At 43.0% G+C, this 66,612-nt stretch overlaps 1 long non-coding RNA gene across 1 annotated transcript; it reads right to left on the reverse strand.

Annotated features, from left to right (window-relative positions):
* Nucleotides 1-28,161: 28,161 nt before the first annotated feature.
* On the reverse strand, nucleotides 28,162-40,968 carry LOC142072140 (uncharacterized). The gene is made up of 3 exons (XR_012668462.1): nucleotides 40,863-40,968; nucleotides 30,239-30,305; nucleotides 28,162-28,702 (listed from the first exon to the last, which is right to left on the reverse strand). It is a non-coding gene; the product is annotated as an uncharacterized LOC142072140 (long non-coding RNA).
* Nucleotides 40,969-66,612: the final 25,644 nt, after the last annotated feature.

Consider the following 66,612-nt stretch of genomic DNA (forward strand, 5'->3'; position numbering starts at 1 on the left):
AATTAGAATTTTAAAATATATTGTAGCTTTCAGAATTTAGAGATTGTACATTTCCCCAGACAGACTGCTGGAAATCTCTAGTAGCAGTGTTTAGTTCTTCAACACTGCCTCTTGATGAAGTTTTAAACTGCAAGATACTGTCCGAGAATCTTCAGTTTGCAATTAATCAAACACAATGCATATTTTATTATTAATAATTATTATTACAATTCTTATTTGCACTGCACCAGTACTAAGCTGGTGTGTTGACGTTAGCAGTGCCAGGATTTCACTGAAGGAGCCTGCCCCAAAGATCTTAGATTCTAATCAGACAACACATTGATGAAAGATAAGAAAAAAGGATTTAACAAAAACCAATGTGCTTGAATGTGTCTTGTTAGGTATGTGACTCTTGTTTAGATATTTTAATTAGATTTGCAGTTTTGTACAGTGGTATACTGTATTGGTGCTTTGGAAGAAGTACACTTTGAGGTGGTAATTGTTCCTAAATTAAGGACCAGATTGCTGAGGTGGATGCTTTCCTGCTTGCTTGCTTTTTTCCTGCACTCATCATACCAGTACTTGCACAACTATCTCAGTTACACCTGTGTAAATCTAGACTTACTCTGTTGATGCCAGTTAAGTTATTCCAATTTTTAGCAGTGTAGCTGAGACAGAATATGGCCCAACGCACCGGGGGGATGGTGAACTCTGGAAGATAGACAATTCCTGGAAAGATGAGCTTAGGGGTATTTTTTTTTTAATAACTACATGAGATGACGCTTGTGTCAGTATGCATGTAAATACTCTCCCCATGATTTGAAATGAAGAATAATGATTTACATTTAATTGATATGAAAATCAGTTTGTAGGAGTCTTAAGAGATTAAGCAGACATTATACATAGGTTTCCACAGCATGGAATCCACAGAGGTCATACATCTACCTTCTTTGTCCAATTGAACTACCAGGAAACTATACTGGGGTTTAGACACATTTTTGCAAATTTCCATGGTTGCTTCCTACAGAAATCTGCTCTGGAGCAGAGACATAATTATAATACCGCTTTCCTCCCCAGCCCCACAGTCCTCATTCAGACAGAAATATGTCTTACATAGTGTTGAAAGCTACTTTATTTGGAGATATTAAAAAGGATTTTAGTTCAGGATACCCTCTTACCTTCTGTAGCAGTTCATAACTCCTAGATGAGAATTTACCTCTTAATAACCATGTATAATGCAGAAACAAACTCCAGGAGGCCTGCACTCATGTTTATTTGTTAAGGTGACAATTTGTTCGTCTCTAAGGTGTCACAAGTCCTCCTTTTCTTTTTGTGTCCACCAGTATGCTAGTTGCAAGAGGACACTGGTGCCAACCAAAACTAGATCTTCAGCTCATGTAAATCAGCATAGCTCAAAGTCATATTGATTCACATAGCTGAATCTCTAGCCCGCTAAGCTTAGAAATCTAGCCTTCAGAATCTGTTCTGGAAGACGATTCTAAAACAGAACTATACATTTTATTCTAAGAGCTCATAGCTATTGACACCTGTAGGCATTGCACTTTACCACCAACACATCGGTATCCTATTGCTTTTTGCCCAAGCCTTTAACTTCTGCTGGACTCAGTTGTTTCATTCGTGCTTTTCCTTCACGTGCCTGACATTTTTATATCAAGCTCTTTATTTATATTTGGTGGATAAAATGATGTTTCATCCTGTTTGGCACTACTCATCAGGAAGAGATTTGTGTAAGTTGGTAGAAAAAGCCCGTTTTCTTAAAAGGGCTGCTGGTCCACAGTGTGAAATCCAGCTCCTCTCGGTAGAAACATAAACTTGTTATTCCTAGAAGGCTGTTTGGTGGCTTACGTGAAATGAAGTGGAGGGCTCAGTCAAGCTGTGTCTGAGACACAAAAGAGTCCATATCACAGAGAATGAGCAGCACACAACCACTTCTGTGACGGTCTCAATAGGAAGGGCAAAGATTGAATGTCCATGAAAATGGAAATACCCAGTCATGCCGCTGGTGGCACCTCGACATGAGGATTTGTTTACAGTGCCAGGCCAGTGTGGGGAAACTTGTAGCGCTGCCTTCCATGACACTGCTGTTCTGGGGAGAAACGGAAGACTTGGTTCTCCAGGGCTGCCAGTCAAAAGAATGAAATTCTTACACAAAATTAAAAAGGGCACTGGCATTTTACTAGCAACCTCTTCTACACATCACCTGTCCAGTTTGAATCATTAATTGTTGTACCATATATGGCTGAATTAGACTGTAGGCTACAAGTGGGGGCAGGCAGGGTTAGCTGTTTAATAAAACATGTGACAGCAGGTGGCATTGATTACATACTGGATAGGGTGGGACATATAGTAGTGCTGTGTCTACATCATCTCCCTACTACAATTTTGATAAACAGGTACAGCAGTGGATGGTGGATAAATCAGTGAAATTAGATTATACTAAATATACATACCATACAAATTTACAGGATACATAATTGGTCCATGATTGAAAAAGCATCAAGGAAATTTTAAGACTAAATCATGGACAATCAGAATCTCAAGGAAGAATCTGAGATTAAAAGGAATGAAATACACTGCTGCATAAAGCCTGAGTGATGGGCTGATGCAGAAATGTAAGTGGGCTGGGGAGTTTAAATTCACCTTTCCACCTAGAACCAGAGTGTTAGGCTGCAAAACAGACCCTTCCTGTCCCAGGGCTACGGTTCCAGTCTCTGGGCTACAACAATGGCAGTAGCCACTTCACTCCACTTGTGCTGCAGCCCACGCATCCACCTAAATATGGCTCCTCTGGTCCCTTCTCTGGTCAGCAGCACAAACTCTTTTTGGAGCATGCAGAGAATGTGTAGACCTCTTTGCAAAGTGGCTACTGTGCACATAGCTCCCCTGTACTGCCTCCACATCAGGGCTTAAATATTGAGTGTGGTTGACAGCCGCATCACTGGTGTATTTCATCCTAATGCATAGTACTGACTGGAAAAAGTATTGCATATAGAATACAGAGAGGAAAAAAAAGGATAAATCAGTAAATTAAACAAAAACTTAAGCGTATTTGGAGACCAAATGATGAGCCTCTAGCTCTAATAAAATATTCAGAGAACTGGTGGAAATAAAGTGTGAATTAAAGTCACAACAGGTCAAACAGAGTTCCGATGTCAGTCATCCGGAGCCAAATTTTATGATCCAAGAAATAGGACCTTGAAGGCTTTTAGCTACATTTTGAAAAGGTAAACAACTTTCCAAGTGCATTTCATCCCTCAAATCCTAAATGATGTAATGAAAACAGTCCCTATTAAAATAAATAAAACATTTGAAGTATATTGTCATAAACTATATGAACCAAAATATAAGGCTGCCGGGAAAGACTTGGAAAATAAATGTAAAATTCCTCTGAACAGAAGGATAGCAAAAATATCTGGAACAGAACATTATATAAAAAAAAGAAATTAAAAGTGCTATTATATTGCTGGGTAAGGATAAGACACCTGGGGGAGATGAGGAAGATGAGAAATGTTGTATTTTTTAATATACAACATCTTGAAGGTTCTTTAAGTATATTCTTTGGGAATATATTACAAGAAACATATTCTCTTGGTAACTGTGCCTCTGGGATAAAGCCAGGGGATTATAAACTATCAAGCACACATAAAACATCTAAGTACACTTTTTTAATGTGCTCTTCACCGCAGTATGTTCCATGCTGTGGAAGAAGTTTTTTGCCCATATTGGATAAATAACTGTGGCACAATATTGGAGTGACGTGGATGAGTAAAATGGATGAGTAACGTTGGGAGGTGTTGAGACAGTAAAATATTATTATTATCGTCTGTTATTTACGTGGCATATTTGATCGTCCTTTGGCACATTTAGAGTCACAGCTGGAGCAAATAAGAGGCTTCATTGGTGTATAAGGCCTGATTCTCATCTATCCCCAAAGGACTTACTTCCTGAGCTCATCAGTATAAATGAGAGAAAAATCAGGCTCATAGAAAAGACACCAAAGATATGAACAGACAATTGTCTCAGCAAATGGCTGGTATGACGACTTGAAGAAAGCCTTTATGAACTACCCTGACTACTGGATGGTCACCACTACATGGTGAATATTTACCAATAACTACCAAACAGGGGTAACTTGTTCAGCATACTTCTCCACTATCCCAAATACAGAAGAAAACTGATATCACTATGTGGTAACTGATGACTTTCTAATGGCAACTAGTGAATCACACATATACAAATGGCTTTTTCTATTTCACTTGGGTAGACGAAATATTCAGGGTGGACCAAGAAAGTGATTAAGGAGGCCAGATATGCATAATAATTAGGGCTGGTTGAAAACTTTATAAAGTTTTCAATTTCACTGAATTTTTTCCTCAACATATTGAATTTGATGAAAAACTGACTGAAAATTTTATCTCATTTTTACTAGCTCTAACAATAATGTTAAATAAATAACAATATTGTTCCCTCTTTTATAAGCATGTGTAAAATTATGTTTCATAATAACATAACAGCAAAACAGTATGGATGAATTTACCATTCAGAAAATCCTAGGTGATAGTGATTTATGAAAATACAGTAATCAGCAAAAGCTCTAATTACAGTAAAAAGGGGGCTGCTAAGAGTTTCACGAGAAGTAAACCTGATTCACTAGTAATTCCCACACTCTGATTCAAACCTAAAGTGTGGGTGAAAACAATCCCACAGAATAAATAGAATCTCTCACTGGAAGAGATGGACTTGATTGTGGATATTTTAATGAGGAGGTCATGCTTTTATACTAGAGATAATAATCCCCTTTCATGGATGAGACATCCTTTATTTAATCATGAAAGCAATACTTGAGTGTTACATTTGTTCACATTTAGTTATAGGATCTGAATGCAATACAGCTTTGTCACAATCTGAGCTGAGTTTGGATTCACAATGTGAATGTCACACTGGGGATGGGTGATTTGACATTGACAAGTGATTTCTTGGCTTTTAAAAAAAGGCCTTCTCAACATGACAGGTCCATCACACTATGAGGCAATTGTGCTCTATTTTACTGTATGCCTTACATAGTGAGACACATACACAATAAAATATTGTTTAGGGGCAAGGATGGAAGGAACAATGTTTTCCCTTAGAAGCTAATATTTTTTCTCCCCCCCCTTCCTCCCCTTTGAATTTGATTAATTTAATTACTCAAATTAGCAGATTTATGAGGAACCTAAAACAGTTTACAGTTGTACATCTCCGTGTATATTTACAATTCTATAAGAATAATAAATGGCCTAATATTAATTATTATTTTAATGACTTTGCAAGCTGTCCTAAGCAACTAATGAAGGGCCTGATCCCTAGCCTTGGTTTTGCCAGAAGCTGGGAATGGGCGACAGGGCATGGATCACTTGATGATTACCTGCTCTGTTCATTTCCTTTGCAGCACCTGGCATTGACCACTGTCGGAAGACAGGATACTGGGCTAGATGGGCCTTTGGTCTGACCAAAGCATGATCGTTCTTACGTTTTTATGATCTGAATCCCACTGAAGCCAATGTAAGACTCCCAGTGAATTCAGTGGGTTCTGGATCAGTCCCATAAAACTTGGTCTGCTGCACTCTTGTTAGTCCAGTGCAGGGTGATACTTACTTCATTAGACTGCTGGTGCTACTTATGAAAACTGAAGAACTAATTCATTTCACTTGTGGGCTAACCCAGGTGTGAGCCTGGTTTTGCAGGTCAAAAGCTAATGCATCAACACCTTGTGTCATTGTTCTCACCATTCTCAATCCTCTCAGTCCAATCACAGGGCAGGGGTTATCAGAAGTCAAGATCAACCACTTCTGATGAAGTGAGCTGTAGCTCACGAAAGCTCATGCTCAAATAAATTGGTTAGTCTCTAAGGTGCCACAAGTACTCCTTTTCTTTTTGCAAATACAGACTAACACGGCTGTTCCTCTGAAACACTTCAAAGACCACTGCCTACCACAATCAGCACTGCAGTTTGATCTCAGTTACAATGGTAATGGCACTATATAAATAGAGTTATTCCAGATTTTCTCTGAAGTAATGATGACGCTTCATTCTCCATTGCCTTGTGCTTTGTGCAGTCATTTATAGCAGTACAAAGTGAGGGCAAAGTGATTGTTAAATGCTCTCTAGAATTACTTCAGGTAATAAATAGTAGCATTTCATACCCGCTATGTATGTGTGTGAACGCCAGTATGCAAAGTCCAAGGCAGTGAGACTCAGAGCCTAAGAGCAGACTTTGGCCCAGAGTGTGGAACCTTACCATATCTAGCTTCACAAAGAAAGAATCCAGCTGGCTCAGAGAACAACCATTTGTTTAATCTCTTTTTCCTGCTTCTGAAACAGGCATTTTTCAGACCAGTGGAGAAAGATAAAGAAAGTCCAATGATAATAGTTCTTCTGTCTGTTTCATTTCTCTTTTCTGGTGAGTGACATCTTGTATAATGTTATAAATAAGCACTGCTTCAGTTTGTATTTGCAATTCAATAAGACACCAGAGCTAAAATTTGCACTGTTGAGATTAGGTGAGTCAAAGTAATGCAGTCCTCTAACCTGCCACTCAAATTCAGCCCTAATGTCAGTGGGTGGAATGCCATTGACTTCAGGTCTGAAATTTGTGCCATTGGTTTTTTTCCTAATGTTTAGTCTTGCCTATGGTGGAAACAGTTGTTAACTATTAGGTGAAACTACAAAACCATAACTGAGTCTGTATCTCACACATTAAAAAAAACAAATCCAGATCAGACAACAAATCACAAATCCTAGTAAATTTGGGTAAATGTTTGTCCAGGATCCTCTCATGCTTTTCTTACTGCAATCATTTAATCAAATTAACTGATGAGAAATATGTCATTGCTTCCCTTCCCATCTATTAGCTCTCCACAATGTCTGCTGGGCCATAATAGAGAAATGTTTTAGGAACGAAATGGTGCAGTGAGCCTTTTGCGCTCCAGAAGCATTATTCTCCCACTGTGGGATTTGAGTGTCTTTCATTTATTTCATGGCAGATCCTTTTCATATTCAGAACCAAGATTTTAATGGAAGTTACACATATGCTGTGCTGGGAGAATAGGGTCCAGGGATATTACATAGTCCTGTCATCAGGAAGGCCAATTAAAATATTCTTCTTGGCTATTATTTTCAAAAGTGACTAGTAATTTTGGATTCCTCAAGTTTTGAGATACTTTAAAGAAGCCTGACTTTCAGAAAGTGCTGTGTGTCTGCCCTCTAAAAAGTAGGCCCTTTAAAGTGTTTCCAGATGAGCTCTTAAATGTATTTGTGACTCTTGCCCTGTCATCATACCAGGGCAGATCACTTACAAAAATCAATGGGACTGTTGCATGAAGCTAAATGGCAGGATATGGTATATAATAGAGCTGGTAGAAGTTTTCCATAAAAACTTTGTTTGATAAAAAATGGCCTTTATTCAAAAAAGAAAATTTTCAGTTCATTTCAAACAAAAAAAGATTATTTGACTTATTCTTTGTCATGAAAAAATAGTGCCAAATTTCAGTGAACATTTTTCATTTCTTTCAGAAATTTTCACCAAAACTATTTACCATTTTTCAACTAATGTCATTTGTCATTGAAGGCTTTGTCTGAAATATATTTGATAACTTGAACGAAGGGTTTGTTGATAGCTGCACTTAAGTCAACAACTAATAATACTTCAGTAATGCTTATTTAATCAGATTATTTCACAGTACTTTAACCCTTCCCCACCCCTTCCTGAATGTTTAAATGGGGAATAGGAAATTATTCACAACTGTAAGAGGTAAAGGGTGTAGTCACAGAGGAGGAGATATTTTTGAGTAGCAGGAGGAGGTTGAAGGCAGAGGGAAAGGGTGGAGGATGAAAGAGTGTGGAGCCAAAATGTGAGGGGCAGCAGGAGCTGAGCACTGGGCTATTCAGGTAGACAGGTATAGAGCAGAAGAGTCAGAGGAGGCAGAGAGTGTGTGGCTGGGGAGGGTAGTGTAAGGAAGAGAAGCCAGGAATATCAGGGAAAATTGGGACTACCAGAGAGAAGAAATTGCAAACACAAGTGGAAGGCTGAGGAGAAGAGGCAAGTAGATGAACTGGAGCCACATGAATAGGGGAACCAAACAGGAGGAGCACCACTTGTATCAGAAGCTAGGGGGGACCAGTTGGTGGGACTGGGTGGGAAAGAGTCCTAGCAGCATGTGGAGGAAAAGTGTGAAGAATGGTTCCCCTGTCACGAATGGAGTACAGAGCCAGCTGAGATGTAGCTGGCTTTCTGATATAAATGTGTTAGCATTTTTTCAGAACCTAGAAACTTGAAATGCACCTGGAAAAGCTGCCTCTTAATTTGCACTAATTTGTTCAGAGCAAACATTTTCAAAGGTGCCACAAAATTTGAGCCCACCTTTGACATATTATTACTGATGTGAAAACTTTAATAAAGCACCCCAGGTTGCAAGGATGAAGCTCTAATGCAGAGCACTGCTCTGGCATACCTGAGAATGCTGCAGTCGATGGGTGCTGCTTAAAATGGTATAGATCTCCCATGTGCTTAAAATGGAACTCTGCATAAAACAACATGACATACAAACAGGACTAGAACAAGCTAGATTATGATCTTTACACTGATTTCAGTGATATTCCATGGGTAGCAATGAGGTCAGAATGAAATCCTTTAGGTGAGGACACTTTAGGCAAAATCACCAGTTAAAATAAATGAGCTTGAAATGTTATTACTGGGCAACTGGGCCTTTGAATATTTAATGACTGATTAAAGAAATGAATACCCCCCCCCCAAGCTTCTGAAAAGAGGTCATGTAGATTATTTTCACATGCTGCTGTCTTTAATATTAAATACTAGATTGCACAGCTTATTATGCTCACAAATGTTCAAGAAAGTTCCACAAGCACATTGAGAGAAGATTAGCATCAAATATCATTATGGACAAATGTGATGCTAACTACAGTGTGATTTTCATTGTGGGGAAGGTTTCATCATATGCTAAGGAAAAACTTCCTGGCTTTCTAGAACAGTATTTCCAGCTGCAGAGCAAATAAATAAAAGGTCTCTGTGTTAGTTGCTGAGAACTGCCATCTACATTTCACAACATAGTCAAGACTTGAGTAAACAACATATGTAAATATCCTGAAAACAAGTATGTGTTGAAATTTCTGCCTTCCATTATTTTCCTGAGCATGTATTTTAAAGAAACAACATAATATGTATTTAGTCACCATGCTGGGTACAGTAATACTTCATGCATGACACTCAACATGAGAAACCAACATTCAGTGTGGTGGTTCTCATTTATATGCTGTGAAGTGTTTAAACAAGATGTTAATATTCTCCCTTTCTGTGTTAGTGCCAATTCTCCAGTTTTTGCATAGATCAGTTCCACTAAGAACAACAGAGTGGTCAGGGGAGTGACATTAAAATGTTTAATGGTGGAATCTGTATTTTCACGAAGGGTCTAATCCACGTCCTTTTGTCTGAAGGCAAAGGGCAGGCCCCTGTTTACTTGGATGGCAGTTAGATTGGGTCCTAAAGGAGAATCAAAATCTTGTGAAAAGAAACCACTTCTGCTGTTTTTACAGGAAGGTAATTAATAGCAAGGTTTTAGTAAGATCAAAAGCTCATTATGAGTAATTAGAAAAATCAGGAAATTTCTTCCTTTAAAACAAAAAACACTAAAAAGGGACAAAATAAAGCCTCTTTATTCCCTTTATGCCTCTTTTCTTCCCTCACCACCCCCCAAAAAAGTCTTATTCATTTTGTAAAAAATGATTTAAGAGAATATAATTTGTTTCTCTTTGCTGCTTTAGTCAGTTAAATAACAAGGATGGTAAAATGCAGTTATGAAAATAATAATAGGCAATGACAGTGACCTAGGCTGATGAATGCCTGCTTGCTTTTTCATTAGAAAGGCAATAATGGGAATCCATTTCATTGCCGGTGGAGAATTAGGGAATTAGATTGATTTTCAGCACTCTCACTTTGGCCTCCATGAGGTCCCCATCTGGAGTAGCAGGAAGAGGTGTGCTGGACAGCATGCGATCTCCAGCGAGTTTCCACTAGGGGAGCACTTTGTTTTGATTGATGTGGCTCACAGGTCCCAAAGAGAGACCATAGCCTTTCTAACACTCCGTGGGGTGGGGGAGTTTGTGTAAACAGCTTGCTTTTCAGTGCCTCTAAACTGAGAATTTGATACACTTTAGGGTTTGCTTTTTGTCTGGGGCTTCCTGGCTTTCATTTCTTACCAAGTTATATTCCCATTAAAGTTGACAGGATAAGTATCTGCCAGCAGGATAGATCCCTCCCTTTACAAAATGTCCTTTGATTTTATGATGAATTCCACCCAGTGGCCTGATTTCACTGATGTATACCACAGATTAGGGTGGGCAAGCAATGTGATGGGGCAAGGCAGCCACAGTCTCCCCTCCCTCTGCGTCCCACCTATAGCAAGTGCTACCCATAAGTTTTGGAGAGAGGACGTGGACCAGACAGCCAGGGATGCACTGATTTCAACACAACTCACAGTCACCTCACCTATTTGTCAACTGCTGGGAATGGGCTACATCCGCCTTGATTGAATTGGCCTTGTTGGCCCTACAAAAAGTAATTTTCCCTCTCTTGTTATTCACCCTTTCTTGTCAACTGTTGGGAATGGGCCACATCCACCCTAATTGAATTGGCCTCTTTAGCACTGACCCCCCACTTGGTAAGGCAACTCCCATCTTTTCATTTATATTTATACCTGCTTAGTGTATTTTCCACTCCATGTATCTGATGAAGTGGGTTATATCCCATGATATAATATATCAAATAAATGCGTTAGTCTCTAAGGTGCCACAAGGACTCCTTGTTGTTTTTACTGATACATACTAAGACGGCTACCCCTCTGATAGCTTGTATGAAGCCCCTGATGGAATTTACAGCTGACCTTCCATAGCAGAAACTCCATAGTAATTTAGTGATAGAAACACCACCTGCCTTCCCCTGGTGTAAATTCCTTTGTAGCACCAGAGGCCTCAAAGGTGCAGGAAAGTGCTATATTCTGACAGTATGGGGAGTGAATCCAGCACAGTACAACTAAAACTGATTCTAACTAACAAGCAAGATTTAGGGAAGGAGTACGTACAGCCACATAGGTTAGTATGCATTTGGGATTTAGGAAATATTGCAGACGCCATCAGAAACAACCATCCGGCTTTCTAATGGGAACCATACAAAGGGAAATGTTCCAAGGTTTTACTAGAATGCTGAAGCCCAAGTAAAGTTTATTACTTTCCTATCATTCAGTATGCAAATATTGTCATGAAGTAAGGATCAGTCTGCCTTGATCACAGCACATCTAGCTGAAGAGACTCCACACATCTGCTTTGAGTAAGTTAACGCAGAAGCTAAAATAGCCTCTGTAGACTGGATACTATGTTTAGATGTTCTGTTTTCTTATAAACCTGGGACTGTGAAGTTACTCAATACAGTTCTTAGAAGATGGGACAGTTTCAGGGATTGTATTGTTTATTTCATTCCTACGCTGACGAAATCTTCACCTCAAACTTCTGACTTTATACATCACTACTGATGTCAGCCATTTGTGTTTTCCCTAATATTTTTCATAATGTAAGTTTACCCCTACTTGTGACACTGAAGTTTACTTTCTACGGTGACGTCACAAGCTAAGCAGGTTCAGACCTTGGTTTGGCTGGGAAACAGGCAAAGAAAACCCAAATGCTGTAACATTTGATGTTGCTTATTCAGTAGGTGGCACTCTTCCCTCCAGCTCCATCTTGGACCAATGTCCGACCGAGTGTTGGTGCACACACAGCTTTTGGAGATGCTGTCTTTCAGCCAGTCCAGGCACACGGAGTCCAGGCAACTTGCCATCATTTAAAATCCCATGATACTTTCCCCCCCTCTCCCCCTGCACCTTAACAATAGGAGTGTTAGCTCCAGTGTTCAAGCCAAGAATTTGATTTGGGTAATATACATGCCACCTAACTAAAATTCTCCCTGTGATTTCAAATGGATAAGGCATGCTAAACTTCTGGTCATTACCATGCTGTGCAATGTTGCTCTGTTGTTACACAGCTGTTGCCTTTCACCTTGAGATGTCTGCACAGCAATTGTGGGGAAAGTGATTACTCACACTCACACACACACACACTTGAAATGTGTTGGTAAAGTTTGTAAAGCATGTTGAGTTCTTTCTGGATTAAAAGCAATACATAAATGTAAGTTATAATTATCATGATGTCTATCCTCTCCTAAATATGCATTTGTAGATTCATTAGCATTAATGGAAGTGGTGAACATGCATCAAAAAAAGTCTTAGTTTTCTAGAGACACAATAGCAATGTCAATTAAAGCTGTGTTAACAGCAAATGGTTCTAGTAATATATTATCAAAGAAAATCTTCAACTGTTTTGCTCAGTACAGCAACCTCAAAGCCTTCTTCATTTATTCACAACCAGCACAGTAGCACTAAAGATGAACTGAAAGTAAACAGAGAAAGAGAGAAAGTTCTGTTACTTATGATAGGTTTGACAAAGAGACACCACATTTCGCTTTTGCATATGCCCTACATGGGTTCAAGTGTCTGACTGTTGGCCTCCAATTATGATACTCTTGAAGTGCCTTTGAAACACTGTACTCGCGCTTATATTCCAGGGAGTCATTGGAAAGGGTGTTACAGTGGTTTATTTGCAGGACAGCAGTTTCTAATGGACTTCATATTGTCTGGTTTTTTAAAGGAAATCTGCTCCATCTCACCCCTGGCATGAATTTCTCATCTCCATGTAATTATTGTGATGCAAATTTTACCTTTCTCCCCTCTCCCAGTTTGATAGTTATTTATTCAGGCAACAAAAGCAAAGCACAAACATTAGCCTCAGTATACATGATTTACTTTTTTTTTCCTTTTCATATCTGCAGAGGGCCAGGCATGGGGCCAAATTCTTTGCAAGTGCAAATGGATGCAGCACAATTGACCTCAATGGCATTTTACTCACTTACACCAGCAGAGAACTTGGTTTGCAATCTGTAATATGAAGATAATACTTATTGGGAAGATTAGCTGTAGTTAGGTCGTGTCTGGCTCTGGGCAAGTGTGGGGGTGAGGCACTACAGTTCGCATAGCTCCATAGCAAATTAGTGGCAGAACCCAGATTAGACTTTAGGATCCTGATTTCCTGTGCCATGATCATTGCAGTAGACATCCCAAGAAAGCACAGAAGTTGGAAATGGAACAGACCAACTAAGTTGTTTAGACCATGCTGCTGAATGTGCCCTTTTATTCCCTACAGTATATTTTGTGTTCGGGGCACAACTATTAATTGTATCTACAATTTAAAAAAACAAACAAATCCCACCATGCATAGCTCTTGAACATTGAAAAGTATGTTATTTAGCTAATCCTGCTGCTGGAAGTGACACGGCTACAGCCGTCTTTGCAGCTGTGTGTATGTAACAGAGGCCAGTGGCTCTCTTAGTTGCTTACTGCAAAGCTCAAAGAAGAATGGACAGACTATCATGTTACCAGGCTCTTCTTCTAGAAGTGGTTGCTCATTTTGTTCCAGCAGGATTACCCTCTGCCTTGCAGAATTTGAAAACCTTCATATGAGCCTGGCATTACAGATGGTATTTGAATCCTCAGCTGAGCAAAGTGACTGCACTAGCTCAGAGAATGAACTGAACCTATTCAATGAACCAGGAGCACTAATAGGCTCCCCAGTGCTAATATGTTTCACTCTGGACTCAGGCTGAATACGTTTAGGAAGAATCTTACAGATGAGAAATTGCAGGTATAAAAAAATGACCACACATCAGTTTTTCATGTACAGTCACGCATATATTACAAATGTGGATTTTTGTCTATATGGGTAGGTAGGATCATGTTGCTTAGATAATGTGTCTGTGAGAAAAAATAATTGGGCAACCCAGTAACAGAAAACAAGTTTGGCAATGATCAGGTTGGAAAATTACAGAATCTGTGCAAATATTTATGTTTCTGTCTTGCTTACTCTCCATTATGGGCCAAGATGAGGAGGGGGGCATAATCTGGCTTTTTGGTAGGGTTGTAAGTGGAGCTGGTCAAATATCAGTAAACGTATTTGTTGAATAAATTATTCCATGAATGAAAGTAATATAAATCAAAGGGAGTATTGGACTACCGCTCTTTGACCAGCTCTTTATTTAAATTCCACTAAATCAGAGTTGCACAAGTCCACCAGCCCCTCAGAACAGAATATGGCACTTAGCCATAACAGCAACACCTCCCTCTTTGGCACATAGCCACACCCACCCACTTCCTGTTCATCCATATTCCCAGATGGAGGTGTGTTGCAGGAAGGGGAATGCAGGTCTCTGTTCTCCTAGTAGCCTGGCACTTGAGCTGAAACTCAAGGACAGTGGTCTTTGAGCAGAACAGACCCTTTCACACACACAAGCTAGAGGCAGTATTAAGTTCTCTGTGATGTTGGTAGAGTAACTATAGACAAAGGTTATGTCTACACAGCAAAGAAAAACCCGCAGCTTGCCTGTGCCAGCTGAAAGGCTCGTGGAACTTGGGCTGTGGGGCTGTGTCATTGCTGTGTAAACTTCCCGGCTGGCTCAGGCTGGACCCCGGCCTCTGGGACCCTCCCACACTCCAGGGTCCTAGAGCCTGGACTCTAGCCTGACCCTGGAAGTCTACACAGCAATGAAACAGTCCCACAGCCTGAATCAGCTAGCCCAGGCCAGCCATGGGTGACTAGTTGCTGTGTAGACATACCCAAAGTCGCTTTCCTGACGTCCAATACTGTCTTAACCAGCTGTTATTGTTTTGTAAGGCTGTGGGGTGTGGCTGCAGAGACCCAAAGTCGTCCTCCTAATTGAAAGGCGGGGTTTTGGACTGCAGGAAGCTGCAGACTGTAGTCAACCCCAGGCTAGAATGTGTTAGAGTTATATAATGTTTAAACAGAGATCATTAAATTGTTAAATACAAACTCTCTGTACTTTATTAAGAAGAACAACAGAAAAGCTATGGGGAAAATGCAGGTTTGATTTAAGAGGGTACAACTCTGCTGAAATATGTGTAGTTATGCCCACTTACACCTGGTCTGAATTTGGTCCCGTTTAACAACCAACTCCAGTCTTCACTGATACATTTAAAACTAGACATCCAAATTCTGGAAAATAGTGCATGGATCCCTTCAGCATGACAGGAGGATGGACTAGATGACCTAATAGATCATTTACAACTCAAATGTCTATGATTAAAAGAATTCCTTTTATATTATGCACCAGCAGAATTAAAAGGTGCAGTATGGGGTAATTAACAACAGAGAAAAAACATTGGGTCCAGACTGCATAGGAAAAAGGGGGACGAAGAAATCCCAAAGGAATCAGAGTGGGTAAGACTGTCAAAGCTGCCTAGAAGATTTGGAATTGCAGGGAATTGGGCATCTAAATCCTTTAGGCAGATTGGGAAATCACAAACAGAATCTGCGAAAGTGCTGCAGTGGTCTCCATTGAAACATTAACATTTATCAAAAGATTCCACACATTGTATTACAGGACCACAGTTTCTCACTATACTTAGAATAGGAAATAACTGTGCTACTATATCCCAGATACTGCTGAGTGATAACTGTTGATAAATGTTGGCTTCTTAATGGCTACCACTATTCTTCAGCCAAGCACTGTTCTGTACATCAAAAGTTAATTTCATTTTTAAGAATTTTCAAACAGATTTACATTGAACTTGGACTCATCTGTATGTAAGAGTCTTATTTTACTGTAAGTACTGAGTAAGCGTAGTACAGAGAGTCCTAGAACCATAGAGTTTAAGGCCAGAAGGGAACACAAGATCGTCTAATCTGACTTTCTGTATAGCATAGGCCAAAGATACTAAAAGAAAGAATTTGATCTTCAGTGTTTTTTTGATCTGTTTGGTTTTTGAAAAGTTGCTATTTAAGTGGCCCTATCTGGATTTGTCTGCATTGAGGAGCACTGTTTCTTTCTATGAAGCCAGCTTGGATGATGGCCCATTTCTAAGTAAAAAGGCTAAAGTGGATCATTCAAATTTAAACTGAAAATTTAAATACTATTTTAGTTGAATAGGAATGAGATCATTTCCTTAGTTAATAACTACCAGAGATGCTGGTTTACATTGTTCACTAGAAAAAAAGGTTACAATTTTCAGATCTCAAAAGGCTGCACTGAATTCTGAGAGAATTTCCCATTTTATGCTGGTGCAATGAAAAAAAATGCAGATTTAAAATTGTGCATATTATTTTTTTCAAGTTTATAGAATTTTCATGAATACTACTAATTTATCAGGGAGGAGGAGCCCAAATGACATGTTTGCACAGGTAGCTATCCAGTCATTGACTCATCTCTTTTCTTCAGGTCTCTACATTTACAGGGCAATGCATCCAGGATCTTATCTTTCCAAGGTTCACAGATTAAAGGCCCTCAGAGCAATAGCAACTGAAGGGTAGGAAGATAAGTAGTATTAACGTACAAACTTTTCTACACACTCATAACTGTAGTATCTGAGCACCTCACAAATATTAATGAATTTCTTCTTACATCACTCACAGGAGGTAGGGAAGCATGTTATCTGCATTTTCAATATGAGGAATTTAAACACAGAAATATTAAGGACCTGAACTGACTAATGAAGTCAACAGAAATTTTTTCAATTAGTTTCAATGAAGTTATATCGGGCCCTAAGGCTATGTCAACACAAATAAAAAAACCAAGGCACCAACTCTATCAGCCCAAGTCGCTTGCAGGCCTTGGAGCTATAAACTTGAAGTGTAGATGTTTGGGCTTGGGCTGGAGCCAGGCTCTGAGATTGGGCCTGAACACCTACACTGCAAATGTATAGCTCCACAGCCTGAGCCCAAGTCAGCAGACCTGGGCCAGCTGTGGCTGTGCTGTGGGTCTTTTATTGCGGTGTAGACATACCCTAAGTGACTTGGTATGCAGGGTGCACTCATCTCTTGTGAGTGCCTCCTGTTGGCTGGGTATGGTGCTGCCATTTCCTTTTTCCCCTGGTACCCCCTGTAGTTTGTTGACTTCATGAGGCAGGTCTTTAGTGGCTCAGCTTCCCAGCCAAGTCACATGCAGTTAATATGCATGACAGAACCCTTCCGGGGCTAACAAAGGTCAAACAAAGACTATTGCTTTGCTCTTGTTAGTATCTTCAGCCCTGTTTCTGAGCTCGGTTCTTAGTCCCTTTCTGGGCTAACTTTAAGTCCATCCCTGCAGTGTTATAGTGCCCTGCCCCCAGAACTTTCTCCCTGAACATTGTTTGTCTTCACTGGTTCTCCCAGTCCCAGATCTCCAACTAGGGTCATCTCTTAAGCTCAGTCCCCCTTCTGGGGTAACAATGTTCAATAAATGGTTGATCCTCTCCAGGGTCTTCTTTCTCAGGCTTTTAGTAGAGTCTTATCCTCTTCTCAGGGCTTAGGCCACTTCCCCAGTGGATGGTGGGGGGATCCAGACCCACCCACAACTGCAGGTCTCAACCCAGGGACCCTACAAACAGCAGTCATGGTGCTCCCTTTGACTCCATCAGTTTATCTGTTACTGTTTTCCTGGGGCTTCTTCCCACTGGATCTCTTTCTTGACACCCAGTCCCTTATGGTTACCATTCTCAGGTCTACTTGCTCCTTGCAGAAAGTGAAATGATCTGTGAAGTTTGGGTGCAGTTAGAAAGAACTTTTGAAGCTAAAATCCTTGCAAATTGGGTAAGTGTTACATTACAGTGGGTTTGCAGCCCTTTAATAGATAGCCCTATCTGCTTTGAACTTCAATAACAGCATCAGAAAGATTAAAACATTGTTAGCAGACAAGTATTCACTTTCCAAAATGGTTCAGATTTCCAAAATATGAAAAAGCCTCCGTTTTGAAAGCTGGAACCATGCAATCATAACAAAGTGAGATCCCAGCCCTGCAACCTCTTATTCATGTCAGCAAGCCTTCCTAACATGAATAGTTCCATTGACATGAAAATAATTGCTTGTGTGAGTGTGGGTTACTCACTTGAGTAATTGCTTTAAGGATCAGACCCTTAACCATCCCCTTACACTGATTAAAACAGCTGAAAACTTTTGAAATGGTTTGGGCTGTGTATGCCAGCGATTTAAATCAAACGTTTTTCTTTTCCATAAAAATCACGGGTTTTTCTCCCACAACAATAACTACAGATGTAGTTAATCCAGTTCGGACTGTATCAGGAGATAGTTATAATTCATTCTGGCAATTTAGCTTTGCCAGCCATTTATAAACATTGTGAGAAAGAAATCTGCTCTGCTCTGTTCATATCCTCAGAGAAAAATTTGTCTAGAATGTTAGCCAGGGTAATATAAACCTATCAATATTATACATGCTGTTTGCGGTTTAAAGGAAACAACTGTTTCCAAAACCTTAGCTAACTGGCCTTTAGTGCAGAGAAGTGCTGGGTTGCGTCAGCCACATTAAATGCTGTTTCATATATTTTCTTCACTCTCCTATGTTCTTAGTCAGTCCTCAACTCAGTGTTATATTCCTGAGGAATTGATGTGCTCTTTGAAGTTTAATACGACCCCTTTGAAGCAGAGATTTAAGATCCAGGTGTGTCTCTATCCCTCTTTTTAAATCTCTCTCTCTCTCTCTCTCTCTCTCTCTCTCTCTCTCTCTCTCTCTCTCTCTCTCTCTCTCTCTCTCTCTCTGTATATATTTAATATCAGTGATCTCCTAAACAATTGGGCCCAGATTTTTACATGTATTTAGGCATTGCTGCATTCAGCATTGCAGCGCCTAAGTGATTTAGGAGCCTAAATCAGTTCAACATTGAGACGCTAACTATAGCAATGCCTAAATATCTTTTAAAACCTGGGGCTAGATCATTATCTTGGTTTAGAGCCAACCGTAGAGCCGTATCTTTGAAATGCCTATTCGTGTAAATAGTCCCATTGAAATCAGTGGGACTCTTAATGAATAATAGTCTGGAGGTTGGGTCATGGAGTGAAATCTTGTCTCTATTGAAGTCAATGGGAGCAACTGCCATTAACGTTAATAGGGTCAGATCTTTAACCCTAGTGCTTAATATTGGCTTTATCTGAAGTTAGCATGTGCTAATTGAGCCCAAAATGATTTTCATCACCCACATTTCCAGTAATTGTTTCCTATGCCTTGTTTGTTGATGCAATAGTTGCTCTTGTTTACTGCCTACACTGACCAAGGACTACATCTCAGGCAGGTCTTTAAACTCACCTCAACTGCATTCAAGACATTTCATACTGCTACAACATTCAAAGGGTCCCTGGGAGTTCAAAAGTTCTATTTTCATTAGCTATTAGAGTTCCAGTAAGTGAGAAATGTGTCTGTTCTGAGATAACACAAATATAGCACATTGCTGCGTGGTTAACAGGATTTTTACAATACTTGCAAAACCTGTCAGGAAAACCTTTTGCAGTGCTAACTAAATTTGACATAATTCTTTTTTCATAGAGAACGGGCCTGACCTTGCAAGCCCTTTCTGATGAACATAGATCCTGACCCAACAAAGCACTTAAGCACATGCTTAACGTAAGCATGATAGTCCCATGGAAGTCAATGGGACACTCACATGCTTAAAAGAAAGCGTGAGTTTGAATGCTTTGCTGGATCCGGGCCAGAATGCCCAGAACTGTATAGACTTGAGGTCAATGGGACTACTCATGCCAGTAAGCGCTGTGCCCGGTAGCAGTAGTTCAAAGTATCAGGCCCATAAACTAACACCAGTTTTTGTACCCACAATAAGCTAAAAGAATGTGCTGTGGCTGTTTAGTCCTTTCTGTTTGCTTCCTGATAAAGCAACTGGTTAACACACAAAACACACAACACAGAACATTTCAACAAAATGAAAATTAGGCTGAAATTACGGAACCCTCACTTGGATGGGATGGGAGCAATGTAGACGTGCAAGTAACACCTCTGAAAGCAAAAGGGCTGTTTGACTGAGCAAGTGCTTACTAGGGTGAGTTAGGACCCCGCAAACTTGCCTTAGTGAAATGTGAGGATTTGTATTGTGACTTTTGGAGATGAAAATGCACCTCTTGGTATCCCAGCATTTACCAAATTCTCAGAAGCTATTTTCCAGTTCTGTATTGAAATTACAACTACCATTTTCCCATGGTGTAGACAGGAATGCAAAACAATGCTGAGGACCCCTTTCTAATACTTTTTTCAACAACATTGGAAACATATTTCTGGGTAACAAGTCAGTATGTATAATTTCTTGGGGAATAATGGTCAGAGTTTTATGTGATTGCTTGTTAAAGCTGTTTCTAAATAGGAAGGACCCCAGGGAAGCTGGCATGAACAGTAAACATTCAGAGACATAATTTGTGATGACAACTGATTCATTCAGTATTTATTTACCATTTAAAATTTGTCTGAATGAAAAAGGAGGCCAAAGACTGACTTGATCCACAACTCCTTCCCAGATGTTAATTCTGCCTTCTTCCTTATAGGTTGAGGAAACCCGAGGATCCTGGCAGGAGATAGCCCAGCTGATTCCTGTAAAACTTAAAGAAAACCTATCAATTTGCTGATTATATTATTAGGTTATATGTGCTTATTCAGAACTCATAACAGATACCAGATTTTGACATGCGTTTCCTTTCCCCTAGCGAAATATACAAGGATCAAGTTTGTTTTCCAAACACCCAATAAATTACATTTTCTAAATAAACAAAACAAAGCATATCATTGTCTTCTGTAAAGAAATAATGCAGCAAAATCCTGTGCTTCATTAGACTGCAAATAGGAGCCACTTGGCTTGGTGTTTAAAACAGGACACAGTGAATACATAACTCACATCCCCCGCATTGCATATCTTCTTAAAAATCACAGCATGAATAGCCCCGCTAAGTGACTGAGTCTTTTCAGTAGATCAGCTTCATAGTTAGAGGGAGACTATGCAGTAAAATGAACTACTAGTCAAAAAAGAAAATGAATTTAATTACAGATTTTTGTACTGAATTTCCCTACTAACTTAACCGCAGTGGATTTCAGTAGAGAAATAGGATTCAGTTAACCTCTTCAAATTCTTTTTCCCCTCTGTGAAATTTACACAGCACCTCCTGGGTCTCTGAATAAGTCCCAGAATTCATCATTCTGTAACATCACAAATATATATATAGGGTGGATTTCAGTGTGACTTGTGCTGAAGGCAGAAACCATGTATTTGGTTTTTATTACTACTTCAAGCCAGAGGTTACAGAAGCACCCCCAAAATCACTAGTTCCAGCATCTATATATGCAAATGCCAAACAGGATTTCACAAAGAGGTAAAATATAAATGAAAAGTACTGTATTAAAACATAACTCTTTGCTGAATATACCCCTAAGACTGATCAGTGGTGACATCACTACAGAAACTCTAAGTTTGAATGGGTACATTTAATAGCACTAAAATAAATTAAGACCAGAAATAGATTAGAAAACAAACACAAGAAGGATGCATGCAAGGCCAAAGCAAATTCATTTAAAAATGGTAACTAATATCACACAACATATTTTGCAGAATTTACCCAGATATATAATTTCAGGAAGAATACACTGAATAAGTGGTCTTCTTAGGCAGTGGCTGGTATATGTGCCTTAATGGCACAGATTTCTTACTAATGGTCAATATTTTCCAAAAGCTTTCTGGCCCATGATGACTTCATATGTGATTTGTGTGACCTTGACTTTAAGGCTCAGCTATCAATCCGTCCATCCATCTGTCTACGTGTCTATCATAGCACCACTCTATCATTGCAAACAGAGCTATTGTGTCTCGCTGGTTTATTACTTTTTTCAGATTAATGACCTCAAATGAATATGATGTTTCTTTCTACTTTACAGTGAAATACTCAACTAATCTCGGGATTGTTGTAAGCAAATTGGATGAGATGGTGTCATGTAAATTTAACATCTATTTTAACTTGTAAGAAGCCTTCTGAAAAATAAATCACTTTGAACTATTGCACATACTGATTTTTTGAATATATGGTTCTGCTTTCCATGTTGTTCATAAGCAGGGACGGCGAGTTATATGGGCCCGTGGTGCCCATGCTCCGGCAATATTCAGGGCTTGGTGGCCTGGCTCCACCAATGTTCAGGCCGGGTTTCTCCCCCGGCCCTGCCTGCTGCCCCCGCGCACCTCCCCCGGGTGTCCCTGTCTGCGCCCTGGGCAGTGGGCGCTGCCCCCTACAGCTTCCCTCTGTGCTCTGGCTCCCGGCATCAACTGCCTCCATGGGGTCCTAGCACCCCCCAACCACTAATGCCGGGGCAGTCACCCAGTTAGGCTACAGTGAGGGGCAGCAGCAGGGGAAGAGACGCACATGTGATGGCAGCTCTCCCACACACCCACCCCAGGGGAGGCAAGAGGAATTCCTGGACCTGAGTGGGGCCCTAGGAGCACGTGCAGTGACAGTGGTGTGAGGTGAGTGCCGGGGAGAAAAGGGAGGCCCCTCCCCCGGAGCTCGCTGCTATCAGTGGGGAGAGGGCTGTGGGGAGTCCTCCTTTCTGGCCTCAGCCAGGGGCAGCCTGCCTGCACCCCAAACTGCTCATCCACAGCCCCACCCCACCGCATAGCCCGCACCCCCAGCCAAAGTCCTCATCCCTTCTGCCCCAGCCCTGAGCCCCCTCCTGCACTGAGAACCCCTCATCCCCGGCCCCACCCAGCCACCCTCACCCCTGCACCAAATGGCAAACACATAAGAAAAGAGTACCCTCTGGGAAAACCATAGGAAGAATAGCTTAGAGTTTTGTTATATATATTTATATAAGTATTCTATTATGATGAACAATCAAATCACTGCTTGTGAGATTCTCAGTGAGACTTTAGGAGGGGTTTGAATGAACAGAGCTGTGATGATAAACAGACTGGAGTAGGAAGGCACTCCTTGCATAGTAGAAGCCAATACTTCTCAGGTTGCTGGAGGCGCTTATCATTCACAACACAATACGAACTGAGCAGGTATCCATTATAGCCACACACATTGTCATGTGTTTTTGCTTCCTTGCAGTCCAGAATTCATGGCAGCTCTCCAATATCCTCTTAGTCTGTTATTATACTGCTGTATTTCCCCATAACAAAGTGTGAGGTTCTTTTCCCTTTGAAATGATTTCCCATGCCATTCTCAGACCTTGGTCATGTTCCAAGTTTTTCTTAATCAATCTTGCATTGTAAGCTGTCAGATCTCATTTTCTTTCCTATGAGCTTATATGACTATACATTTAGTATTTGTAGCACACAAATCTTCTTTCTGTTCCTTATTCTTGTTTATTAGTTCCTTTGTTCCCTTCGAGATTTTCTTCCCTTCCTTTCTGGCCTCTTACTGAATTATCTCTGGCTTTTACTGTTCTGTCCAGTGTAGCTGTGAGAATGTTTACATGGAAAGGAAAACCAGCAAAATGTGTCTCTCTTGATGTTATTTCGTTTACTCCTGAGGTTCTATGGTATCCTCTTAGGACAAACCACACAACAAAAGTAGTGTGCCAGCAATTTGACTTCTGTACTGCTGCACAGAGGCCAGCACAGGCAGAAACCCACAGTAAAATAAAACATTTACCAGAGTTCCTCTAGGGAAGGAGACTAACACTTACTATGGGGCTAGCTCATACTTCTAGAATGGTTACTCCCACACAGGGGTGTGGAGAAGCCACACATTTGGAATTGCCATGTTCTCCTAGTTTTCTTCCATTTGGAAACAGTATTTGCTCCCTGTGCAAAAATGGCCAAGGGTTCCACCATCTGGGGGCATCTGCAGCAGCCCAGGGGCTTCCGCTCAGGAGCTGAATCTTTGCCCTGGGTCCTGGTTCCCAAGGCCAAAGAGAAAGGCCCACACTTGGGAGGTGTTGAGTAACTAATGAGTGGAAGGAGAGTGCATGAAAATAGGCTCCCAGCCTCCTGTGCTCCACCAAAATCTAGAAATTGTCCCTCACTTGGAGCGCCACATAGCACAGCAGCTACACCAGGCAGTAATTATCATGTGTAACCCCCAGGTGAGAAAATAAATAGTGTCAGGCAAATATGTATTAAAAATAAAAGACAGGTCAGAAAAGGGATAAAAGGTTTGTTTCTCCCCCATACCCCTTCTCCAGCATTACTTCTGCATGCCTTGGTGTCGTTTTACAGAGGGATGGCAGTGCCCAGTTAATCAACTTTGTGTTGGGAGACTTTACTACCCAGTTCACTTTGTAAGGCTAGAGTGGAACATTAGTCAGATGGGTTAATTTCATAGAAAGGATCCAACAGCCAGAGAGAGCTTGGTACAGCATGTTCTGTCTTTGGTTCCTTTAAGTTTCTTGGCTGACTGACATTAGCAAAAACAAATATTTTCATTATTTTGTTTGTCTTCTCCCCCTCCTTTAGTATATGTAAATGTTTGCAGGCTGACAGTCTCAGCTCCAAAACCTGAGTTTTCCAAAGGAAAAAGGAAGATAATTTGTTTACACAATAGAATATTGCTCTACTTTTCTGGACCACGCTTTAGTTACAAACATTTTCAGTTATCGCAAGAGAGAAATTATTGCACCATCAGAACATATGGAATAATACATTCATCCCAGACCATATGATTTTTTTTTAAGGTTGCATTCCTTTTGATACTGAGCCAATGTATACTTGCAAGGAATTATAGACAGGAAATGAGTGCAAAGCAAGACAACTTGTCAATAAACACCACCGTGCTAAGGTTTCATTCTCCCTCTGTGCTCGAACTACTACACAACTGCATCCCGAGTGATATACTGTACCAAAGAGAACACCAATCATGAAACAAGCCATACTCTGAGAAACACTAACATTTTAGGAGAAGGAGAATCATGAAGAGATCTATGCCGTATGTAAAAGGTGTTTTGCATTAGACTGTATTCTCCTGACCTATTCCAAAAATAATAGTAATGAGTTTTGTTCACTAGAAATGTGACTGCTAGAAAAGGCTTGAATGAAATGATGCACCTTGAGTTTGATCTTTGCACCTAGAGTTTGAATGAGCTCATCTTTCATTATTATGGAGTGGTGTTTGTTTATGACACAGAGGCAATCATGCTGTTTGTTGGAAAATCCAGAGGTATCTTGGAAAACTCTTCCAGAACAATTCACGTACTTCTAAATTTAAACTCTACTAAAGCACAGCTGGAAAATTAGGGCATGATGGTCTCCTGTGCTGAGATCTGCTCAGTCCATGAGAGTTGGGAGGGGCCCCCCGTCAGAGATCTGGATGCATCTCCCTGGTATTCTGGCCTGATTGGCACTGGCATGGTCCCAATGATATTTAGAGCACCCTAGGAGCTGTTCTAAACTCCATCAGTTGGTAACAATCTCCAAAGAATGGTGCACCATCTGGAGATCTCTGGAACAAGAATCAAACCCTGCCACAGTCACCCACTCACCCTGTCCTTTACATCCCTCTATGCCAGGGTCAGGGGAGCACAAAGAAATGCAGGAGAATATGTTCAATATATTCATAAATGATCTGGAAAAGGGGGTGAACAGGGAGGTGGCAATATTTGCGGATGATACAAAATTACTCAAGATAGTTAAATCCAAAGCTGAGTGAGGAAAGTTACAAAGAGATCTCAGTAAACTGGGTGACTGGGCAACAAAATGTCCGATGAAATTCAATGTTGATAAGTACAAAGTAATGTACACTGGAAAACATAGTTTCAATTATAAATACAAAATGACAGGGTCTAAATTAGCTGTTACCATTCAAGAAAGAGATTTTGGAATGTGGAGTGGAAATCAAAGAAGCTAACAGGATTTTATGAGACACTAGGAAAGGGATAGATAATAAGACAGTAAATATCATAATTCCACTATGTGAATCCATGGTATGCCCACACTTACAGCATGCAGTTCTCCATCTCAAAAAAGATATATTAGAATGGGAAAAGGTACTGAGAAGGGCAACAGAAATGATTAGGAGTATGGAACCATTTCCATATGAGGAGAGATTAAAAAGACTGGGACTGCTCATTTTAGAAAAGAGATGACTTGGGTGGGGGGGATAAAGGTCTATAAAATCAGCAATTATGTGGAGAAAATGAATAGGGAAGTGTTATTTACCCCTTCATAAAACACAAGAACTAGGGGTCACACAAAGAAATTAATTGGAAGCAGGTTTAAAACAAACATAAGGAAGTACTTCTTCACACAATGCACAGTTAACCTGTGGAACCCATTGCCAATGGATATTGTGAAGGCCAAAAGTATAACTGGTTTCAAGAAAGAATTAGATAAGTTCATGGAGGATAGGTCCATCAATGGCTATTAGAGAAGATGGTCAGAGACAGAACCCTATGTTCTGGGTATCCCTAAACATCTGCCAAAAGCTGGACAACAGGGGATGGATCATCAATAACTGCCCTGTTCTGTTCATTCCCTCTGAAGCATCTGGCACTGACAAGTATTGGAAGATGGGATATTGGGGTAGGTGGACAATTGGTCTGATCCAGTACAGCCATTTTTATGTTCTTATGTTCTTAGAGCAACTGGCCCTTGAGTTACTTTTACGCTGCTTCTTCACTTTGGGTTATAGTGAGAGTCATAGTAAGTTTTAGACTATTCTTCGTTTTATTTTTAAAACCCTCTTAATTTTCCCTCATATGGGAATTTCCCCTTAATTTCTCATCTAATTTCTCTTATTCTTCCTAGTTTCATCAAGAATGTTAATCTCCTTGCTGTCATCTGTTATGTTTCTAAACATCAGCAACAGCGGGGAGGCAGCAGCAGGGGGCAGTACTTTGGTGGGGCCAGATCCTGCACTTCTAACTCAGTCAGCTCAGATTGATTTCAGTGGGAGACTGGGATCTGCAAGAAATCCCAGATCAGACGTAAAGTCTTCATCAGCTAGCAGACTCATAAGGTTGATGGAACAAGCAATCCCTCCTCAGGAGCTCAGTTGGGAACAAATAGCCTCAGACTCTCCAAGAAATTCTACCATTGATGTTGGTGGGAAGATGTACCTTTTGCCCCAGAAGACTGCACCCAGCCATTAGGTGGGGAAGTTGGGGAGAAGGGAAGAAACCCTCCCGAGGAGAAATCAGCTCCTGAAAGCCATCACTGGATGTCATTACTCGCTACTGGCAGCCAGTCAGTCCTAGCTGAGTCTCATCAGCCTTCTGCATCCCCTCAGCGCCACAAAGCTAGTGCCCTTTTACTCATTTCAATGAGGACCACTTCTCAGTTTCTCATCACAGAAGATCCTGTTGTTTGAAGTTCTTGCAACAAAGGAGGCAGAAGGAATCTGATAACTCCACTCCGCACGTATTAGGCCTCCATCTAGGCTGGGTCACTCAGTAGGTTGAATAAAATTAACTAAAAAATGAAGGATTTGGTAGTTCTTTGACAATGGAAACTGCCATTTCTTGTGCAGATCTACTGTGCAAGCTACTGTAGCCTTTGCTCAGAAACAAACTTGCTCTTTGTGAATAGCTGAGGATGTGCCTCACTGTCTGGAAATCTTTTTTATTTAAAGCCCTACATGATCTCTTCAAGTGAATCCATTCATTCCTCAATAGTTGCTGCCCCCCGACCCCGTCTGCTTCATTAACTGAAACGGACAGTCTCATTTTTGTGTGCAGTGTAGTTGTAGCCATGTTGGTCACAGGATATTAGAGAGACATTTTTGTTCATTAGTGAGGTCATAACTTCTTGCAGGCTCTCATGTCTTGCAACAAGTTCTGGGAACATTTCTTTTATTGTGGAGCCTGTCTCAGTCTCTGTTATCAGAGACTCAGCTGAGCCTGCCCACTAAAGAGAGAAAAGAATGGTGAAGTCCAAGTATGTGGTGTAGGCTGCAGTGTGAAACAGTTATTTTGTGGATTAAGTGTGAGGCATCTTGGGGTGTCCAGAATTGTAAGTCACCTTGTTACTTTTCTGCCTCCGTGAGAGAGAGATTTGCTACTGCTAACCTGTATGTCAGTTCCCTGACAATCTAGTTTCTTAGCCATCCCAGCACACCTCAGGCCTCTGCTAGTCCTTTCCTTGCCTTGCAGATAATTCTTGGTGCCCCAGTTCCTGAACCCCTGGAAGAGCATTCCACTGCAGCATCCAGACCCTGTCACTGGACACTTACAGAAATTCCCGAGTTCTCTGTCTTCAAAGAGAGAACACACACCAACCTGCTGGCTCAGCTGATGATGTACACCTCACTTTAATATAACAGCACTCAGATAAATTTATAATAAAACAAGAATAAATGTATTAATAAAGAACAGATATTTAAGTGATACTATGCAGAGATAATAGAAAATAGAAAATGTTTACAAATAAACACGCTTCTAAGAGACCAAATATAACTTCAGCAGGCTCCAAGCTTTGTGTCACCTACAGCTACTTCTCAGCATCACCAACCCACATGATTGGGGATCCACTATTCATAGATGCAAAGAGTGCTGACCTCTTTGTTCCTTCAGTGTCCCCTCAATGTCAAAATGTCTTTTTGCTTGACCTTATATTCCCAAAGTTTATTGTCTTTGTCAACAGAGTCAGGGTGAAGTCCTGCAGTTCAAACTCCAGTGTCTTCCCATGCTGATTTCACATCCTCATGTTAATTTGTTTCTCCTGTTTACCTCCCGTGAAAATGAACTGCTCATTGTCTCTGGCATCATCATGCTCAATTTACATTAGAGACAGGGAAATAACTATCCTCCATCTTGTCTGGAAGAAAACTGTTTTTCCCCTCTGGTTACAGCCTGTAAAGCATAATATAAATAAGTATCAATAATTCCTCATGTAGTGTTAATGCATACATTTCACAAGAATATTAGTGACCAGTGTGTCACCAGCTTTCATATTCTTTACAGATGAACACTATGACAGCAATGTTTTAGGTGTAGTGAGTTTGTCAGGCCTGACAAGGGTTGCTGAGAAAGAGTAGTGAACCACCAGTGGACCTCTGTGTCACACAAAGGAACAAATTTTGGTCCCATTGAAGTCAAGGACAGTTTTGCCATGGATTTCAAAGAGATCAAGATTGGTAACTTATTCTTTGTTATGGCATATCAGTTTCTTCATATCCTTTGTTCCTAGACTGTAAGGTTTTGTGTACAACACTCTTCCTTTGGACAAGTAGCCCTTGATTAGGGATCAGTTAGCGTGTTGATGACCCAAGCTCTCTTGCATTAGGCATTCATTATCTTGGTTGGCTAGTTCTGTTCCCCTGTTTTCCTGCTTTTAATGAGTTGCAGGTAACAACTGCTCCTGAACCAGGCCTGAATTTATTGCATGATTGGTCTTTCTCTGAACTCTGATGTCTGAGACTGCACTATACACTACATTCACATATTTGCAGATCTGCTGCAGACATTGTAGATGTATTTTGTTACATGATAACTGTCATGAGATACTATGACAGTATACCTGACCTGCTTAAATATCTATAAAACTGTTAGTTAAAAAAAATCCAAATATGTCAGAGATGCACAATGGAAAGGATTCAAAACTGATACCAAACCTCACATTTGCTTGCCTACTCATGTAGTGGAAACATGTGATATTGATACCTGTTTCTAGTCTGAAAGATGCTTGGGTCTATAGAAGATTTTGAATCCCTAATTAGTATGACATGTACCATGTAGCATGGTATAAGCATCAAGTCCTTCTACAGAACTGAAAATATTAATTTCCAGTTCCCAAATATTTTGTGAAAAAAATCCACACATCATAATATTGAATGAGAAATTAATTAAACAGAAAGCTAATTTTGCAAGTAAAAGCTTAATTTTGTCAATAAGTTTTCCCACTCTGCCCAAGACATGACTCGAGAAAGAGACTGCAGGCTTGCACTCATTGATATGAATAGTCAATTTAATTAAATCTTTCAATTGACCCTGATCTTTCCCTAATGGTTCTTTTTTAACTCAGCTCATGAGAAAACAGGTCAAACTGCTGACTATATATTCCATCCTCCACACAGAAAATCTCTCAGATATTTGGATATATAAGACCAGTCCAGCTTCAATAGCATTTTTGTGTATATTCAATACAGGCTGACCAGTTGGCCACTTTTTTATGTATTGCCATTCTAAATAGTGTATAATTCCCATAGGCCTTTGCTGATGCTGTTAGTATAAACTCTTTTCTTTGTATTCCACAGTGCCCTGGAATTCAGTGTGTTTGTTTCCTCCCTTATCTGTGTTCTTCTTTTTTTGGCAAGTAAGTGTTAGCTTGTGATGAGAAGGAAGGAGACATATAAAGTAATACTATACTACAACTATGCAAACTATTACATGGAATGGACTTGCCACAGGACAGCTGGAGCTCAGTGCATAAGCTGACGTCTCTTTAAAGATGAACCTTCAAAGAAAAGCAAAAATCAATCAATCAAATCATTATTTGTGTCCTCAATGACAGCACACTCAAAGGTTTTATGGAGGAAAAGAAGTTTTTTATTTCTTGTTTTTACCATTAGATAGACTCAGATCATGGTTTCCCTTGTTTGGGGGACTTGGACAATCTTTGGAGGACCTGGAACTTGATATCACAGCTGGACCGAAAGCCTGAGCTGTAGTTCTCCAAGGCCCAGAATGAATAGGGAGAGAATGTAGAGTCTTTGGCTGAGACAGTTCTATCTGTGACGTAATGTTCTACATCCTCCAAAGATTATTAAAGTCAGCCCGAATATAGAAGTCAATCTTATATTTATAAGGTAAAAACCAAACAAAACAAGTAAACAAAGAACAAAAATCAATGACATTGTCTTTATACATCACGCATGCACAGGAGAGAAAAATCGCACAAAAGAGTGGTTTTTTTTGCTTTGTCATCCAACTTTCAACCAATTTCTGTCCTGTGGTAATGGGGGAGTCCAAGCTGTTTCTTAGTGGGGGCAATGCCATTCCACCAGGCATACATGAATGATTGTATTCAAAGGACCAAGCATATGTATAGAGTCTTGGTTTTTTCCTGAGGAAAGACATGGTTGTTATTGCTTGGAAGGAGGCAATCTACTTTTCTGGAGCTGCATCCCATTGTAAGCAGGCCACTCTGGAATGGGCCAAACTAAGATTTTCTACTTAGCTTGAACTTTTGCAGAGGATGGAAACATGCTTGGTGCCCTTCTACAGGCCTACACATGTATAAAGGGTGCATATAATTAGGCTTTATAGAGACTTTAGTAATGTGATACAGCATGGCCAGAGGGCAGCAGGAGAGTGTTAGAAGGGAGCCTTATTCCCTGTAGAGGGAAGAAAGTTTGCTACAGATTAATTAAAGCACCTAAAGCCAATTAAAGCGCCTGAAGCCAGTCACCTGATAAAACCCACTCTGCTTCAACTCCTTCAAATTGCTCTCTACTCCAACACCAATCCACTCTGCTTCAACTCCTCCTCCTGTCTGATTGAAGCAGGGGGGTTTTATCAGGTGACTGGCTTCAGGTGCTCTAATTGGCTTCAGGTGCTTTAATTAACCTACAGCAAACTTTCTTCCCTCTACAGGGAAAAAGGCTGCCTTCTAATACTCTCCTGCTACCCTCTGGCCTGGGCTTTCCTTGATTTTTGCCCCTGCTTCAGCCCCCCCCCCCCCCCCCCGACCGGGCCAGACGCTTTTTCTTCGTTTTGTTTTTTTTTTTGCTGTTTTTTTTTGCTGCTGTTCCAGTGCTGGTCGGCTGCTAGCTTGCCTGCCAGCCCCCCACGCCTGACCTCAGATGCTGCTACTGCTTCAGCTGCAACCCCCGGAGGAGGGGGGGAGGACTGCCGACCCGCTCCCCGGAGGAGGGGAGTGGACGCCCCCAGACCCAACCATTTTGCTGTTCGTTTGTGGATCCATAATTAATCGACAAGTTATTTTTTTTCTTCTTATCTGCTTGGCATTTCTGGAATGCTCCACAAAGCCTGGAAGAGAAGACAGCCGATGGAGACATCGCCCAGGGAAGCTACAAATCATCGTGGAGGGGGCTGTAAGACTGAGTAACTTTTGAACTGTACTCTCGTGTGTGGGGAGTTTGACTGTGTCTTACCTGCGTTTGTAGGGGCACAGGGGGTGTGGCTCGGAGCTGCCCCCCAATCCATCAGTGCCCCCCCAACACTACTACAAGCGTCACAGCTCCCCCCCCCCCATCCGTCCCTGCTGGCAACTTGCCACCTGCCTCTAGACTCAACTGCTTGCTCTGAATTCCATCGTCCGGACCAGACACAACAGCCGACCAAACAAGACTCTTTGGACAAACGTGCGTGGGTCCACATCACCCCCCTCCCCCCTGGACTGCCCACCCCACAGTTTGCCCCTATTACCGGACCCCAACTCCTGTTTCCTTCCCCTGTCCAGTCCGACCCATTTGTCCCCCGCCTGCAGCCCAACAGGGATAAATGGTTAATCTGCTTCCCCGTCCCCCCTCCTCCTTCTGGTGTCTTCCCATCTCTCCCTGCTCATGATGGCGGGGAATGAGAGGGGTGAGGCCCCTCTAACAACCTCAGTTGTCCCTCCCCCACCTACCCCCCTGCCCAACCCCCAAGCCTCCCCCCCACCACTGCTGCCAAAACACCTGCCACCGCCTCCACTGGGGCATCGGCAGCCGGAGGCACCGGGGTGACTATTGCCACTGCTACGCCCACCGCCCCCCCAGATTCTAGGAAAGCCCCCCCGGTTAGCCAGAAAGGCCAGGGTGCGAATAAGGAGAAGGGCCCCGCCACAACCACGAAGCCCTCCATGGCAGGGGCTGCCCCCACCTCTGTGGCCTCGTCATCGACCATGGCGTCCCTCCCCGCTGTTCCCTCCACCAGCTCTGCGAGCGTCCCTCCTCCAGCCCCCAAGGAGTATGCCCGGGCGGTGGCAAACCCCCCCACCGCCTGCCGCCTCGTCATCTCGTCCACCCACTGCCTCCGCTACCATCAATAGTGGCCGGGGCCCCTTTCCCACCATGACCAGGAAGCACAGCATCCGTTGCCTCCTGGTGCCCGCCTCGCCCCACGTGGAGACATAGGTGCAGGCGCTGGCGAGGGTGGTAGGACCCACGGCTATTGTGGCGGCCTCCAAAATGTACGGGAAGGTTGTCTTTTTCTTAGCATCGGAGGCTGCCGCCCAGGAGACAGTGGAGAAGGGCCTGGCGTTGGGGGGGTGTTCGTTCCCCTGGAACCGCTAGAGGACCTGGGCGTCCGCCTAGTCCTGACCTCCGTCCCTCCTTTTCTACCCAATGCCGCCCTGTTACCCGCTCTCTCCAGTCTGGGGAAACCCGTTTCTGTCATCAGCCCTCTCCCATTGGTCTGCAAGGACCCCACCCTCCGTCACGTCCTTTCATTCCACCAGCAAGTGCAGCTTCTACCGCCGCCGCCGTGCGTGATGGAGAGGTGCTCGAGGGGTCCTTCCTAATCCCCTACCAGGGAGCCCGCTATCGGGTCTTTTACTCCACGGGAGAGGCCCGGTGCTACCTCTGCCGCTCAGCGGGGCATGTCCGCAGAGACTGCCCTTTGACCCAGAGGGGAGGAGCACCCGAGACCCCTGAGACCCGGCAGGACATCACCAGTCAGCCTCACCTCAGTCCCTGGAAAAATCATGGAGCAGGTCCTCAAAGAATCAATCCTGAAGCACTTGCATGAGAGGAAAGTGATCAGGAACAGCCAGCATGGATTCACCAAGGGAAGGTCATGCCTGACTAATCTAATCGCCTTTTATGATGAGATTACTAGTTCTGTGGATGAAGGGAAAGCAGTGGATGTATTGTTTCTTGACTTTAGCAAAGCTTTTGACACGGTCTCCCACAGTATTCTTGTCAGCAAGTTAAGGAAGTATGGGCTGGATGAATGCACTATAAGGTGGGTAGAAAGCTGGCTAGATTGTCGGGCTCAACGGGTAGTGATCAATGGCTCCATGTCTAGTTGGCAGCCGGTATCAAGTGGAGTGCCCCAGGGGTCGGTCCTGGGGCCGGTTTTGTTCAATATCTTCATAAATGATCTGGAGGATGGTGTGGATTGCACTCTCAGCAAATTTGCGGATGATACTAAACTGGGAGGAGTGGTAGATACGCTGGAGGGGAGGGATAGGATACAGAAGGACCTAGACAAATTGGAGGATTGGGCCAAAAGAAATCTGATAAGGTTCAATAAGGATAAGTGCAGGGTCCTGCACTTAGGATGGAAGAACCCAATGCACAGCTACAGACTAGGGACCGAATGGCTAGGCAGCAGTTCTGCAGAAAAGGACCTAGGGGTGACAGTGGACGAGAAGCTGGATATGAGTCAGCAGTGTGCCCTTGTTGCCAAGAAGGCCAATGGCATTTTGGGATGTATAAGTAGGGGCATAGCGAGCAGATCGAGGGACGTGATCGTTCCCCTCTATTCGACATTGGTGAGGCCTCATCTGGAGTACTGTGTCCAGTTTTGGGCCCCACACTACAAGAAGGATGTGGATAAATTGGAGAGAGTCCAGCGAAGGGCAACCAAAATGATTAGGGGTCTGGAACACATGATTTATGAGGAGAGGCTGAGGGAGCTGGGATTGTTTAGCCTGCAGAAGAGAAGAATGAGGGGGGATTTGATAGCTGCTTTCAACTACCTGAAAGGGGGTTCCAAAGAGGATGGCTCTAGACTGTTCTCAATGGTAGCAGATGACAGAACGAGGAGTAATGGTCTCAAGTTGCAGTGGGGAAGGTTTAGATTGGATATTAGGAAAAACTTTTTCACTAAGAGGGTGGTGAAACACTGGAATGCGTTACCTAGGGAGGTGGTAGAATCTCCTTCCTCAGAGGTTTTTAAGGTCAGGCTTGACAAAGCCCTGGCTGGGATGATTTAACTGGGAATTGGTCCTGCTTCAAGCAGGGGGTTGGACTAGATGACCTTCTGGGGTCCCTTCCAACCCTGATATTCTATGATTCTATGATCGGCTCCATCGTTGCCGACGCCCCTGGCTGCCCGGTACCTGAAACCACCTCTCCTCCTGCTCAATCCACCGCTGCTCCTGCCCGGGCCCAAGAGACACCTCCCCTACAATGCCCAGACGAGCGAGGGAGCCCCACCCTTGCTGTTAACAATCCAGCAGAGCCTATGGAGGAGGATGCAGCAAAGATATTACTGGGCATAGGATAGGGCTCCCCCCAGGAGAACTGCCCCCCCTCATGCTGCCTCACCGTTACCCCCCGAGCCCCTGAACCATCGCCTCTGCCCCCTGATACGACCCCTGCTAACCAACCCCTAGACGATGCTATGGAGGGCTGGACCCTACTCCAGGGAAAGTGAGGCAAGCGGAAGGCTCAAGCTCCGCTGCATCCATCTGATGCAGATGCCCCCCGGAAGACCAGGAAGGGAGGCACTGACACTGAGCCTTCTGCTATGCCCACGAGTGAGATCCATCCACCAGTATCGGGAGGGGAAGACAAAATAGCACTGGAAGGTAGGATCTCCCCTCCATGGGAGACCCTCCCCACCGAGATTCCTGAGGAAGCCCCTTCTACCGGAATATCACCCGAACCCCCTGCGAACCCCGAAGTGACCGTCGTAGTGGGCACCAGAGGGGAGACCCCCTGGGTGGCAGAAGACGACCTCTCCTCCATGTATGAGGAGATCGAGGCCCTAGGTTTGACCCCGGTCACCCAGGGAGAGGATGACCTGCTGCCGGCTGGCCTTGATCTGGGCAATCTCACCCCAGTCCCCCTTTCCCCATGCTCCCTTCCCCTAACCGCCTTCCCAGGCGGGCACCCTACAGAAGGTAGTCCACCACCTGATGCCGTGGCTGCCAAATCCACCACAGAGTCTGCGCCTAGCATCACTGGGAGCCCCCTTCCCACCCTCGAATCTGTTCGGGAGGCACCACCTCTCAGCTGCTTGCCTCCTGAAGCCCAGAGCCTCGCCTCTGCCCCCGACCCCACCCCCACCCCTATCCCTGCCCAATCCACCTCTTCCTGCAATGCTATTGCCGCCTCTGGGGTTATTTCTTTCCTGTTTTTTGTGGATTCCCCCCAAGGAGCAGCCTTTGCATTTTCCTGCCACAACCCATTAGGAGCTGCAATTTTCCCTCTGCCATCCCCTTCTACCCCAAGGCTTGAGACGGACCTAATAACTTTAGCCTGTCAGATGCCCCGTCGGTGGTCTGCACCCTGCCTGCCCACCTCAGCGGACCACGAGGCTGCACCAAGAGCCCCACCAGGGAATAACCCGGAAATCGCAACCGCACCCCCCTATGAGCTGCAAAAAGCGTTGTGACAGTTTTTAGAAGACATCCGTGGCTGCCACAACAGGGTAGAGCTAGCTCTCCAGCTATGGGGGGACTTTGATTAAATCCTCCAGGCCACAAGGGCCCTTATAAAGGAGGGTAGAGGGAAAGGAAGGCATGGTGCCACGGCCTACGGGTGGGCCTGCAGCTTCCGTGACGATTTACTCACTTACGGGATGGGTCACGGATTGTTGTGCGACCCGCCGGGGGCTGCGAACACCCCTGCCAACAAGGAACCCCCACCCCCCCCCAGCCCTCCACATGACGCCTCTCATTATTGCAACTTTGAACACCAGGGGCTGTAGGATGGCTCTCCGCAGGTCCCAGGTGCTCTCTTACTTTCGGGAAGGGGGGTACTCTGTAGTTTTCCTGCAGGAGACCCATACAGATCTGACTGCTGAGGACAGCTGGCGACTGGAGTGGGGGGACGGGGTCTACTTCAGCCACTTCACAATTCGACAAGCTGGAGTGGCGACCCTGTTCTCCCCCAACCTAAGGCCTGAGGTGCTAGGGGTCACTGAGACTGTGCCGGGCCATCTGCTGCATCTCCGAGTCCGTATGGAGGGGCTCGTGGTCAACCTCGTTAACATCTATGCCCCGACAACAAGCCCGAAGCGGCCGCAATTCTATCAGGGGTGTCCGACTTCCTCAGCACCCTAGATTCTCACGAGTGCCTAGTCCTGGGAGGGGACTTTAACACCACCCTCAAGGAACAGGACCGCTCAGGGGCCGAGCTGAGCCCGGCCGCTGTGAACATTCTCCGAGAAATAGTTGAACATCACTCCCTAGTAGACACCTGGCGTGACCACCACCCAGATGACACTTCCACGTTCAGCTTTGTCCGGGTGGAGGCCCATCGGTCACACCACTCTCGGTCGGACCGTATTTATTTATCCCATTTCCATCTTTCGCAGGCCCACTCCTCCAACATTTGGCTGGCCCAATTTTCCGACCATCATCTAGCCACCATAACAGCCTCCCTCCATGCAGAGAGTCTGGGGCCGGCCTATTGGCACTTTAACAACAGCCTGTTGGAGGATGAGGGCTTCGTGACGTCCTTCCGGGAGTTTTGGCTGGCCTGGCGAGAGCAGCGGCGTGCCTTTCCCTCAGCGCGGCGATGGTGGGATCTAGGGAAGGTGTGCGCCAAGCTCTTCTGCCGTGACTACACCCGGGGCACCAGCTGACGGAGAAATGCAGCGATAGAGCAGTTGGAATGGGAGGTCTTAGAGATGGAGAGGCGTCTGGCCGCCAGCCCCAAGGACCCGTTCCTCTGCGGAGCGTGCCGGGAGAAGCGGGAGGAGCTCCGGGCCCTCAAGGACCATCGGGCCCGAGGTGCCTTTGTTCGATCCCGCATCTGCCTCCTTCGGGAGATGGATCATAGAATCATAGAATATAAGGGTTGGAAGGGACCCCAGAAGGTCATCTAGTCCAACCCCCTGCTCGAAGCAGGACCAAATCCCAGTTAAATCATCCCAGCCAAGGCTTTGTCAAGCCTGACTTTAAAAACCTCTAAGGAAGGAGATTCTACCACCTCCCTAGGTAACGCATTCCAGTGTTTCACCACCCTCTTAGTGAAAAAGTTTTTCCTAATATCCAATCTAAACCTTCCCCACTGCAACTTGAGACCATTACTCCTCGTTCTGTCATCTGCTACCATTGAGAACAGTCTAGAGCCATCCTCTTTGGAACCCCCTTTCAGGTAGTTGAAAGCAGCTATCAAATCCCCCCTCATTCTTCTCTTCTGCAGGCTAAACAATCCCAGCTCCCTCAGCCTCTCCTCATAACTCATGTGTTCCAGACCCCTAATCATTTTTGTTGCCCTTCGCTCCCGTTCACCGATCACGGCTCCCGTTTCTTCTATGCCCTGGAGAAAATGAGGGGGGCCAAGAAACACGTCACCTGCCTTCTAGCAGAAGACGGCACCCCGCTCATGGATCCGGTGGAGATGTGTGGGAGGGCCCAGGACTTCTACACAAGCCTTTTCTCCCCGGATCCGACCGATCCTGGCACTTGCAGGGTGCTCTGGAAGGAACTCCCCATGGTCAGCATGGGCGACCGAGACCGACTAGAGCTGCCTCTCACCCTGGCCGAGTTCTCGGAAGCCCTCTGTCGCATGCCCACCAATAAATCTCCGGGCATGGATGGGCTGACCATGGAGTTCTACCGTGCATTCTGGGACATCCTTGGCCCAGACCTAGCCACTGTCTGGGCTGAGTCTTTCCAAGGCGGGGTCCTCCCTCTTTTGTGCAGGCGAGCGGTGCTCGCCTTGTTGCCGAAGAAGGGGGACCTCCATGATTTACGAAACTGGCGTCCCGTCTCGCTCCTTAGCACAGACTACAAAATCGTAGCGAAAGCAATCTCGCTGCGGCTAGGGTCTGTGATGGTGGACGTGATCCACCCAGACCAGACCTATACTGTCCCGGGCCGCAGCATTTTTGACAACCTATTTCTAGTCCGAGACCTTTTGGAACTCAGGTGTAGAGACGGTCTGTCATTCACCCTCCTGTCGCTTGATCAGGAGAAGGCATTCGATAGAGTGGACCATGGGTACCTCCTGGGTACTCTATAGGCGTTTGGATTCGGACCTCAGTTTGTGAGTTTTCTCCGGGTGCTGTACGCTTCCGCAGAGCGTCTGGTTAGGCTCAACTGGACCCTGACCGAACCAGTCAGCTTCGGGCGAGGAGTACGGCAAGGGTGCCCCCTCTCGGGCCAGCTGTATGCTCTGGCGATCAAGCCCTTCCTCTGTCTCCTCCGAAGGAGGTTGACAGGGTTGGTGCTACGGGAGCTGGAGCTGTGGCTGGTCCTGTTGGCGTATGCCAATGACGTGCTCCTCGTGGTCCAGGACCCGGGCGACTTGGCGTGGGTGGAGGCTTGCCAGGCCATCTATTCGGCAGCCTCCTCTGCCCGAGTCAACTGGGTCAAGAGCTCTGGCTTGGCGGTGGGGGACTGGTGGCGGGTGAGCTCCCTCCCACCTGTGCTTCAGACCATTAATAAGTCTTTAGTTAGCTTATTACAGGATTGGCTATAAGCATTGTCTGTGGTATAATATTTAGAGTGCAATTGATCTGGCATAAGTGACCAGTCCTTTGGGTTTGGGAGTAACCTGAATAGTGTTGTGATTTTTGGTGTAAGGGACCATCTATCACAAAGGCAAGCTTACCTGGGTGGCAAAATAGACTGGAGTACCCAAGGGTACAGTCTGTGACTCCATGTTAAGGCTGTTGTAGTGTCTGAGGAGTTCAAACTTGATGCTTGCTGAAATCTAAGTATAGAACTCATAAACAAGTTCGTTTGTGTGCCATGCTTCTAAATAATCTGCCCTGAGGTTGGTACTCATGTCCTTGAGCCACTCCAGGCAGCTTGACAGAACTATACCAATTTACACAAGCTGAGTATTTGCCTTGATGTGATGATGAGTAGAAATGCTGAGGGAAAAACACACTGATAATGCTGATTTTCAGGCAGCCCTTGGGCCAGTCACACTGGCTGCTGATGGGGTAGTCTCAGGCCACCATGCCCTCCCTCCCCCAGCAGCATAGGAGTTTGGGTGTAGGAGGGAGCAGGGGGTTGGGGCATGGGATGGATGAGGGCTTTGGGCGGTGCTTACTTTGAGGGGCTCCCTGGAACTGGCAACATCCCCTTCTCTCAGCTCCTAGGCAGAGGCATGGTCAGGTGGCTCTGCGTGCAGCCTCCACCTGCAGGCACCACCCCTGCAGCTGCCATTGGTCACAGTTCCTGGCCAGTGGGAGCTGTGGAGTCAATGCTCTTGGTGGAGGCAGCGCACAGAGCTGTCTGGCCACACCTCCGCCTAGGAGCTGAGGGAGGGGGATGTCTCCTCTTCTGGGGAGGCGCGGAACCAGGTAGGGAGTGTGCCAGCCCTGCCAACTGCTTCTCGCAACTGCCCCTCCAGCACTAGCGGGGTCCCAGGCTGCACACCGCCATCTGCGCCCCCAACACCAGCGGGGTTCCCAGGCCACTCGCTCCAGCACCCGTGGTGCCCCCAGTCCACCCCTCAGCATCCGCGGCACCCCCCGGGCCACCTCTTTGCCCCCAAGATTTAGTCAGGGGTATATAGTACAAGTCATGGACAGGTCACGGGCCATGAATGTTTGTTTACTGGATGTGACCTGTCCATGACTTTTACTAAAAATACCTGTGACTAAAACATAGCCTTAATAATACACTAAATACTGACTAAAATGCTATTTGCCGAGGATATGGAGGTGAACTTTTTGACTGTTCTAAGAAGGAGTAAGGATACCATCATGATGAAGATATTAACTGAGCCGTTATTATAATCATTGTTATATTGTATAAACCACTGAATTTTGCATGTTCTCCTTTCTTTTTTCATCCTTTGCAGATACAGAGACAGGCATGGTATAAATACACAAGAAAGCTCCGGGCTGATGACTGTGATTGACAACTCTGCTCCACTGACAAGTGGAATTTTCTACTACAGGAGGAAAGCTAATCTTTGTAGGAGACAGTGCTTTCTTGGGTGCTGGTTTCTGACTGTGGAATAAACTCCCCCAGGAACTAAGGACCAACACAGACCTCACCACCCCGCTCCAACTGTAAGGCCACTTCTTCAATCTGCCTTCTCTAACATAAACATGTAGTAGCACTTAAAAAAACAAAGCAAAACAAACCACATAAACCAAGAACAAGGCCAGTCAAAACAAAACCTTGCGTTGCATACACAACTCTTACCTGGAAAGAATCTGCGGGAGAAAACAAACCATATGTGTCAGATGTTAGTAGTGTCTCAATGCACTACTGGAAGGTACTTGGATACTACAGAGATATACAGTGATACAAGAACCTATACAGAATACAAAAGAAGAATAGAGTAAACTCGAAATAATAGAACACACTATATGGTGTTATACTGTCTATTTCTGTACCACTCCCAATAGACAACATAATCTGCTACTCCTGGAACAGCAGTAAGTCTTCTGGAATAGTATGGATGAACCATGTTTGAATGACTCTTTCTGAATAATTTAGCACGACTAAAGTTATAAACTTTGTTCTGTCAAAAGGTCACTGATAACATTCCACAACAATGGAAAATATTACGTGTATAATGTTCTTGTTTTGCTCAAGGGAAAAAGCAAGGGACCAAAATAGCAATCCAAACTAGCAATCTTTTTCAGGAAAAGCAGATTAATAACTGGAGCTAAAAACATTGTGAAGGAACTAAAAATAGTTAATTGACTCTTGGTCTTCAAAGTTCATCACATAAATTCCAGATCTATAAAATGAATAAAAATAGCACTGAAACAAGCGATAATTCCCAAATATCAGCCCAATCCTGCAAACCCTAACCTCTAGGAGTAGTCCTTCAAGTCACTGAGTCTATAGGTGAAACAGGATCAGGTCCGATAGCATCAGGGATATAAGCTGTTGTCACAAGTCGGGGGTGGCAACTTTTTTAGACACATTAATTTTTCCTTCTCTCCATGGTTTTTCTTTTCATCCATAATATTACCAACCTAGCTGTAGCTGCTGTTCTTTAAATCCAGGTACAGTATAGTCCAAATAATTGTGCTGACTGTGTGCATTATTGCAACCGGAAGATAGTATTGAATTGCAGTGCTTTGTGAAGAGTAGCTTTACAGTTTCTGGTGGCTAGGTATTTAGGGTCAGATAGTGACAGGGAAACGCAAAGAAGGGCCAACAACAATCACAGACTATATGCCCACAGGAGTGCAAAGACTGGTCCCTCCAGGAACCCTCCAGAGCACACATTACCCCAAAGGAAATGGGGCATGGCTGCGGATGAGATGAAATTATAGTCTAAATGATAATGCAACTGCCAATGCCCATATTCTTGCCAGTTACCCTCAGGATGGTGCAACCCCAGACCAAGCCTAATTCAGGCATTGTCCAACTCCAAGTTTTCAATCATCTCCAATTTTCCTCAAGTTTTGTTACCCATTATCCTGTTTGTTCTTACTCCCCACTATCTACCCTGTTTTATTCAATATCATAAATGCAAATATTTCATAGTCAGCAGGAAATCTGTAATCCTTCTCCAGTTTCTGCAGGCTATTGCTATGGCTCCATGCACCATCTAGTCCTTCATGTTATCCCTTGGAATAGCCTGTATTACAAGCTTCTCCATCTTCCTTTCCAAGCTTAGCTTTAGCTTTATGAAAATGACAGTATTCCACCCTAGCAGCCTTACACATTACAAATAGTGACAGGTTTCAGAGGAACAGCCGTGTTAGTCTGTATTCGCAAAAAGAAAAGGAGTACTTGTGGCACCTTAGAGACTAACCAATTTATTTGAGCATGAGCTTTCGTGAGCTGTAGCTCACGAAAGCTCATGCTCAAATAAATTGGTTAGTCTCTAAGGTGCCACAAGTACTCCTTTTCTTATTACAAATAGTGTTACTACAGTCATGTGGCTTTTACTTTAAAATAAGTACTATATGGAAGCAAGACAGTATGCTTCAATAAATCCCTTAGATAAAGTACAATAACGTATTTATAATGATTAGTGTAACATCCAATCATTCATAATTGTCTCACTGCCAGCTCAGTTACACTTGAAGAGTATAACAATGGCTACTCTCCTCTGTGCTATCCCAGAGTTCCTGGAAACCTCTGCCTAGAATAGTATTAGGACAAAGTTGGTGAGTCTTTTGTATCTCTAACATTACACAGCAGGCTAAAGGCCAGATAACTATTTCATTTCTTATTTTGGTCATTAGTAACTTGGGCATAAATATTCTTTCTGGGCTGAATTTCTCTGCCATCCGCATGGGAGTAAATCAGAAAAATGTAGATCCAGTTGATTTTGCTTCAAAATCACTTGGGACACTCCACTGCCCACTGTTCTCTCTTGGAGAGAGGATGGGAGAACAAACGCCTGACAAATGTTAGTCACACTGCTTAATACGCTACTGGAAGGGACTCAGATATGAGCGTGGTATAAGAACCTATATAGAACAAGGCCAAAATAGAACAGATCAGGTAACACAAATGTACCCACTCACACTGTTCAGGGGTAGAAGAGGAATCATCTTATCTAAAAGACTGTCAAATACAGGCTAAATCAGTAGAGCCAAATAGCTTAATGAACCCTGTATAAAGTAAGCTTTAATGCACTAGCTTTCTGAGTTTGTCTAGGCTGTTATTCAACATAAATTACAATATTTTTTGACTATATACTGTATTTAATTATTTGAAAAAGACTTCAAGTTGCTCTCTTGGCTTGTCTGGGGTTTTTGTTTCACTTTCTGGATCAGTTTCTTGCTTATTGGAATCTGCTATCATAATACTTTCTTGGTTTTCCTCTAGAAAAGCTGGCAAAAAGCTTATCAGTGATGAAGATGACAACCAAAGTCATAGATTGATGGAAGAGGTCTTGTAAACTGGCACTGAATTTCACATCGTCATGAACACCTTTCTCTCAGTTCTACAGATCATATCTTTTTTTTTTAAAAGGAAGTGCACATGCAGGTCAATGAAGAAAATAATGTTTGAAAGGGATTCATGAACAAAAATTTACTTTGGAGAAGGGCTCTAACTCCTGTCCTCCCCGCCTCTGTCCCCACCCTGTCCCCGTCCCCGTCCCCACAATATCTTATCACATACACAGTAGGAAATAAATCCAGACAAAAACTTCGACATAGGATTATTACATTCTTTTCCTCTGTGTTTTTGATTTCAAGATACAACAACTGGTGATCGGCTGATAAAAATATAGATGTAGATCAAGTAAATGAAAATATGAGTTACAGATGTGAATACTGGTATTTTTGCTAAGGTTCCATGCCCATATGAAACCCAGTCAATTTAAACATCTTAAAATCCATCTCATTCATCTGCAGACTTCTCTCAGGAATGTGTGAATGACTGTGCAAGAATCAATAAAGGGTCATCAAGGAACTAAACTGTAATTGAGCTATAGATGGAGAGACATTTGATAGAAAATAGCAAATTACAGGCTTTTCCAGTTAGGACCCCACCTTGTGTGCAGCAGATAGAAAAAACCTTTGAGCCAGTGTTGTTTGTTTTTAAAAAAATTAGAAATATACAGTTTTAAAATATAAGAATTAACTATTTTCAGTAACAGTAATTAAACGGCTTGGGTAAACATGTCTTCCTTACAAAAGCAAGTACAACTGCTGTTGTCAAAAGGATAAAGATTAATTGGCAAGGTGTCTTGTGTCTAACATACCTTTCAGCTTCTTTCCTAAAATATTTGTATACCACATGGTAGTAGTAGTAGTATCTGAAGTTATATTATTGTAGATATTGAAGATATCATCTGGTTTTGTAATCAAATGATTATGTGCCATAGTGAGACAGAAGTGGTGGGTCAACATTTTTCAGTAGGTCCTGCAATTTTCTTGGTGCAACATGTATTCATTAATTAAAGCCACATTTGCAAGTGCCTGTGAGTGCAATGCTGTGGCTGGCAGGCTGTTCAGTGAAGTATTCCTTCTGCTTTGATCCCCCTTTTGGAAGAATCTGTGCTAAAGGCTCTGGAACACATGGAGTAATGCCCCTTCATGGACAAAATTGTGACTTGTTCTATATGGCAGCACAAAAGAGTAAGGGGGCCTTAATATGTCCCTTGACTCCCCTGTGTAGCATCACCACTTTGCACATGTGGTGTTATGAAAGTGCTCTGTGTCTGTATACCTGTAAATAGTTAGTTGGCAAGTTGCCAGTAGCTGAGTCTCAAGAATATGTGACATAGTTCCTGGGTTTTGTAGGACCAATAAAACTCATTGCGCAGGGCACATGGCTTTTCTTTGCATAGCTCTTAACATCAGCCCTTAATAGGTGGGAGAGCCTGACGGCTAGTCCCCACTTTTCCCATAGACAGGAAGTGGCGGGGGAGTAAAGAGAATGGGACAGAATCCGCCATCCAATGTGCCCAGTGTTGATGGCATGGAGAGGAAGGAATCTGCTACTAGTAGGGGCCAGTAGAAGGTTTTTTCCTCCATGAAGCAAGGAAAGAATCATGACTAAATTAGACAAAGGTAGACTATTAAGATAAACATAGGAAAGGTTAGGAGAGAGAGACTAATGGGAATTAAATCAAAATAAAATATTGAGCAGCACATAGCAAGCAAATTATAAGTTGCAATTGAATTCAAATTATGCAACATTTTAGTTAGCTAGGCAAAACAAATTTGTGCTGCTATAATATTCTGTTCACACATTTGTGTGCAGAAAGCACAAAAACTGTAAGAGCTTAAAAATACTCATTTATGTAATGTTCATAAGGAGTAAGGGCTTCCAAATGCACCATGGAAAGACTTAACACTGAAGCACATAGTACTGCCAAGACACTGTTCAATGCGCCTAAGCATATTGATGAGTTTGATTAGTTTACAGTCTCTAACTGTGGTTTCTATGATTTGTGTTGATGAATAGTATTTAAGCTAAACTATAACATAAAAAAATACTACTGTTCTTCCTATTTGCTTTCCAGCCATCATTTCTCAGATGTTCAGTCACGGGCAATAGTTCTGTTTGTTTTCTATGGGTTTTTACCCCAGTTTCTTGGCCAGTGCTTCTCATCTGCCTGAGAGAAAAGGAATAATAAATGGGGTCTCTCACTCTAATGTTAGGTTTCAGAGTAGCAGCCGTGTTAGCCTGTATGTGCAAAAAGAAAAGGAGAACTTGTGGCACCTTAAAGGCTAACAAATTTATTTGAGCATAAGCTTTCGGCTGTAGCTCACGAAAGCTTATGCTCAAATAAATTGGTTAGTCTCTAAGGTGCCACAAGTCCTCCTACTCTAATGTTAGTGATGGACAAAATTCAAAAGCTTCAGAGGTTTGGATGAGCTTAGATAGGTACCCACGGGTATGGATGCTGATCCAGTTTGTATCTGAATTTTCCAAACTGTAGGAGGCTCTTCTGACCATCTCTTCAGCAGCCTCCTCTTCTTCCTGCAGCATTCTAACAGTGGGATCCAGGGACAATCTCCTCCAGGAACCTCACTGGACCTTCCACTGGTGTCAGCTACGTTCCTTCCTGTAGCATTAGTGCAGGCTGGGTTTGAAAGATGGTTAGTGGGTTAAGGCAGTTCTGTTTCAGATTCATGATTCTGGCTATTTAAGCAGCGTTAGATGGGGATTACTCAGTCTTTGCTGTTCCAATACATTCCTAAGAAAAGGGCAACTGAAAACTAAGACTAAATACAATTATGCTAGTTTCAAACAGTTATCTGGCATAACCTGGAAAAGATTAAAAAGTTGACCTTAGTGTACAAGCAATAATGTCACAGTAGGTTATATTTTGCATTACAAGGTCCATTTGAATGTCTCACTGCTATTTTAGGTTCAATGAATTTTTTAAAAATTAATTCCCATGGTAAGACAAGGTACTTTCAGGAACACACTGTGGAAATAAAATGTTTCCTGTTTGTATTTTCCTTTAAAAACTATAATGGTAATGAAGCTCTGGACATTGATTATTATGACTACATGCCAACCTCTGTAAAACACACCGAAGACCTCATATCAGTTTAGCTCCCTTTCACTATGGGATGTGTTTGAACACTTTTGTTCCTATTTGACAAACTTTCTGTGGTCTCCAGAAAGGAGGACAAGCTGAAAACAATAATAAAATATATACTAAAGACAATGTTTTCCTCTAATCTCTTCCCAAAGTCAGAAAAAGTAACTAGGTGCTGATAAAATCCTCTTGAGCCATATTTTTTCAGAAGCCATGGATTGTTTTCCTGCTAGCATATATTTACGCTTCTTATTGAGCTTTTGACAGGACAACAGAAATCCCCCTCATTGACCAAATAAAGATTCAAAGATGACTGGAATTTCTCTCATATAATTGCCCCATCCTGAAGGTGTTATAGAATGAGTGTGTAGTCCACTGTGACAATTAATCATTAGCACTGAAATTCTTGACTATGTAATTGTCATTGGAATTCTTGACCAGGAAATACCAAAACAAACGTGCACACACATGCACACACTTGAGACTCTTAAATAAAAAAGAAACTAGTATTGTGAGCTTTTTGGTAGAAGTTTGTTGCGTGTAGAGGTATATGCTGAAGGCAATACTTTTACTGTATATTTTTCAATATGGCATTTCAACCTCATTGATGTTGTTTAAAATATGTCTTCTTATTTGTTACTTATACAGAAGATAAACTAACAGCATGAATTAATGCAATACATTCAATATATCCTCACTATTATCCACATCCCCTTTGCTTTCCTGTTCTAATTCACTTCCTTTTTTGCATCCTTTGGTGGACACACAGTTGGAAACTCAGATTTTCCTTTCTGAAAAGAAAAAGGCACCTATATATAAAATATGACTGGAAAAGAAAGCTTATATCAAAAATCTCTCTGATGTCAGCAGTGAATTGACATCCAAAAACAATTTTACGCACTCAGATGAAGAGCCTGGTTTTTCCTCTTGCAACAAGTTCCTACTGTTTTCTCACTGAAATAATTCTGGGGTGCATCAGGGCTAGATTAGCATAGAGTAATGGGCTGCAGACTCATCCAGCGTTATAGATGCATCTGCAGTTGGGAAGACAGAAGGGACATGCACTCTCAAATCACTGGCTGACAAGAAAACACAGAAAGCGTAAATTCTAAATGTAAGTTGTGATATCATTTTATAGATTTCTATATACCACTTGAAAGCATTTTTAGGCTCACACTCAGCCTAAGAACCAGAGATTGAATAGTCTCAAGATATATTTTTCATTTAAAAAGCAACTGCTACCTCTTGAAAAACTTCTATTTAGTAATAATTCTTCCTATCAATACTATAAAGTATATGCAAACAGGGCTTTCGTCTTTCAGAGCTAATCTTCCCTTTCTGCTCATTGCACAACTGGACTGTCTCATTGCATGCTATGCAAGGATCAAACACAAAACTACCGTGCACCACTGTAAGGGCTTGATCCAATCCCTTTGAAATCAATGGAAAGACTCCCAGAGACATCAGTCACCACTGCCTCGGGCCTCAAGTGAGATTGGAGGTTACGCATGGTTTTATGTGAAGTTAAACTGTGGATGTAGTTTTCTGCACTGGAGAGAAACAAATCCCATGCCCCTTGTGTGCCCACCTATTACTCTCCAAAATATGAGACAAAAAAGTGTTGGTGTATGGGTTATGTATGGGCTGAGAAGGGGTATTTTTAAGGAAACATGGGCTCAGGCATGATCCTCAGCAGTCTAGTGAGAAATTGAACTCTGAGCTATGAACTCCCCTGTTTGTCCTTACTTCTGATGATAGCTCTGGGTGACTTGTTGGCCACACAATCATATTTTCATTAATGCATGCTCGTGTTTCCCTGCACTCATCCATTTTTACCTTGCTCTTCCACATTTCATACTCCACACCTGCACTGTGCAGGAGTCTCAATTCTCTAAGCTCCTAACCATTGCCACAGCAACCAACCCTGATGTTACAGACTCTGAATTACGATGAGTCTCCTGGTGGGGCTAAACAGCTGGAGCAGATGAGATCTTAACAAAGATCATCTCAAATAGTCATAAAAATGTGGGAAGAGAAACAGGGAACATTTATGATCACTTTATTTTAAAGGTTGTTAGCTGGAAGGGAGGGGAAGGCTCAGCCATATTCTGGCTCCGTGCCTACATCCAATATAGAGAGACACATTTCTGAGGACAAGGGCCATGTGCAATTGTGTAATTGTAATATCTGTGACCATGCACACAACTGAGGTGTTTAGACATGGAAATTTCTTGTTAGGCATCCAGCTATCCATCTGTTGGTGCAGTCACCTGATTGCACGCTTAATTGTGGTAACTATTATGCAAATATGGGCACACAGTTTTGCCGTCAGAGCTGGTAAATTAAAAAAAAAATACCCAGAAAGTGCAGCACAACCATTTAATAGACTAAATCTCATTACTATTCGATGTACTGCAATATTTATAATATGTAGCATCATACAGTATATGTATGCAGCCTTCTTTCAAATGTCTGGCTAATGTGTTTTAAAACAGCTTAATGACATTAATGGCTCAAGGGGCCCCACTAGTTTGTTCTGGCACATGGCTACAGTGAACACAAAAACTTTCCTATAAGGAGAAGTGCTTTTAAATGGCTTTTTTCAAAGCTTTCCATGAGGCAATGGTGTGTCTTTAATGTCTGACATCAAAGTCTGAAGGCAAAATAGATCCATCCTTTGTCTTGATCCACTCCCATACGAAAGACACCACACCTCTGAATGAGACATTATATTCTTAACTGTGGGTTCCCTGCATCTGCGTTTGACTGAATGATTCATCTTTCTCATGACAAAGATTGCAAACAGAACCCTGCTCTGGAAAGGGCTGCTTCCCCATTGAGAATCTTAAAAGTTTGGAGCAAATATTCAGCACTGGGAACGGATTTAATATTTCTCTTTATTGATACAGCATGTGCTGGCTACCGTGGGAAGTGACAATGTATCAGTACTTGAGTACAACCGTTAAGCAGAGCTAGAGTAAATGTTCAATGTCATTTTACTTGTAATCATATGAAGGCCTTATGGCCTGTAGCTTCTAACAGCTGGCCCGATTATAATTAGAATTTGTTAACACAGTTGGTGGCATGTTGTCTATTTTTACACCATTGGATTTCCTGCTGGAATGTCTAAAAGGTGTTAGCATGTTGTACCGATCCATCAGCACCTCGTGAAGGTGAGGCGTTGATGGATCATAAGCCGGGTGCCAGTCTTATAATAGGAATCATATGGTTTGGGAGACTTAAGGCCACTGCTGGGGGGAAAAGATGGAGATTAGATGAGCATGGACCATTTGGAGTAGAAAAAGAATAAAGGAATCATTTACAGGAAATATTTAAAGTCTGTTAATTGCTTGGCATTCAGCAAGGAGACTTCCATTTGATTGCATATTTGCACTGCTTCAAGGCACACATTGTTTTGGTATCTTTGATTCCCAGTAGAGACCCATTGATGTTCTAATGTGTAAAGTGTTGGTTTATTAACTCGCACATTTTACATTTTCACTGGAAATGGAGTAAGCCTGAGATGAAGAGAGCTATTTGGCCTCCTGTGAACCTGAGCCTCTCTGGAGAGGGGGAGGATGCAAGCAACACTAACTGAGGTGGGCTTATGGTCTTAGAAAGGCCATATGGCCTGCTGGGTTCAGGGGGCAACACACTTGGAATCAATCCTTATTCTATCTGTTCAAAAGCAGCATTACACATACATTTATTTAAAAGAAATTTAACAAGTTATAGCTATTCAAACTGTGGCCAATGAGGAAGCTAATTCTAGCTTTGCTGCTAATGTGCTGTATGACCTTGGACAAGTCACTCAATCTCATAGGGAGTCTCACTATGTGTTTTATCCTACGTACTTCTTTTATTCAAATAACACATTATTGTGGAGCATGATTACTACAGAGCTTTCCTGATTCAATATATACTATGTGCAGACTTCCATGCATAGAAACCCACACAGCTTCACCTAAATCACCTGTGGAAGCTTTGATATACATTCTATTGATTGGGAATGCAAAGGTTACTGAACTGTGAGAGAGAAATATTGAAGAGATGGCAGGTAATGAAGTAGTAGGTCAGAAAGTTAGATAGAAGCTTGGTAACTGAGAGTTTTGCAAGTTTAATTGATAATATTTTAATTATTATACATGCATAAAATTCTCTTTTGGGGAAGTCACTTTGTTATACATTTGGAGATTTGTTTCTTAATACAGTCCATACGGTAGATGAAAACTCTTCAACTTCCATTTGATTAAATCATTACTGAGGCCTGTAGGAGTTTGAATCATACCACCGTGTAGTTACATTCTATGAAGTATTATAGTACAACTACATATGTAATATCTGTGTGTCTTCATACATTATTTTGAAACTATCCTTGCCAGTGGGCTAGTAGAAAAGCAAACACTTCTATTCACTACAAAAACAATTATTAAATATGTTTCATGGATTTTTTCTTTGACGATATAGTTAATTTTTTCAAATGAAACACTGGCATGAAACTTGGATGAAATCAGATGTAAAATATTGATCCACAACTGTTCCAGTACAGTATTGCTCTTTGTTTTGGCTGGATTTAAGCAGATGAATTTTAAAGAGAAAGTACACTATTTGCTCTCCCTTGTTGGTAATAAAACAAATGAACAAATCCATCAAATGCAAAGTAAACCAAATTTGTTTATAGAGAACAAATTCATTGCATAGAAATCAACCATTTATGTTTCCCCTCTCCCCTTCAGTCAGTAATACCACAATGTGGTAGATCCTTTAGCAACAGTTAATCGTTTACCCTGGAAAACTAACCAAGGCATTTCCTTGTTGGCAGGGATGCTCTTGCCAAGTGGAATTATTAGGTCTGGTCTCCTGCCAGAGTTTACTCCCAGACTTCATTATATAACCATTTCTTTATGTAAAGCTAGATTGTCATTAAATAAAGTTGGCACAAATTACCATGCCTACTCTTGTGCATGCATTTCCCACAACTGTGGGAACAAATCAGGGATCTGTGTGTACACAGTGGGATATTTAGATAAGATCCCAGTTTTCCCTGTACAACTGAGTTAACAGCACATGCAAATATAAGCATGGAAATGCATGTGTAAAAAGGATCTCAGGACTCACCTTAAGAAAATCTGTATTTTAAAAGTTATTTTCTTAACCACCAAACACCTAATGAAAAGGTAGCTCTGTCATTTGAAACCATGTTGGCCAATGGGTCCCCATTCCCTACACAGTATGATGTATGTAGACAGACAAAACAATTTCTTGCTGTCTCGAATGCTTAAAACAAGTTGCCTTTTGAAGAACCCAGAAGTCTACAGTACACAGTCAAAACATTATTCCGGTAATGTTGATGCACTGCAGAAATCTCATAAAACTGCCATGTTGAGCAGTGCTCTGTTTTGTGGTCTTCACTGTAAAGGTTATGTAAGCGCTGGAGGGCACATAGCTTATCACAATACTGAGTAAATGAAAGTTGCTATAATCTCAAAGGAATCCTTTATAGTTATAAATTGACAGAAAGGATGAAAAACTTTGACAGAAGGAACACATCAGTCATCAGATGAATTTGACAAATGATTGCTCATTAAAAATACAAACACCTACTAGAGAGATTGTCAAGATGGAGAACTCATCGGCAACCAATATAGAACTCAGCGGCAACCAATGATCTCCCTACCTTTCTCCACACACCACTGACCTTTACAGATCGTACTAAAACAAAGGCCCTACGTGGAAAATGGAAGTAAGACTGATCCATTTTCCCCCAGGGTGTTTATTGAGCTGCTAGATCCTCTGCATTGTTTGTATTTTTGTCCTTCTCCCTTACTTAAATGGCTTCTCCAAAGCAACTCTTCATCTCTCCAAGAGGGTTGGGCACAGGCTTAGCTGCTTCAATATAGAAGCAAGAATTCCCATAGCTGTTGCAAGTACTGAAGCAGTGAGGTAATGGTTGCAGCAATGGGACTATTTGACAATGTATCTGAATTCACAGTCTATCATTGAGGCCTAGAAAGGATAATACTCTGGCACTCCTGCAATAAAATAATGCACTGAGACTGGGCTTGCCAGTAGTCTGTGGTCAAGTGTGGTCTCAAGCCAAGTATGCTGGGTGCTTTGCAAAGAACACATTGGGACAACTATTAAGCCTCCCCCATACCTGCTCCATGTCGAATATTAAGCCCCCTCTGTGGTCATCACAAGAACTACTGCGCTGCCCTGGGAATGGGGTGACACCTGGGCCGGAAAGCAAACTGGCCACCAGGTGAACCTATTAGATCCAGTGGGTTGACCTGGTGGCCGGAAAGCAAATGGGCCACCAGGTCAACCCATTGAATTCAATGGGTTGACCTGGTGGCCAGAAAGCACCCTCCCCCCCCAAAATACACTTACCCTGAAAGATTGAAAAAGACGCTAATTAACCGAACAGGCCACAGATGAGGGGAATCAGGTGGCTAAGTAATCCTCTGACTGAGTGAGGGGGCCTGGCTGAGGAGGAAGGAGCTGGTTGGACTTGTAAACCTAGGAAATTGACAGCTGAGGTGGTGGCTGGGAAAGTCTGCAGTAACTCCCTGGGAGAAGGGTTTGGAGGCTGCAGAGATAGGTAGCCACAGTTACTCCCTGGGAGGAGGGAGTTGGGAGTCTGGCAAACACAGAGAAGGGCAGTTGCAGATGGTAAGGAAAGGGCTCAGGAAAGGCAGTAAAATCTAGAAGGGAACAAATCTTGGCTGCCGACTATAGGGTCCCTGAAGTGGAAGCTGGAGTAGAAGGTGGGCCTGTGTTCCCCTGCCAGCCACTGAGGCCATGGCACCATGGGGCAGTGAGTGGGAAGACTGCCTAAGACTGAGGAAGTGGCAATAAGGCAGCAAATGGGAAGACTGCCTAAGATTGCTGAAGAAAGACTTTGATACCCTGGAAGTGGGGGTGGGTGTGCGTATAATGACCTGGCTGGAGGGCTGAGTCACGAAGAGGCAGCCGCAGCGAGAGAGGGACTGCGGAGCGAGGCAGAGAGATGGTGTAGAACCGCATGAAGGGGCCCTTGCAAAGCTAAATCACCAGAATAGCCAGAAGGAGGTGCCATCCAGCAGCGAGTAGAGCACCCTGTCACAGGGACAAAATGCATACCAGAGATCTTGCTGATGCAGTTCTCCTCTGGCTGGGCTTTCAAACCACCATGGTTCTTTAGATTTCTGGATGAGCCATGTTAGCACTAAGGGGGAAATAGTGCCTTCCAAATTAGTCCCATCGCTTGAGGAAGCAAATGAGCCATTTCAAGAAGGGTTTTTTTAAAACGAACATTTTAAAGCACGTAAGAGGGAAGAGCTGAGAAAGATGCACAGTGCTCTGAGCACAGGACTGGGAGTTAGGAATTCCTGAGTTCTCAGTTTGGCTCTAAACCTCTGGGGCCTGTGACAAATGACTTAGTTTCCCACCTTCAGGCTCCCTGGTACTTTGAAGATGGAAATCACTATATAAAATATATATCATTACCTAAGGACTCATTTAGCCTCACAGAGGCAAGATTATTATTGAACATGTTAGCTTTCCTTTTTTAATTTTAGAATATGATGCTTGCTGTAGCCCCCAGGTTTTCCGGGCTTCAGTGAGATGATCTCTCTGGCGATCTGATGTCTGATACGAGAGGTGTTCACACATGTGCAAGCAGCAAGTCCTGATAAACAACAATGCATCAAAAGAATGAAGAAATAAGTCCCCACTGCTGAATACACCTATTGTGAATCACTGAAGCAGCACAGAGGAGGAAAAATTGGAAGCTGGAGATTTCCTGAGACTCTATTGTTTGGTTTTCCCCCCTCTGTGAATGAACCCAGTCTCCTGAGAATGCTGATCCCATCTAAGTCTATCAGTCACTTAGGGGTAAATATCTAAATTGTAGGCAAGGATTTAACCACAAAGTCAACTTTTTAAAAATGCATGATAAATAACGACAAGCCAGGTCCTACTACAACACAATATAACATAATAGTCAGGAGCCTTAGGTTCAGTAGCAAGGGTGAAGGAGATGTGGGACGCAATTCTGCAGACTTAGCACCTGAGATGTTAGTAGAAAGTTGAAATCTAACTTTACTGTTTCCCTCAAACACCGTATGTCATTTAAATAAATGAATCCCTGCAGTAAGCTGTAGAAGTATTTACTCACAGCTGCCTGCTTCTTCAAAATAAGATATAAAAGACTTTCTGGGAGGTATCATAGAATCACAGAATATCAGAGTTGGAAGGGACCTCTGGAGGTCATCTAGACCAACCCCCTGCCCAGAGCAGGACCAATCCCCAACTAAATCATCCCAGCCAGGGCTTTGTCAAGCCTGACCTTAAAAACTTCTAAGGAGGGGGATTCCACCACCTCCCTAGGTAACGCATTCCAGTGTTTCACCACCCTCTTAGTGAAAAAGTTTTTCCTAATATCCAACCTAAATCTCCCCCACTGCAACTTGAGACCATTACTCCTTGTCCTGTCATCTGCTATCACTGAGAATAGTCTAGATCCATCCTCTTTGGATCCACCTTTCAGGTACTTGAAAGCAGCTATCAAATCCCTCCTCATTCTTCTCTTCTGTAGACTAAACAATCCCAGTTCCCTCAGCCTCTCCTCATAAGTCATGTGTTCCAGACCCCTAATCATTTTTGTTGCCCTTTGCTGGACTCTCTTCAATTTTCCACATCCTTCTTGTAGTGTGGGGCCCAAAACTGGACACAGTACTCCAGATGTGGCCTCTCCAATGTCGAATAGAGGGGAACGATCATGTCCCTTGATCTGCTGGCAATGCCTCTACTTATACATCCCAAAATGCCACTAGCCTTCTTGGCAACAAGGGCACACTGTTGAAGGTATGGGGCTGAAAGTGCCTATTTGCCTCTAATCTCTTTCCTGGTGGAGATGCAGAGGAAACATTTTAAAAGAGTTTAAAATATCTCCGGTCCTTGCCTCATCTTTTCCTCCAGCTCTTCTTTTCCTTCCTTCTCTTCTTCTGCTCCTCCCCCGCCCCATCACCTCTCCATCTCCTGTCTCTCCTCCTCCCAGCCTTCCTGGCCTCCCACTTCTTTCCTCCTCAACTTTTCTTTTTTCCATTTTTTCCTTCCCTCCCCTTTTCTGTCCTGCCTGTACTGATGTTGAGAATGCTTTCAGCACCCCTATTTAAAATGTTCCAATGCCACTGCCAGAAGATGAATCCGTCACTTCCGCAGGGCCCGCCATCTTGCTCACAGTTAGCGGAGATAGCGCCTGGCTCAGCCGCATGTGTTTTGGTGCAGTGAATTCCCCGCCCTGGTCAGAGCCCTGAGCTGCCGTGGCGCTATGGCCAACAATAGCCCCACAGTAGGCGCCGGCAACTACCAGAAGCAGCAGACAGCCCAGCACCAGGCCAGATCTGTCCCATCGGCCCAGCTGCTGATGCAGAGTGGGGCTCCCAAGCTGGCGGGGCTGATTTGTCTCGGGCCCCACACCCCCCTAGGGACAGCCCTGAGCGCAGGTGGCAGTGTAGTATGGATGTAGTCCTGCTTTCCCACATTCGCAAGCAGAGCTGGCTGATATTTAATGAAGCATTTAAGGGATGGCAAAGTTGTGACTGTGGCATGTGTCCCAGAGTTCCCAGCCAGAATTCTTACTTATGCTCCTGATATCGGCCCCTCTACAACTCCAAAAGGGCAAATTTTAGTCCTCACTGGGTGCCACTAGGGGTATGTCTACATTGCAATGTAAGCCCAGGGTTAGAGGGACTCAAGCCAGCTGACCTGTGTTAGGGAACCCTGGGCTTGAGCATCTATGTTGCATTTTAACCCTACATTAAGTATTTTCTAACCCATGCTGGAACCTAGGGCACTGGCATCCACGCTGCACAGTGCAGACCTGACTCAAGTAACCATATGCCAGAGTCCCTAGTCCCGCTCCCCCCTATACATGACCACTTTAGCCCTAGGACCATGGTGCACTGTGGGAAAACTTTACTTCCTACCCCGCACATTACAAGAAGTTTGAACAGCCCACCAACACAGCCTGATGAGCAGGGCTGGATTTCCAGTTAGGCACAGTAGGCTCATGCCTGGGGGCGCCGGCGTTCTAGGGGCGCCTTACCTCTCTAAAACTGTGTGCAACACGAAGCTCAGCTATAGGCAGAGGGGTGCTGAAGATGCTGTGACTAGGGGCGCGTAAGGTGTAAATCCGGCCCTGCTGCTGAGCAGTCATTTTGGTCCGTGTGCTCCCAGCTCCCGGAGCCAGTGACATGGAGGAGGTGCCTTTTGACGAACATCTCTTGTGAGGTGCTGGTGGATGTTTCCCCACCCAAGGTACTTGATAGTGTTCCTGATGGAACGGCAGGAGGAGGGGAGGAGGAGTGCACTGGCAAATACTGCTCAGTATAATGGGTATAGCCATTGATGCCCCCTATGTAGGGTGCTGCTTTTGGCACAGAGCCACAAGCATGGACTGGTGGAACTGCATTGTCCTGCAGACCTGGGATGACCAAAGTGGGCCCAGAACTTTGGCATGAAGAAAGACACCTTTCTGGAGCTTTGTGAGCAGCTTGCCCGCACCTTCCAGCGTAAAGAGACAAACCTGAGGTCACCCGGGCCAGTCCAGAAGCACTTTTCTAGAACCGTCTGGGGTAGCCAACTGCTACAGGTCCATTGACAACCAGTTTGGGTTTGGAAAGTTAACTGTGGGTAAAGAGGTGGCGGAGGTAACTGAGGCATTCAGGAATGTGGTTTACCCCAAGGTGGCCTTAAAGCTATTCCAGAGCTAATTGCTGGATTTGAGAAAATAGGGTTTCCTCACTGTGCTGGGGCCATTGATGGGACTCCTGTGCCCATAGTTTGCCCTCCACACACATAAACTGCAGAGGGTACTACTCCATTGTTATGCGGGCACTAGTGGACCACAGTGGCAGATTTATGAATGTTAACATGGGCTATACTGGAAGAGTTCACACTGCCAGAGTTTTTTGATGTGTGGTTGTCTATATTCATGGATGGTCTTGGATACTATTCCCACCAAATGCCATTGACATAAATACTGTCTCCACTGCTATTCTGGAGGACCCCACGTACCCCTTTTGCCTTGTCTTATGAAACCATACCCTGGTTTCAGATGCCCTAGCAAAAAAAGGTTTAGTTAATACTCTCTCAATAGGTATAGAATGGTTGTTGAATATGGTTTTGGCACATTACAATCACATTGGAGGTGTCTACAAACCCATTTGGATGACAATGTATTCAATGCTGCCCGAATTACTGTGGTTTGCTGTGTTCTTCACAGCCTTTGTGAAGCCAGAGGTGAGCTATTTCCCCCTGAATGGACCTGTGATAGTGAAGGGATGCTGGATTGGTACACTCAGCCAGAAAGTGCACCTACCACTGTGGGAGATGTTTGCACCTGGACAGCAGAAGTCAGGGATGCTTTGTGTTCTCACAGTATGGACTTGCATGGCCCAATGGAAAAGGCCTTTCATATTTTGGAAGACACAACTGTTCTTATGGTGCCCTATTGGCAGAGGGTGATGTTATAAGCTGCTGGAGAGAGTGTATGCAGCTGAAATATTCAAAAGTATAGTGACCAAACACCACATTTGTGGGTGGAGTGGACTAGTCAACTATACAGAGGGGCCTGGAAAATACGCCATTGCCCACAATGTGACTAACTCTCTGGAGTTCCTCCTTCAGGAAAAGTTTGCAGCTATCAGCAGCCAGGATTGGGTCAGAATGCATGAGGGAATAAACATGATGCTGTGTTAGCTCACACATGGCTTATCCTGTTATTTGCTGCATGCAAACATGCTGAAACCTTCAGCTGTCCTCCACCCTGCACCCGCCACAGTTCTGTGGGGAAAAAATGACACCCCCATCGTACTTTGTTGAAATGATTTTGTGACCTGCAGACCGTTACCTGAAATGGACTAGATTTGGAAACTGCTTCCCAAACACACACACTCAGTTCACTGTTCACAGGTGGCTCCATAGAGCCAGGAGGAGTGATTACAGAGTGACTACTGAACGGAAAGCATGAATGACCCCAGCAAACCTCTGTGGCTTAACACTTAAAATAACCTTTTCAGCTGTTTATGAATGTTTGAAATTCCAAGTTGCCATTTTGAACTCCACGTGGTAGGGGGGACACCAAGGCGCTGTGATACAATCTGCCATTAGTGGCCAGACTGGTTTCTGGGGCTTATTTTTGCATTCCTTTTTACAACAGAAATTCGTCCCATTATTGTAATAATCTGTAAATTTGAGTCAGACACTTACTAGCCTCTGGGCTGGCTTCATCTCCACCGGGTTTGCTGCAGGCTGTGAAGTGGGCTGTTCCTTGAGAGCAGTGGGCAGGGAATCAAACAACTCTTCCGAGTGGGGACTGAGAATTTGCTGTTGATCCTAATCCACAGCCTGCTCTGGCACAGCTTTCATTGAACGAGTCATTTCATGCTCCTTGTTGGGAGTCTGCGGATGGCTCCCATCAGTCCCTCCGCTGGATTCAGGGGCCAACAGGGCACCATGCCACTGACCAGGTTGTCATGAAGCACAGTTGGCTCTATGCTGGGCGCAGTGCCCAGGACCTGGTCACAGTCATCATAAAATGGGCATCTCATTGGTGAGTTGCCCATGGTGTGGTTCTTGTCCCTGGTCTTCCGGTACTTGCTTTTCTGCCTCTTAATTCGCTCCCTTCACTGATCCTGTCCAGAAAACCTGCAGCTTTTTAGCTGTACATGATCATTCCTGGTGCTTTTGCTGAATTCCACCGTTTTACTGGCCTCGCACCAGAGATTCACCAAAATTTGTCTGTTCTCCCATGACCATAAAGCAATTCACTGTGCAAAAGGCTTGATCAGTTCTCTCTCCATTGCAAACCCAGGAGGCTCTCTGATAGTGTGCCTGCAGATCAGTGATCAGAAGAGAATGGGTTAATGCTGACCTGAGTTGCTGCCGTTTGCCCAGGGAAGGCTGGCTTCCATTTCAGTAGAGAGGATTGCAGATTGTTGGGACAGAGAGGACTAAGGTAAGGAAGTTATCACATGGAATTGTGGATACTTCTGGTGTACCACAGGAACCTGAGTCAAGCAGGACTGAATCTACACTGCAAAGCAATAGGGTTCAGACCTTAGGTCCTGGCTTGACTCATGCTCAGACCTTTCAGCCCTGCAAGGGTCTGGGGCCCTAGGTCTGAGCCCTGGGTTAGTGCAATTGCAGTGTAGACACAAGTGGGGTTAGGCTTGAGCCCAAGCTCAAGCACAGGCTTATGTTGCAGTGTAGATATAACTTTGAAGCAATCATTATTGTTAAAAGAGAGGAGGCCTTCTCTTTGTCTTCCTTTCCATTTACTCTCTCCTGTAGTTTGCTGCTGCCTCAACTGTAACCTGCAGGGAACACAGGAAAAACAGCAGCTGCTTCTCCATGGAGTTTCTATTCTACCAAAAGAGACTATCAATCTATTCCCAGCTGTGGGTTGAAAGAGACTGTACTCTACACCCTTACCACTCTGAGTTTTCCTCTGTCTTTAAGAAGAGAGAGCGAGCAAATAACTTTTCATTTTAAACCAGTAAGGAAATCCCCTACTTTAAGTGAATAGCCTTGTGAGTCATAGGGCACAAGACCTCAAGAACTGCCCTGTGGCTTCCTGAACCATGTTCTCCCTCTGTCTTCAATGTCATTTTCACAATCAGTGTCTGTGTATGTGGCATCCACAACCACAGGTCCTCCAAGGGTCCAACCACCAAAGGAAATCCACTCTAACCTGAGGTTAGGCAGAAGTGCAGTCTCTCATGGACAGCATAGTGGGGTCAGACAGACAGTGTGGCACACATTTTCAAAAGTGGCCTCTAATTTGGCACACTTCCATTTTTGTGTGCAGAACTTTCAATATCTTGGGCCTAATTTTCTGAGGTGCTGGCTACCCAACATCTTTCACTGGCTTCCCGTGGGCAGCACAAAATTAAAACCCATTTTTTAAAACTTGAGCCTGTATGGCCATCACTACAACGTTCAACAAAATTAATTTCTTTGATTTTAGAAATATTTCAGCACATCAGTTTTCTTTTCTTTGCCTATTCCATGAGAGAAAGCTTCCTATTCCTTCATCATTTGTTTCACTAGCCCCTTTAAATACATATGTTGCCTTATATTCATTGTGCCATGAGGTCAGTGTGTATAATGGTGAAGCTTGCAGATTAAGGCAGTTTGCTATTATCCTCTCACTGAAAAGAGGAACAACTTTATATTGTGGTTATGACAGTGATCTGTCCAAGCCAATTCCATTAATTTTTCAAGTAAGATTTTGTGAGATACAGTATTCAAATAGTTCCATAACATCAAAGTCCACTCTATTAAATCCAATAATTTAGTAATAATATAGTATCAACAAAGCAATCAAATGTGTCTGCAAAGGTCTGTGGCCTAATCATGGGGCTAAGCCAATTTACAATGGCTCTTTATAAACTCATTTTACTTATTGCTAGTGGTTCCAATATTCTCTGAGTTTTTAAAATTCATAACCCTAAGAATAATAAGCTGAACTTTTTCTCCTTTATTTATGAAGTTATAAATAGAGACCAGAACAAATGTTTAGGCAAGCTGTCGAAAAATGGGGTTTGAACTAACGGAGAATAAATAGAACAAGGAACATGACAAAAAAAAGATATTTTCAGTGGGATTCCCAGAGTATTTGTTTACTTTTTTTTGTTAGTTATATGCTGTTAGTGATTTAAGTGCTCATAAAATTAAAATGAAACATTTGTAGTCCTTGCTAAGGTCAAGCACAGTGTGTGATGCTGAAACCTCAAGGCTGGTATCTGGATAGAAGATTTGGTCCTCTATAGGTTATGTGGTTAGTTTAGCTTGAATTGCTAGCTAAAAGTACGGTAGTTGTATATTAATCAGCCTCTTCTATATTGCCTTTTGGAAGTTGCTTCTCCTTAAGTCATTTCCCAGGAAGACTTAGAAATACTTATGAAGTATTCTTGTTTGTCAGAGTTGGCCATCATTTCCTCTCTATCTATTATTTTAAAGAACTCAAAGTTTAGTATCATATGGGAGAAAAGGTTGATTTGAATGAGTTTGATATTCTAATTTTCCACGATACATACTGCCCCCCAAACAAAAATGTAACATTTATTATTTGTCTGCAATAAGTAGGGCTTATCCTGTGATTGAGACAGAGAATCAGTTCCTAATAAACCTGACAATATGTTTGAAGCAAAACTAAGTTTCATTTGATTTAGACAAAAAAAAAAAAAAAAAAAAAGATAGCCAGCCCAAAGAAGTTTGCACAACTTAGGAAGTATGGAAACCTACTGATCTGGACTTAGCCTTTATACATCTGCCAGTGCTGACCTCAAAACTACTGCTGTGCCAAACTCAGGGCTCTCTCGAGCACAAGGAGCTTGCCATGCTGCATTGCATATTGGTTTTGTGAAGTGGGCGCATGTGAGAGGGTTAAGGGCAAGTGGATATATCTGTGCTCCTTTTTTACCTTGATTTCTACAAAAGGCCTGAAAGAGTGTTTTATTTTCCTGCTTCTTTTTTACTTTAGAAATTGGAAGAATGCAAGACACTGGATACGGGGACTCTAACACCACCACAGTTACCAAGGAAGTGAAACCTGATCATCAGAAATGGGAAGTGATTTTTATTAGAATTTAAAATTTTGGTTTTTGCTTGTTTTTGTTAACAACCTGTTTAAAATCAGTTGCCCTGTAAACAAGTGGTTTAAAAAACTCCTTGTTAAAGATACAGCACCACAAACTCTTCATTTAAGGGTGGAAAATCCTAAATATGGTTAGAATTGGGCTCCATTTGATCTCCTTGATAGGGTGTTCCATAGGTGGAGTCCTGCAATGACCGGTGAAAGCTGTGGGCAGCTGCTTAAAAACCTCAAAGCACAGAAACTAAGTGAAATGTATAAGCCAGAAAGGGAATGTCTAATTTTTTCAGGTGGGGTAGATTAGGTGTTTCACTTTATTTACTCAGGCTATCTCCCACCCACAGGTACAACAGCAGATCTCCCAGAGATACTCAGTGAGCACCCTGCAGGATGGGGACCCAGGTTTTCAGTTCAACAGTTGGTCTATGATATAGTTTGACCGTTTAAACTTGTGCTGATTTAGCAGCATAAGACTGTGCTGGAGGCAATTCTTAAGCTTCTTAATCTTAAAATGCATGATTTCTTAGACACAGGAAGAACTGCTGTTTGAAGGTGAGCCAAGGAGGGGGAGGAGGTAGGACCTGGCAGATGTCAATGTGAGTCCTGATAATAACCTCCTTTCAACGATCTTACCCATCAAACTAATAGTTACAATTATTCAGTCTGATCTTGAGAAGCATCTTATATTTTATTTCTGTTCAGTTCCTCTTGAGATAAGATTTTTGCTCGTAAAGAAAAAATAATGCAACACTGAACAGAACATAAATTTATAGGCAAATGTCTGTGATCTCAACCTATGGATAATGAAAAACAAAGAAGTGAAGCCAGGCTAGGAGTCTATGGCCCCGATTCTTGTTTCCACAAATGCCCTTTTACAAATGTCATTTACACTGAGGTCTTGTCTACACTAGAGTACACGTAGCAGGAGCGATAAGCAGGCTGTGCCCTCATGGCGCTGTGTAGCTACATGGGGCAGAGAGAGGCTGGGGCAGAGGGAGAGTTTTTCACTGCAGCAGGGAAAGGCTCTGGCAGCTCCCTAAGGTGGGGAAAGCGTCCAGAGGGATGCTACACTGCTAAAAATAAGCCTGGCTGTGAACAATGCCTTAGTGGTTGAGATAATACCTGACCGAAAGGAGTCAGTGACCAGCAATAGCTGCAATAGATATTTTAAAATAACCATAGAATCATAAAATATCAGGGTTGGAAGAGACCTCAGGAGGTCATCTAGTCCAACCCCCTGCTCAAAGCAGGACCAATCCCCAACTAAATCATCCCAACCAGGACTTTATCAAGCCTGACCTTAAAAACCTCTAAGGAAGGAGATTCCACCACCTCCCTAGGTAACGCAATCCAGTGCTTCACCACCCTCCTGGTGAAAAAGTTTTTCCTAATATCCAACCTAAACCTCCCCACTGCAACTTGAGACCATCACTCCTCGTTCTGTCATCAGCTACCACTGATAACAGTCTAGATCCATCCTCTTTGGAACCCCCTTTCAGGTAGTTGAAAGCGGCTACCAAATCCCCCCTCATTCTTCTCTTCTGCAGACTAAACAATCCCAGTTCCCTCAGCCTCTCCTCATAAGTCATGTGCTCCAGCCCCCTAATCATTTTTGTTGCTCTCTGCTGGACTCTTTGCAATTTTTCTACATCCTTCTTGTAGTGTGGGGCCCAAAACTGCACACGATCCACAGCAGTCGATTTAGTGGGTCTAGTGAAGACCCGCCAAATTGACAACAGATTGGTCTCCAGTAGACCCTTGTACTCTAGCCCCAACGAGAAGTGTAAGGGTGATGGTTTTACCCCATTTACTCCTTAATGGAAAAGATGTCCAGGCACATCTAGCAGTTCCTATACCTATAAGAATGGGGATGGCCTGTGGTCTATAGGTATAACAATTGGTAAGATACAATATACCTGTCTCAGAGTAGCAGCCGTGTTAGTCTGTATTCGCAAAAAGAAAAGGAGTACTTGTGGCACCTTAGAGACTAACCAATTTATTTGAGCATAAGCTTTCGTGAGCTATAGCTCACTTCATCGGTGAGCTATAGCTCACGAAAGCTTATGCTCAAATAAATTGGTTAGTCTCTAAGGTGCCACAAGTATTCCTTTTCTTTTTGCGAATATACCTGTCATAATCAAATATCTTTCAAGGCAAAATCACAGCTATTTCATTTAAGTGTGTTTTTGTTGGCTTTTATTGTGATAGATATTTCAAAAGGCTCATCTAATAATTTCTTTTAAAATAGAAAGTACTTTTGAACTCTGGAGACTTCTTCTCACATCTATTTTAGGTCAAAAGGGGTCTCAATGGGTAATTGTCTAAAAATAGTCCTTAGAGGCTACACATCCCAGAATTCACCCATATCATCTGAAAATGTTGAGGACAGGCCATGGGACTGAATAGCAGGGGTGTGGTAGACTGGGAGTGAGGCATACCAACACTGATCCTAATTCTATCCAAAGCTATTGTGTTATAAAGCCACAGAGAAAAGCCAGACATTCTCTATTGAATAGCACAGTAAATGGGATGGCAGAGCCATGCAACATACTTGACAGTAAGTCATTGCTGTCTTGGAACAAAGTTCATTTTACACACATAGCTTGTGTTTTAAATCCAGGAATGCACCATTTTAAAAAATCTGACTCCAACCCTCTAGTTTTGAAGTTCTGTGCCCCTAAGGCATGTCATTCTCTGGTGTTCACTTACACTAGAGGGTGGGGGAGGGAAGGTGAACAAAGTATGGTAAAACCTGGTAAACGAGTGCATTCTTCTCATCTCTTCTTTACAAAGGCAGCAACATTAATAACCCAGCAAAGATCTTTATTTTGTTTTTGTCTCAGAGAATGTCCCCCCATTGGCAAAGTTCTCCCCGTGTATAGCAACACTGGCCATAACAAGGGGAAAATGCACATTATAGAGGGCTTGGGGAAAATAATACTATAAAACTATAATATAGTGCTCCACATGTATCGATAAAAGCTTTCATAAAGCAGGCATCATATGGTTTGACAGACCCACAGCACAACTTGAAATTTAACTCACAAAAGCTAGAAACATCTCACCCTGCCAGTAATTCATTTGTACTAGAAGAAAAGTGATTTCAGATATTGCTTTCACCCACTAGCAGAGCATGCAATTTATTTGTGTGTTTGATTTTATACATTTAAAAAAACCCACAGAAACAAAACAACCTTTTCAACTCTTTCTATACAAGAAGAACTGGTGTTAAGCTAATGCTGTAGCTGTTTTAGCCCAGGAATGAATTTCCTATTTGTACTGGAGCCAAATTAATTCAATTATATTTTCACTAATGCCATAATCTTTTGAAGATGTTGCACTTAGACTTCCACTTCTAAATTACAGAATGTACGTCCATGAGAAACTGGACAAAGATTTATTAGAACAAGGTGCTAGAGTTTTTCACTCTCCCTCTGGACTGGTGCCAGTGGTAATGTCAACGTGTAAAAAGACACTCGATTCATTTTTATAGGGATTTTTTCTTTCACATTTGCCATTGTTCAGATCAACCTTTGAAAATAATTTGAAAATAAAATGCTGTTTCTTACTGATCACAGCTCCCTCCACTGGCCCTTATTTACTGGATTTCAAACACAGAATTTACCTCCATCCTATGCAATTCTGTCCTTCTCCCATTTTTATGGTTACACTATTGCAGTGGTTTCAAAACTTTAACACCCCGCGAACCCCTTTCACGAAAATATCAAATATCGCAAACCCCCTCCTAAAAATGAATATTACCAAGGAAATCGTATTATTGGACAAAGGTACTACGTCAATCCTTTTTGCAGCCTTTTCTCCGAGCATGCAATGAACTATGTCTAAACTATGGACTATGTCTAGAATATGAACTATGTCTTTTATACATGGACCAATCAAACTCTCTGCTATGGTATGGGCTTCTGATGCCTTTGCTACTTCGTAGCTCACTCAGTACAATACTTCAAGTGTATTTTCATTATCTGTACTTGCTTTGATACAAAACTGCCAATGTCACTTTTCCATTGGGCTAATTTTCGCTTGAAAAAATCAACAGGCTTGTCAAGTTGTACTGGGTGCCTAGTTTCTAAGTGGTGCCAAAGTAGAGAAGGTTTGAGACTGCTGTTTGCTAGAACATCACCACAAATTACGCACTGTGGTTTTGGACACTCTTGATCACCAGTGCATGTAAAGCCATATTTTATATAATCATTGTTATATTTTCTTTTCTTCATAAGCAACTTTCCAGGACCATCATGATCATTTGACTTAGATTTTCCACACTTTGGACTTGACAAAACACTAGCTGATGTTGAACATTCATTTTCTCA

The sequence above is a fragment of the Caretta caretta genome, chromosome 5 (genome assembly GCF_965140235.1).
Source record: "Caretta caretta isolate rCarCar2 chromosome 5, rCarCar1.hap1, whole genome shotgun sequence".
In the NCBI taxonomy this organism is placed as follows: domain Eukaryota; kingdom Metazoa; phylum Chordata; order Testudines; family Cheloniidae; genus Caretta; species Caretta caretta.